Source organism: Hoplias malabaricus, chromosome X1, assembly GCF_029633855.1.
Source record: "Hoplias malabaricus isolate fHopMal1 chromosome X1, fHopMal1.hap1, whole genome shotgun sequence".
In the NCBI taxonomy this organism is placed as follows: Eukaryota; Metazoa; Chordata; class Actinopteri; order Characiformes; family Erythrinidae; genus Hoplias; species Hoplias malabaricus.
Genome location: NC_089818.1, coordinates 23,162,246 through 23,234,334, shown reverse-complemented (window position 1 = coordinate 23,234,334; position 72,089 = coordinate 23,162,246). Strand labels below are relative to the sequence as shown.

General features: G+C 39.4%; 1 protein-coding gene and 1 long non-coding RNA gene across 2 annotated transcripts; both read right to left on the bottom strand.

Moving 5' to 3' along the window:
• Positions 1-16,285: 16,285 nt before the first annotated feature.
• On the bottom strand, positions 16,286-20,849 carry LOC136675528 (uncharacterized). The gene is made up of 3 exons (XR_010796201.1): positions 20,780-20,849; positions 16,555-16,595; positions 16,286-16,422 (listed from the first exon to the last, which is right to left on the bottom strand). It is a non-coding gene; the product is annotated as an uncharacterized lncRNA (long non-coding RNA).
• A 13,103-nt stretch (positions 20,850-33,952) lies between these two features.
• On the bottom strand, positions 33,953-47,408 carry LOC136676107 (CD48 antigen-like). The gene is made up of 3 exons (XM_066652966.1): positions 47,354-47,408; positions 46,153-46,449; positions 33,953-34,317 (listed from the first exon to the last, which is right to left on the bottom strand). The coding sequence occupies exons 1-3, from the start codon at positions 47,406-47,408 to the stop codon at positions 34,043-34,045; spliced, it is 627 nt and encodes a 208-aa protein (XP_066509063.1). The 3' UTR covers positions 33,953-34,042.
• Positions 47,409-72,089: the final 24,681 nt, after the last annotated feature.

The window sequence follows — 72,089 nt, the reverse complement described above, 5'->3', positions numbered from 1 at the left end:
TTGAGGAAACTCAAATTGTTTTAAATCTACAGAAGTCATGTGATACTGCTGAGAGGTTTTTTTTTTTTCTTCAATTGAATTGAATTTCACAAGGTCAGGAGGCCCTGGGCCCCGCTCCCAGCCTGCCTGAGTCCGGCCTCGCTCAGGGTGCTCTTGGCTTTGGAGATCCAACTAGGTTTCTCAACGATGGTGACTAAAATTTTTCAGGGAATTTGTGCAATGCACTCTGACCTCAAAAGAGCGGAGAACTAGATAATTTCAGGCTGTCCAGTTTGCCTCACCCGCTCAAAAAGCAGAACGTGTCAACAATGGGTAGTCCTACTTGACCCACCCACACTGGGCATGGCTTAGATCTCGCAAGTCAGAAAACTCTCCCAAATCACACTCAGAGAAAGAGACAGATTGTTTTTCGGCCAGGTTTAATATGATAACATATCCTATGATAGGGGGTGGTATGTGACTTTTGCACTCCAAACATTTGAAGAAGTTCTTTGAGTATGCTTTCGAAACTAGCACCCTGGTCCAAATGGATACGCTTTGGAAATCCGTAAATAAGAAATAAGTCATTCCAAAGATGCCGTGCTACCTGCTTAGCAGATCTTTACAAGGAAAAGCATGTGCCATCTTTGTAAAATGATCTGTGATGACAAAGACATCTACAGACTTATCACGTTGTTCTGTGGAACAAAAGTCGGTGCACACAAGTTCCATAGGCTCTGTGGTCACTATGTTTGTGAGTGGAGCACAAGCATGTGGTTCAGGTGTCTTGCCCATAATGCATCGGTCACATGTCCTAACATGGTTCACAATATCACGCTCCATGCCACTCCAAAAAAAATCTCTGCCTGGCTAGGGACAAAGTCCGAGACTGGCCCTGGTGGCCTGCAGCGTTGTGAAGGCCATGCAGGACCTCCTTCTTCAAGAGTCAGAAACTACATATAGGAAATGATTTGTGCTTGTGCGATGGTCTTTTCTTGTTTTGTACAGCATACCATTCCTTAAAGTGAGTTTATTGCAGTGCTTAAAAATTTTAATGACACTACGAGGCTCAGCGGCTCACTCACGTTTGTTGGGCCGTTTATGTCTCTGCACATAAAACATGATTCTGCCTATAGTGCCATCCTGTTCTTGCAGAGCAAGCAGTCGGCTCTGTGGAAGGGTAGTGCTGGGATTTTCCTCCTGAAGCTGGGGAATGTTGGTGCCTATTCCCAACATCTGACTCACCCCACCTGTATGCTGTGCAGTGAACAAAGCAGCAACCTTCTCTGATGTCACAGAATGCCCTGTGGCATGCAGTGTAGGGTCATTGACCATCCTTCTAATGCAGGGGTGTCAAACCAGATCCACGGAGGGCCGTGTGGGTGCAGGTTTTCTTTCCAACCATGCAGAAGCCACACCTCATTCCACCTGTTTTTAATCATTGGAACTAATCAATAGATCTTGACTTTCAGTAGTGTGGGGCTTTTGCGTGGCTGAAAAGAACACCTGCACCCACATGGCCCTCCGTGGATTTGGTTTGACACCCCTGTCCTAACTTAATCATCACTCTGGTTCTGAACCTCATGACAGTTGTTGGAATTCAGCGGACCAGTCAGATGGAGACAGTTTGGTATGTGCTGCCCTCCTGGGGGTTCTGTGCCCTCTCTTCCCAAATTGTCATATGCCAGGCTCAGCAGTGAGCTTAAATAGGGATTTGGCCTCTGCAGAGCACCTCTCAATGAAAATGCTGATAATACATGACCATACGTAAAAATGACCTGATCTCCTTTGCACATGGTGACTTTTTGTCATCCTCCATGAGGTCTGTCGCCTGGGTGTCACTGATGACTTTAACCTTCTCTGGATCAATTTGAGGTAATGGATATGCATCCTTCACGGTTCTAGCATTGAGCCATCTAAAGTCGGTGCAAATCCTAAGATCACTGTTTTTCTTCCACACCAAAACAAGCGGTGATGCATATTCACTGCATGACTTCTGTATAATGCCCTTTTCTTCCATTTCATTCAAAGCAGTCCTCAGTTGCTTATAATGATTTGGACGAATACGCCGGTAGGGTAACTAGAAAGGCTTACTGTTGACTAAGTGAATGCGATGCACAAAGCCTTTAGCTTCACCACAGTCCATTTTGTGTCGAGAAAACAGACTCATACTGCTCAATAAGTCGCAACAGCTTGTCCTTCCATTCCAGTGACACCTCACAAGTTTTTAAGTCTAGATCCATTAATCCTAGAGTCTCTAAGACCTGTGTCATGTCTTCATCTGACCTGGACTGTGATTGTGCAATTTGAGTGCATTGCATGGCACAACGGACCTCATTAGGAGAGAAACGCAGAGAGAAACATCCGCAATCTTTGCATTCTTTTTCAAAACAACAGCATGACTGGAGGGATTGATTACTTTGACTGGCACCCACCCATTACCCCACAAAGGAGCGATGACTCTTCTAACAAGTATGTGCTTTGGCCTGGTTCTTGGTTGTGTATGCTCCACAAGTATTGTGCTGCTTGCTGACATTGATGACGAATCGGGTAACTTGCCCCATACAAGAATCTTGGCTCAAGAATCACACATCGTTTAACCTGTACTCTGTAACCTTTTCTTTTAACCCTGTAACCTGTGCCCACTTTATCAGGAACAGATTCACCTTTCCATCTCTCAGTATTGGACAACAGTGACATGAATTGATGGAGCTCATCATGCTAAGCCCTGCAAGGTAAGGACATCAACTTCTAATAACTGTCGGTGCTTTTCAGCTTAACAGGTGTGTGATTGCATTACTCCCCAAGATCATCTGCTCTGTTTGGCCTGGCACAACTAGTGCTGGAATGATCATCTTACACCCATTGACCATGACATTAAGGTCATACAAGCCCTTAGGAGTAATATGATTACCACCACATCCAACAATAACAATGTTTTCAACCTCTTTCCTCATAACGCCAGGACAGTGCAGCAAAATGCTTTCTTCTGCAGCTTCACTTAGGGTGCAAGCCATTGATCCACTGTCTATCATTGCTCTGAGAGTAAGACCATCATGGACATCTACTGAGGCATAGAACAAGCTGTCAGCTGTTGTGATTCTCTGAGAACCAAGAAAATTAATGTTTTGGACAAAGACATACGGGAAGTGTGAGATTCATAAAAGTAACTGACAGATTGCAGAGAGGCTCAAACTTGGCTTGGTAAATGGAGCAATGGTAGGACGACCTTTGGTTCCCGACAGATATCCAGTTTTGGAGTTCAGATGCCCCCGATGTAAAAAAATGGCAAATTCTATCCCAATCCCCGTCCCATTCCCATGCTCAGACACACACACACACACAAATCCAATGTTATTGGATTCTGAAGGGCTATGTTCTAGTCTATGGCAACACTGGGATCTGTCTCAAAGATTGATTCCAACCTGTAGAACCAGCTGGACCCAGTTTTGGAGTTCAGATGCCCTCTGGTGTAAAAAAGGGGGCCAATTCTATCCAAACCCCGTCCCATTCCCATACACACACAGACACACACACACGAACAAATATCCAATGCTGTTGGTTTCTGAAGGACTATGTTCTGGTCTTTGGCAACACTGTTATCTTCCTCAAAGATTGATTCCAACCTGTAGAACCAGCTGGACCCAGTTTTGGGGTTCAGATGCCCTCTGGTGGTCCAAACGCCCTCTAGAGCCTCTTATTGGCAGTTTATCTGCAGCTAGTTCACAGAGGCTCCGATGTGCACTTTGTCTGATTTTACTTTATATTTGATGGAGAAACCTGGACAAATGTGTAACGATTTTTATCTGCACCAGTCACAACATTATGACATCCTTGTTTCTACACTGTGTCCATTTTATCAGCTCTACTGACCACACAAGAGCACTTAGTAGTTCAACAATCACAGGTTGTAGTCTGTCTATTGCTCTACATACTTAGTTACGTTATCTTATTCTCCAACGGTCAGGCCCACCACAGAGCAGGTATGATTTGGGTGGCGGTCGTAGGCGTACTTCTACAGTAGGTATATTTCAGTTAAATATGGATTAGACATGTATTAGAGATTTTAAAGTGTGTGTGTGTGTGTGTGTCATATAATCTTAATTCAAAGTTTAAACATTATCCTGCTCCTTAGTAATATTTTTCAACAAATATTGAGTAGTTTGAAAATGGCGAGCGAGAAGAATTCATTACTGAATTCAGGAGTGTTTGAATTTTGAATTACACGTTAAACAAAGGTGTACAAAGAAGTTTGAAAGGATTTAATACTTTCCTTAGCTCTTAAAAACGATTTTTTGTCTTGTTTTTCAAAGAAAAACTGAAATACATTATGAAAAATTAAAGAAATTGCATGAGAGCTATTTCCTCACTCAGATGTTCACAACTAAGCCATTTTCTATTCTTTGTCTCACAGCTAAATGGTAAACACTGATCCTGGGTCTGTGTGTGCTCAGTCTGGAGAGTATGGCTGTTGTGATTTCTGTAAACCACCAGATGTCACTGTTTTAAGCCTTAAAATCTTCTGGCCAATCAGGATGAAGCTTCAAAACAGCCTCCACCTGTCTGTGACTTGAATGATCACTAATTGGAGTCAGCTGTGTTGTCTCGGTTTGGTTCAGTTCAGCAGCTTTCCCAGCAGTCTTGTTGCTTTCTGAAAATAGGACTTTATTTTGTTGTTGTTTTGGCTGTTGTCTTTAGTTGAAGCTGAATTTGGGTTCTCTTGGGTAAATACGTTTTAGAGATTTCTGTTTTATTCATTGCTTGATTGATTTACAATTTTGACACAATGAATGCTGTAAACAAGGATTGTTCATAGATTGTAAAGTTCATTAGCTCTTTATTAAATGTTTTTAGTTTCACTGGAGATCTGTAGTTTTCTGTTATGACGAAATGTGCTGTTTTTGTTAGGTTTTATTCTGTGGAATCTGTTGGGTTCTGTTTGGAGACTTCCAGGTCTTTGTTGTTTGAAAGGGCTTTTATTTTACCCCAGGTCCATTCAGTAAGGGGCAATAATTGAATCCATCTGAAGTTAAAAGAGACTTTCCATTCAATCCACTCACATCTGAAAGGGCTTGGATCCAGTCTATGGCCAGTGTGATCCTCTTGAAGAGATTTTGAGCAAGGTCTATGACGTAGGTCAGAATCTTTTTTTGCTCTCTTGTGTGTTTTTCACCTCTCATATGAAGAGCCATGGTCCTGGTCTATGGAGGCCACCTGTTTGTTTGGGGCAGGATTAGGAGCTAGATGGTTGCTTTTAAAATCTTGGTTCGGGTCTGTGGAGCTAATGGGATCTTTCTAGAATGTTGAATTCCAATCCAGGAGACCCTGTTTCTCTGTTGTAAAAGAGGGCCAGTTCGGTCCCATTTCCCCCACACCACACACACACACAAAATCTAAGGTTATTGGATTCTGAAGGGCTATGTTCTGGTCTATGGCAACACTGGGATCTGTATCAAGGATGGATTCTAACCTGTAGAATCAACTGGACCCAGTTTTGGAGTTCAGATGCCCTCTGGTGTATAAAAAAAAAAAAAAGGGCCAATTCTATCCCAATCCCCATCCCATTTTCTCTCTCTCGCACACACACACTTTGTATTTTGTACATCAAAGCACACCAACTATAATTCCTATGATTACCGGGGCACAGAAAAGTCTTAAAACTCTTATAAGAGCTTTTATCAAAGTTACAAATTACAGTAAACTCAGTTTAAGGATTTTTTATTTTAAAGCTCAATTGAGTTATGGGTCTTTGTGACAATGTATTGATTCAGTATTTTAGATGGACTATGCATTAATTATTAGGAAATATCAGGTGTGCTGCAAGCAGTGGTGGACAAAGTACTCAAAATATGTACTGTACTTTACTCCAGTAGATTTAGTCCTTGTTTTAGATTTCCTCTTGAGTAAAAGGACAAACGTATTTAACTTCAAATACATAAAGGTGCATCTGAAATGTTATACATTTATATAGGATCCAACCACTCATCTCAGTGTAAAAGTGTAGTGGAATTAAGGCGTCCTGAGCAGAGAAAGACACATTCTGCTATGTTTTTCTGTTCTCAAGGCCTTGCCTCGCACTCTCGAGATGGCCTATAGTACCGCCCTGTGCAAACTTGCCCTTCCCAACACACGTTTATTTTGTTCTTCCCAATAAGGCCCCACCCAGAAAACTTTTTTTTACACCACCACCAAATTTGGCCCAGGTAAAAATAAACATGTAAACACCCCAAAAAGCTTTCTTTTAACCCGATGGACCCTATTTATATAGCTATTTTGCTATTCCGTTTTTTTGTCAGTGCCTCTTTCAGTTGCATTTAAACAGTAATTGTGACATAGCCATATTCAATATGTTGTTTTATTTTCTAAAGAACCTTTGCTACTCAAATATCTCAAATATGTAATCACTTGAGGTTTTCATGCTGACTGATAAATCAATTTTTCTATAAATTTGTCATGTTTTGACCAAAATTTTACCTAGCGCCTGCTTTTTTTTTTTTCATATTTCTCAATGTATAGCTTTGAAGTCATACTCCCACATCGGACATCTTCACACAGATTGTTAGTGTGAGGTGTCTGTTAGTTGAAAACATAAGCATTTTTGATGTTAATTTATTACATGTCATATTACTGTGACAAAATAAATTTGTAGCATCAGACGGACATATTTTTCTTGATATTCTAAGCTCTGGGATGTATGACTGATAAAGTTCTGACAGTCACAGCAGGCCCAGACTTTCAGGAATTTAGTTCAGGGCAAATATGTACAATATCCCAACAAATAAAAAACATTTTGGTACTTTGGCAGTTTTCTCAGATGCTGATAATATTTACTATTATTATTATTATAATCTTTTTAAAAAATGATGAAATAATATTTGTTTACTTAGAATACACACAATAAAGAATTATTTAAGCTTTTTAGTTTATATTTGTTGATCTAATGCAGTGTTATTTGATGTGAAACCTACAAAAACCTTGAAAAACTATAAATCAATAATAGGAATATGTTTTTGCTGATGACTCATATTTTTCTGCCCAGAGACAGCGTGGGATGACGTTATGTGAGTCAAAACGAAACTGAAAGTAAACACCGTCTTGTCCCTTTGCAGCGTCTTCATTACTGATTATAGCGACTATCATTAGAATCTTTCATGAGAAGGACATAAGACAAAAATTTTGAAGGAGCGCCTTGATTTTTAGGTGGTTTTTCACACTGGATTACTCCCAGAGGCTTCACAGCACCGCGATGAGAGCGCTATTTTTAGAAACGGTAGGATCTGCGCTTTCTAACGGTATACGGAGCTCAGACATTCAAGACTTACAAAGCTGATTATAAAAGGTGTGTTTTTCACCCCGCAAAATGCGGGATTCGGGTTGGGCCCACAAAGATGGGCCCAAAATGCCTATTATATTTAAAATTTTGCATATTTGTGTTTTATGATGAATGTGCTCTCCAATGGAACAGAGAGAATGAAGCAGGCATTAAATGCAGTTTTCTTCTGGGGGAATTTTAGTGAGTGGGAATAAGTTTGGTTTATGGGATGCCAGATCTGCCACAGAATCAATGAGTGATATGATTACATCACTCACCACCAGTGGTGAACGAAGTACACAAATCATGTACTTAATGTATTAAAGTACAGATACCAAAGGTACAATAATACCCCAGTAAACGCACAAAAGAATTTGATAAAACATTGAAAGTCAAACTTTGTCCATTAAGTAGAATCGAATTGCTGTGAAATTGTTTCTCAAACAAGCCTTTTTTAATGAATTATTGACAACTTAGTTACAAGCTCATGATTCATAATAAAAAAAACCTTAGACATTGTAGTAGGGCTCTGTCTGGTCCGACCCATTTTAACAAAGTGCATGCTGTAATCTGAACTAACATCAGATTTCTTATAATGTAGTGGAGTAAAAGGTAAGTTGTTTGACTTTGAAATGTAGTTAAGTTAAAAAAAAAAAAAAAAAAAATCTCCAGTACACTGTCCACCACATCCCACCACCATAAATACATTGCCTTCCAGCTCATATGACCTCTGAAATGGATGGATGATGGAAATCAAACAAGCTGAAACAAGCTGCAGTTCATATACACCACAGGTCCTCAGCAGTGTCATGGGGCACATTGGCTAAAGTTTCATTGCTGGACACCTCTCAGTTCTCCTTCACTTCAGGGAACTCCAAACCCTGTCTAACCAGGCTAGCTTCATGCCAAAGATTAGTAAGTAATGAGGTACCTTTTAATTTTACTCACTACATTTGAAAAGAAAAATCTGTACTTTTTACTCACTAAATTTTGCAAACATTACCACAGCAATGCCACTGTCAAACATTCTCAGGTTTAAAAACATCATTGGCCGAGCAGAGCAGGCAGCAGGCAACAGGCAGCAGATAGCTATTTTTAGAACTATTAAACACTACTGAATATAATATATGTAAATGCTTACTCTGTGTCATATCCTCCTGATCCACATCACACAAGTGCAAAATCACTACTGGAGGCAGCACTACCTTCGAGGAAAAAGAAACGTAATCCAAATCCAAAAGGTGGGGATGAATGTGATTGGGCATTGGGTGGATATTTTCAAATACCTCTCTATAAACCTCTAAAGCTCTGCCTAGATCCCCATGTTTTTCTGACTGCCAGAATTGTATTTTGAAGCATGAACATTCAATATAATTATCTTTGTTGTCACTGTAAACTAAGCTCTGTTTCATAATTTGCTGGAAGTGTTGCAGAAATGTCAGTATAATGTTTGTGAGTGGAGGATAATGTAACTGCCCCTAATGAAGCTCCAGAATGTTATAATGTCCTGCTGCCTTTGAGGCAGATCCTGAAGAAGTACTTTCCTGCACATTTGAGTTCTGGCTGCTGTCTCTGAAGGCACTACAGAACGTTTTACAATAACGCTCTGCTTCCTCTGAGTCAGTTACTAAGACAAAGTGAAAAAGTGCTGTTTCTGAGGAAGCAGAGCATTATTGTGAAATCTCAAGCTGTTTTCCTTTTGGTCAGAAGTTGGTTTACAGTTTTTATTAAAGTGCAGATTTGATGTTTGTTGTATGTACATTTCTTGAAGTGTGATATTAGCCTGTGCTGCTTGTAATTAGAACAGTGTCTCAGTTGGTAGCACTTTTGATGGCTGTTATATAGTTGAGTTGAAAGTATGTGTCATCCTTGTATTCACATTTTTCCCCGGGTTACTTCACACGTCTAACAGTGAATTTCATCCTACACCTTCATCATTTCTCTCACACATTTAGCCTAAATACTTAGAGACAAATACGTTTAGGAAATGTCCTGCCTTTGATGCTATTTGATCATTCACTTACTGTATCTTCAAAGTGGTGTGTACACAATTTTTACTGCAACTAATTTTCCACATGCTGTGTTACTAATGATGGATTTTTTGGTTGTTTTTTTCTTTTTTAGACGCTTCATGCTTTAGATAGTTTTCAGATCCTCAGAGTCGACAGCAGCCAAGAAAGTCCTGAACCATGCATCTCCATCAGAGGCGATTGCTCTAAGACTGCAAGGGAAGCTCAGCTTCCCCTAAAATGTCAAAAAATAAGTGATCAAGTATAAAGCGTTGTGTGTACTTGTCACTGAATAAATATGCACTACAACGCACTCAACTTTTGTTCAAAATCAGCTTCTTATCACTGGTAAAGACGCGGCTTTCCTCTCAGTCATTCCCGCAGCTTCACAGTGCTTTAAACAGTGAGGACGCTGAGCGTCCAGAGTTCAACAGCGAAGCAGCGAAGTGCTACGAAACGAGATGAGTCATTGGATAAATGCTGGGCTTTGTCCCGCCCATCGGACGCTCAGAGTCTCTGGGGGTCTAAGGGGCAGCGGGCTGGCCTCGGCTGGCCCGGACGCTCAGCTTCTGCATGATGATTGGATGATCCGTCTGAGGCTGAATCCCTTTTTGATTGACAGCGAAATGAGCGAATCAGCGATCATTTGGTGTAAAGATCCGTGGACGCATTAAATTTTCATTCTGTTCTGAGTTGAACCGGACACTTTCTTAATCCTCTTAGCGGCATTTTCTTTGTTAAAAACGACTAGCTACAAATCGAGCTTCTATTTCTGGTGGGGTTTTTGTAGCTGCTTGTGTTTGGAGACTGACTTCTATCACTCTTTCTGACTTCTATCGCAGTTTCTGTCCAGCGGGTGCTGCTGAGCCCCTCCACTGTCACAAACACTTCACATGGGCCAAGGCCGTTTAAGCAGCCTAGCTCTGCTGGCCATTGAGAGGACACTAGTCAAGTCCCTGGAAAAGACGCCTTGTTGGTACGACAGGGTCACAGATCATTTTCTTGAAAAGGAACAGAGGGTAGAATTTACGTATAAATAAACTGACACATTTTATGATGTAGGCCGAAATTGAGCTTCCCCTTTATGAATAAATAATAATGTTGAAATTTTAGTTTCAGTTTTAGGCAAGGAGCATCAGCGCCATGTTACAGTTTATGAGAAGCTTCGCTTTTAGAAGTAAGAAGGAAGCTCTAAATAATCCCTCCTTTGGTTCATTAAAATAACTGTGAAAACACCCCAAGAGGCTTTCATTATTTCTTTCTAACTCATAAAGACAAAGATAAATACAATGTAATTAAGACAAAACAAAGACAGGGCCCAGACATTTTGGATTTGTATTTTATGAAGAATGTGCTCTTGAGAAACAGAGAGAATGATGCAGACTTTTCTCTTTTGAGAGATTTTTTTAAAATTATTTTTTGAATGCAGTTTTCTCTGGTGGAACTTTAGTGGGTGGGACTAAGTGTGGTTTATGTGATGTCAGATCTGCCACAGAACCAATAAGAGTGATATGATGACATCACTGAACTCTCTAAAGACTGTCTTCCAGCTCATAATGCCTCTAAAGCCCTGCTGGGGGTGACAGAGCTTCTCAGGGGAAAGTTGTTATGTAACATATCACATGAGAGGGAGAACTGTGACCTCCTTAAATTAAGGTAATTATACATTAATACATTAGAATATTATTTAGAACACATTTCCAGAAATCTTTTGGAAGGTGTATTCTTCAAAAGGCAGTGCACAGTTTGTGTCAGTTCCTCTCAGAGAATCTTTAGCTCAGAGAAGTCAGCAGTGTCTCTGGATGTTGGTGAAGCTTCTGCTGTCCACAGAATGTAAGCTTGCTTTTGTAAAAGCACTAACAGTTGGGATTAGACCATTGGTATCATCTGTGGATTTCAGCTTTGGCTTTTACACAGAGAGATTTCTCAGGGTTCTCAGAGTTTTCAGTGCTACAGGCTGTAAGATGTATGTATATGTAAAATTAGTTAAATTTGGCCAAGACTTTAAAAACAAATACAAAACTTTCCATTGAGAATTAGATCAATACCTCACTCCTTACTGATGTTTAATCAGCACTAGTCAATCCTCTAAACAAAATATTATTGTATTTAAGGAGAGGAATTAGTGACAAATAAAGAACAATCACTACAGTGGAAAACTGTGAAATACAATGTGCCCAATGCATCACTTTTTTTCACAGTAAAATACAGAAAACCTGGAAGAATAAAAATCCACTGTTACACATCACTTAACCCCTTTAATGTAAAAAAATCACCATGAGGATTTGCATATTCAAACAAAATGACACTGATGTGGAAAACGTGCCAAAATGAATAGTACAAGATCCATTACACTGATTTAATGCCAACTGACATCTTAAGAGAATAGCATTTAAAGTGTCTAGGTCAAGGAGTGTGGGGAAAGACTGTTCTCTGGGTTGTTTACATTCAGACACTCCACTTTTAAGGTGGAATGGTATGTTTGAGGGAAAAAACAACGTTGTTTGTACGTGGCTGAAATTAAACTTGTCTGCAAGTTTTAATTCACAACTTGATTTACCACAGAAACTAATTTGTTACTTGAGTTGTTTAGTTCTGTATCACTTTTGCTGTGTATTTAATTTCAGTTCCTTCTACAGCAAAAATAAGTATTACCCACCTATGGAGCAGGAATAGAGCAACATCCTCATTTTTCTCATGCTTTTCAGCGTCTTTTCATTGTCTGCACTGTATTCCACCGTGTGTTGCTGTGAAATAGGACAGAACACGTTCCACTTTGGTAGAAAAGGGCTGTCCATGTCCTGGCTTGTTCACAATGTAAACAAAGTCAAACCTAGTTTTACCTAGTTCACCACCCTCTTATTCAGGAAGGTCAGCCAAGTCTACACACTTGGTATCAGAAATTGTTACTGTCAAGTTTTTGTTTTATTTCACTTTGAACTTTGTCATTATGTCAGTAACATACATTACCGTAGATATTTTAAATGGCTGTAATTTTAAAATGAAATGTAAAGTGTATGTAAATTATTCATTCATTCATTCATTCATTATCTATAACCCTTATCCAGTTTAGGGTCACAGTGGGTCCAGAGCCTACCTGTAATCATTGGGCGCAAGGCGGGAATACACCCTGGAGGGGGCGCCAGTCCTTCACAGAGCAACACAGACACACACACACACACACACACACACACATTCACTCACACACTCACACCTACGGACACTTGAGTCGCCAATCCACCTACCAACGTGTGTTTTTGGACTGTGGGATGAAACCGGAGCACCCGGAGGAAACCCACACAGACACAGAAAGAACACACCAACTCCTCACAGACAGCCACCCGGAGGAAATCCACGCGGACACGGGGAGAACACACCAACTCCTCACAGACAGTCACCCGGAGGAAACCCACGCAGACACAGAGAGAACACACCAACTCCTCACAGACAGTCATCCGGAGGAAACCCACACAGACACAGAGAGAACACACCACACTCCTCACAGACAGTCACCCGGAGGAAACCCATGCAGACACAGAGAGAACACACCACACTCCTCACAGACAGTCACCAGGAGGAAACCCACGCAGACACAGGGAGAACACACCACACTCCTCACAGACAGTCACCTGGAGCGGGAATCGAGCCCACAACCTCCAGGTTCCTGGAGCTGTGTGACTGCGACACTACCTATTTGAAATGTAAAATGCATTACAGATAATATGTGACACTGTATTAGCTATTGTATTATTATAAAGTAAATGATTTTTTTATTAATACTGTTTTGGGGTTTGGGCCTTAAGTCCGTTAGCTACAATATATTGTGATACATATCATAGGCTGTTTTTTTGTATAGTTGCACCCAGGAAGGTGCTTCTTGTTATTTTTGGTTTTCTTTCTTTGTTTTATGGTCAAGGGGTGGCTCCCCCTAGGTGCTCTGGTTGTGCCCTTTTTGGGGGTAGTTTTCTGTGGTGCTGTCATGTTGCTTTTAGTGACCTCAGTTTGATATTTGTTTTGCGTGGCAGTGTTATTGACTACATGATTAGTGTGCAAATTAAAGGCCTCCGTGGGTTGGCCACTTCCTTGGCCACACTTTTTGTTAGTCTGTGATATGTTACTTAGTGTCTATATATATATATATATATATATATATATATATATATATAATATATATATATATATATATCAGCTTAAACACCATACAGTTTTTAAGAGTATCTAGAGCTTTTTCACGTAGTGCATTTTTCTAATTAACTGAAATGAAAGCACGTGTGTTTTTTTCTGGCTCTCACACTCTTTCAGTTCAGTGGCCTAGCAAATTACATTTTACATGTTACATTAGCCAATAGCCAACCCCGGCACAGTTGTAAACAGTATTAAACCTAACAAAAATTAATAAAAGGGAAATGAATACATTTGTTACATTGTCTTTTATGTCACACAATATGGCTAAAATATATACAGAAAATATTGTATCTTTGGTGTTTTCATCATTGGAATATCTTGGCTAGAGGTGGCAGTAAAAACAGTGGTTTAATTTTTCACAGTTATCCAGTTGGCCTTCGTTCATCCATTCATTCTTCATTCATTGACTTTCTGGGTTTTGAAACTGTGGCATAAACTGTCTCAGTCATCGGCATTTTCTATACAAAAGGACAATGGGGAAAAAGTACAGCGAGTTACACTTCAATAATAAGAAGAGTGTTCATGTGTTCACTGTCACACCACAGTTGGGTTAAATTCAGAGTCTCGGTTCTGTTTCTCTGAGCAGATGACGTCATGGCGTGTGACTTTAAATGAACACTTATTTTATTTCTAACAGAGCTTACTTGGAAAAGGGGCATTACCTCAGCAGAGACTCAAAAAACACCAGGTACATTGCCCAGGCGTGGTTTTGTTACGTTATTTAGCAATTTTACCATTTATTTTCATTTTAAACAACAAAATGATCATAAGCCCTCAGAGCAGCATCAGCGTTTTTTCAAAGTCCATTAACAGAATTAGTGGCATTTAGCTGTTCTTACCATATCAGTCACTGATTCATACGTGTTAGTTGGAGTTGTTGGATCCGGCTGCTGGGTAGTTTCAGGAAAAGATAAGACATGATTAATTAAAAACAGTATTCACGTTATATTTTATAAAACCATTTTGCATTAAACTGAACAAACCCGACAGATATTATGGGATGAAAGAGCATGGAGGTTTACAATCGTACTTTTTAAAATAATATTCACTTACTACTTTTTTTTTTCTTGAGATTGTATGTATGTGAGTATGGAGGTGATACAAGGACATGGGGCGTTAAACAAGGTTAACTGGACAGAGCAATAGAAGGACATCAACCCAGCAGCAGGACAAATACCTGCTACTTTGTGTGAGAAGGAACAGCAGGAGTACAGCCAGAGCCCTGTAAAATGACCTCCAGCAATCTACTGTTGTGCTTGTTTAAGATCAAAGTGTCAGACACAGGGTTCATGTGGGTGGCCTGAGGGCCAGGCATCCTCCAGTAGGACCTGTACTCACAGGGCAACTTGATTCCCCATAGAACTGTCAGATCCACTATTGGCACACCGTTCTCTTGAACAGATAAAAGCAGGTTCTAGACTAGACAGGCTGGTTAAGAAAGCTGGCTCTGTGGTGGGGGCTGAACTGGAGTGCATCACTTCCATATCAAACAAGAGGACCCTGAACAAACTGATTAGCATCTTGGACAATGAGTGCCATCCACTCCACAGTATCATAACCAAGCAGAAGAGCTTGATCAGCTGGAGACTTCGCTCACTGCCAGGCTCAACTGACAGACTGACGAAGTCATTTGTCCCCAGGGCTATTGAGCTGTTCAATGCTTCACTAAAGGGGAGAGGAGAGTTGGACTTCTCTGCATAGTCTGTCTGTCCATCCAACACCACCACCACCTCCACATTGCACATGTGTACCTAACTGGACAATAGACAGGTCAACCACTGGACAAGTCAACCAACTCATCTACCTCATGTGTACCTTAATCTGACAGCTACAATAGTAGGTGTATACTTAATACAGGTACATTGCACTAAATTGCCTTGCACTATTTTATTTAATATATTTATTTCTAATTCTGAAACTGCACTGTTATTGCACTGTACTTATATTGCACATTGCATACCCATTGCATTATCCACACCTTTTCAACTTTTAAATCATATGCTGCACTAAAGAGATCATCCCCAGCTGCTCACAGTATCACAGATTCTTGCCAGGCTATGTTTGATTACTCTGACGATTGATTGATTGATTATTCTTAAGCACACTGTCAACTTTTTGGGTTTTTTTTTTTTTTTTTTAACTCTATTAGTCCATTGCTGTTTAGTGATTCGTGTATGTGATGTCTAAGTCTGTAAGCTACTGAGACCTTGAATTTCCCCTGGGGATCAATAAAGTATCTATCTATCTATCTATCTATCTAGGTTCACACTGAGCACATGTGGCATGAAAGAGTCTGGAGACACCATGACGAATGCTGTGCTGCCTGCAACATCATCATCCAGCACGATCGGTTTGGCTGTGGGTCAGTGCTAGTCTGGGGAGGAATCCTCAGGGCCATTGTCAGGTTTACGCTGGTGTAGTGGGCCCTGGTTTCCTTCTGTTGCAGGACAATGGCAAAGTCCCATGTGGCCAGAGTGTGTAGGCAGTTTTTGATCTCATTTTCCCCAGAACAGAACCCAACTGAGGACATCTGGGACAATATCATAGTGCATCCAGACTGTCCCGGACTTCCCTGACGACCTGATCCAGGTACGAGGCTATCCCCCAGGACACCATCCATTGTCTCATCAGGAGCAGCAGAGATCCGGTGTGTAATTTAAGTGTCTCCTTAATCATTTTGGGCAGTGTATTTGGCTTTTATAGCCCAGCTGCATTAACTAACCCAATTCCTACATAATTATCAATAAACACACACTGATCAATGAATTAATAAAAAATAATGTATTAACATTTTTTTTTATCTGAATAAAACTTGACCTGTTTTTCAGGACTTGGAGTGGTCTGACTGCGCTCTTCGGTACCTGAGGTTTGTGCTTTTGCCCCTACAACACTGTACACAGTAGAAGGATGCTCCAGAGGAATATTCTCACCATTGGGCTGTAGACATGATTACAATAAAGGATTTAAACACTGGCACGTACTAACAACACAACCTTCAGATTACAGAATGAATGTAATCACAGCACTTACTGATGTTAAATATCTTCAGGAATGAACTTAAATTCTTACCTGAACCTCTGCATAGAGAGTGTTTTCACACTGAGGGTCACCTATGCAGTTTTGAACAGAAAATACAAATTTAAGTCATAGATGGGACATGAAACATTTACTCACCATACTTTAGTTATTTAGTCACAGTGGTTGTAAAACAGTAATTTTACACTGACGTTGGCTCTAAATTGTTGTATTTGATACTCATGAATATAAAAAGTCATCTGCTGATGATACTGAAACTTCTGCAGATATGTCTAAGTTAAAAAAAAGGGGGTGGGGGTAGTATGATGGGAATAAAAACTGAAAAACGGTGAATAGTAAATTTTGTTTAATTAAAAAAGGGGGGGGCAGGGGTCTAGAACCTACCCAGAGTCATTGGGGACAAGGCAGGAACACCCCCACAGAAACTTCCAGTCCATCACAGGGCATGAGGCACTCATTCAGTCACTGTTACACTCACATCTGTGGACAATTTCCCACACTTATGAATAATTGTTTTTGGATTGTGGGAGGAAATCAGAGCTACTGGATGAAGCCTGTGCACATACAGAGGGAACACCGCAAACTCCTAGTAGAGCGTGACCTGAGACAGTGATAGGACCCAGGACCCCTGAACCCTTGAGCTCTTACAGTGGCACTACATTCAGTACCAACATGCTGCCCATGAATCTGCCTTTTGAAATTAGATGCTCATTCCAGCAACTCTATGGGGTCTTTCCTATTTTGTTTTAATGCTGCATTCACAGATGTTGAAGATAAACAAGTCACATGCACTTACACACACCCATTTAAATATATACTTTGGCTTTTTCATATTTAAATGAAAAATATGAAAGTTTGAGATTTCTGAAAACTCTATACATTTCACTATTCATCTGTCCTTTCAAGATGGGCCGGCTTCTTCTAGAGCTCCCTAGTCACTCTTCCTGCCCAGCTCCATGTATCCTTGGTGTAACTCTGGATGTCCATTTATCCTGTTTTATCCAAGCATTCACCTTTACAGCTTATGAAGGCTTTGACCCTTTATCCCTGAGGAAGCCCCCCTACTTGCTCCATGCTGGTGTCCTGTAAGGGAAAGAGGCACCATTGGTTCATCCAGAACACAGCAGCTCATCTGGTCTTAAATCTTCCAAAGTCCTCTTCAAAGTTACTCCACTGAAGTGTTTCCTTCCTTCAATTACTATTCCATCAGATTTAAATCCTGGTGCTCACCTACAAAGCCAAGAATGGACCCGACTGTCTTTATGTAAAAGTTCAAAATCTGATCTGTGTCTCAAGTGCATCAAGGCTTGGTTTGAAGCACTAAGTCACAATGAACACAAAGCAAAAATCATCCCTCGCTGTCATCAGTCACAGAGTTGAACTCACTCTTTATGGAGTATTTAAACTCTAATCCTGCACTTGTAGACTGTATCATCTTGAATTTTTTTCAAATGTCTTGATAGAGATGGAAGGATGAATGGAGAGTGTGCACCAGTGAGTCTGCAGCTATTTTGGAAATTACTGACATATGGTTTCTGTTTTTCAATTCTTTTTAGTGTTTCACAAACAAAAGGCCAGAGGATTAATCAGATAAACTATTTAACTATATTTGTACCATATTTTTATCTAAACACAGGTCAAGTGTTATTTTCAAATAGTTACATTATTTCACACACACTTTTTCCAAATTTGGGGTTTCCTCAAAAATGATGTAATATTTCAGTCTGGTTTATTTCAGCTGGGTATATTTTGGTAATTGTCAGGATTAGCGGAAAAGGGCGGACTGATGGAGACGGAGGCACACGCTACAACACAGACGTTTATTTAGAGAAAAATAACAAAACCAACACACATACTTGAGGGTAAACAAGAACCGAGGAACAGATGAGAAACAACAACATGAAAGGAGGAAACAAAACAAGGAACAACCGACTAGGAATTTAGAACACGACTTGGAATTGAAACAGCAAAACAACACGACTTAACTTGGGGAATGAAACGAGTAAGAGAACGACACAAAACAATACAAAACAAATGACCGATAACAGGAAGTGACAAAAGGGGACTTAAATACTAAACACAGACGAGACGCACCTGAGACAGATAATGAAAGGGCAGGGTAACAAATGAGACACAGATGAGGAGGCGGAACAAAGGCGGGATTAAGGCGGAGACATGGACAATAACAGACAGAGCCATGTGATGAGCTAGCACATGGCAGGGAAAACAAACAGGATTGGGCCAGGATGTGACAGTAATTCTGGTAATGATCCTCCTGCTCTCTGGCTAAACACCTGTGATTGTGGCACGTCATTTTAGACTCCTTTTATCTTAATATTGTATATTTTATATGGACTCACATGCAAAATATCATGGGACAGCAGTATGTAAATTAATTTTGAAGTGGCCTTACCCCAAGAAATGGCTAAGAAATACCCACAGCTGTAGATGGTGTGAGGTGTTATATTGAGAGTGAGGCTGAACACTGCATTAAGAATTCATGGCAAGGCAATGTGAATTACAAAGTTTTAAATGTTAAATATCCACACAACTTTGGACAAACACTGCTGTTTATTATTTTTGTGCATTCAGGTGTATTATGTGACGTCCTGATTATTAAACAAAGAGGTCACAGAGTAGTTTTTTCACTTAGTACTTTTTACTCTTACTTTAAGAGTAAAAGGATTTTACTTTCAAAGGATTGAGCGATGCCATAGAAGAACCACCTTTGGTTCCATAAAGGACCATGTTTGCTAATATATTTAAATTAGTAAAGATCCTTTGGATTTTTTAAACCTTCAAAAGCTTCTTCACACAAACATGGTTCTTTATGGAATGAAAAGTGATTATTCTATGGCATCGCTCAAAGAACCCTTTGTAGAACCTTTACTTTTAATAGTGTACCCTTAAACATATCACCTTCTGTTGGCAGTGCTTTTCTGTTCTAGGGCTGATACAAGCAGGTGTACAGTCCAGTGGCTGTGCAGAAAATGGGTACCTTTTTAAAGCAGTTGAATTTACTAAGCAAAGGTTTCTAGAGATTTAATAAAAAGAGTTTCCTTGATATATATATAATATGGAATTGGTCATAATACAGCTGTGATTATTTTTTTCTTTGTGTAAAATCCACCTAATACCCTATGGACACTATATGGACAAAAAGTACTGGAACACATGCACATTACACATAGACAAGATTTTAAAACACAACTATTGAACAGACAATCACTGCTGTCCTGCTGCTATTTACTGTGCAATGGTTACATTTCAGTGTATCTACAGTTATTGCATATTGCACTTTATTTCACTCCCCTCACCCACTATGTGAAATGTGACTCCTTAATATTTATTGTTACACATTGCATTGTTTATTGTTATTGTCTTGCATTGTTGCACATGTTTACACTCGTGCAATCAGGTATTAAGTGACTGTTCTATATATAGAACCTTGGTCCTTGGAGAAACGTTGTTTTGTTTCACTGTGCATTGTATACAGTTGAAATGCAATGGTATCAGCCTATTACAATACCACACTCTAATTCAGTGAGCTCTTTAGATTAGAACAGCCCACTTTTCCACAAAGGTTTATAAAGATGCTTGATTAGGTGCTTGATGTTATACACCTGTGACAATGGGTTTGAATGAAACACTTGAATTCAATGATTAGGAGTTGTGTCACAACCTTTTGTCCGTATAGTGTTTAATGTTAAATTGTTCTTGAACGTGTCCTGTAGCATTTGTAGCACAATAGTGGTGATTTAAAGATGAAAACTACTTTAGGATTATTTGTAGTCTGCATCCAGGAAACTGGCACATGCTCAGAAAAATGTGAGAAATATTTTCCAGTTCAAATTTAACTTAATTATTTACACCGAGAGAACATGGAAACTCCCCGTAGATGGGACTGGAACCTAAGGGTTTAACACTATGGAGGTGAACATGTTCATCAGCAAACCACTGTGCTGCCCCCCAAAAATAGCATAAATGCAACTATAAAAACTATGTAACTCTACATTAAAAGTTAAAAGGCCATGTTACATTTAGAAATCAAGAAAACATCTTTTAATTCAAATAAATACTGTGAATGAATCTTTAATCTAAAAATGCTGGTTATTTTGGGGTGAAATATCAGAACATTTTTACAGGATGTGTAAACCCTTACAAAGGCATGTACATTATTTAACATTTATATAATTGAATTTCGTGTTGTTTAAATTTTTTAAAAGATTGTTAGAGAACTGGTTTGAAATGAATATACCTGTTGGTGTTCTCCTTCTGCAGAAGTAGAAGATGGTGATGATGATGATGACTATAAAACTGATCAAAACCACAACCCACGTAGGCAAAAGATCTGGTTCCTGACCATTGTCTTGGCCTAATGGTATAAAAACGGATTGTAAGTGATCTTACAACAAACATAGAGAATTTTTTTTATAACAGAATATGTTTACACCTTTGTCACCACAGAATCGTCTCATCTCCAAAACATCCATCTTCAAGCTGGCTGGGTTGCTGTGGTTACAGATGATGGAACTTTCGTTGATAAACACTGAGAGGACAGTGTTTCCACTTTGTGCCTCTGTCTTCTCTTGGCAGGTTTTGTTATAACACATGAATTTATTGGAGAGGTCATCACTTCTGCAGGAGACGGTGATGTTGCAAAGGTCACTGTTTGAATTGTTTGGGAATGAAGTAAGGACTGGAGCCTCCACTGGATCTGACACACACACAAAAGCATATCTCTGAACTTTTGTAAATGGAAACACACCAAAAATATCAAATTAATGATATACTCCTATATCACAGAGATAAAAGGCCAGGATATATATATACAATCTGTAGCAAGAAAGTGGATTGCACAATAACAATAATGAAATATAGCAGAGCTGTCCACTTTGGAGATTAAATCACCAAAATATCTCCAAAACAACTTCCAACCTGCACAAACTCATGCTGGAGCTCCCTCTGTGAATCCCAGCCAGCCTCCCCCTAGGTGTCAAACGTTCACGTAGGAAGCAAACACCCACAAAACATTGCAAATATCCCCAGAAATGTTCTGGCTGCCAGTGAGATCCTCTCTTCACTGCACTGCCTCACTTTTAGCTTTAGCTTCTCCAGCATTGTTAACTACAGACGCATTATTAGCATGCCTCTTCACTGGCCTCGGCTCACAGCACTAACATGATCATTTCATTTCTTGCAAAGCCAGCAGTACAGTGTTCATTTTAACACATACACACACTCAGAAATAATGGTAGGGTACATTATTGTTACACAAAGAATGTAAATGTGTCTTTTAAAGGTAAAACAGGTCAATCCATTTGTGTTCTCTAAAGGTACACTTCCCAAAATCCATTTGTTTATAAATACACGTCATCACTGCATCCATATATACAATTAAAATTAATAAAATGCCATCCAGACAACATCATTTTCAGGGAAGGCCTTGATTATTTCAGTAAGAAAAGCCAATCCACATTCTTCATGGATTACAACAGCATGACTTTGTAGTATGCGCCTGGGTACTAAATTAGTCCAGACCTGTCACCCACTGAAGAATATAAATGCATTATGAAACAAAAACACTGTAGTGGACCTGTTTAGAAGCTGAAAACTTATACCAAGCATAAATAGAAAAACCTGTCATTTTCAAAAATACATCCACTATCTTTCTCAGTTCCCAAATGTTTACAGAGTGTTGGTAAAAGGAGGGGTGCTGCAACACAGTGGACATGGTTGGACTTATAGTCACCTAGTTTAAAATACAGAGAAAACTATTGATGTCATAGTGTTGTACCAGAGGATTCTGTCTGGTATAAAGTTAAATATGGGCAGAGTAAATTAACGGTGTTTATAAATAATTTACATAATATAATTTATAATAAAAGGTGGCAATGTGGTGCAGCAGGTAGGTATAGCAGTCACACAGCTCCAGGGACCCACTCCGGGTGACTTTCTGTGAGGAGTGTGGTGTGTTCTCTCTGTGTCTGTGTGGGTTTCCTCCGGGTGACTGTCTGTGAGGAGTGCGGTGTGTTCTCTCTGTGTCTGTGTGGGTTTCCTCCGGGTGACTGTCTGTGAGGAGTGCGGTGTGTTCTCCCTGTGTCTGTGTGGGTTTCCTCCGGGTGACTGTCTGTGAGGAGTGCGGTGTGTTCTCCCTGTGTCTGTGTGGGTTTCCTCCGGGTGACTGTCTGTGAGGAGTGCGGTGTGTTCTCCCTGTGTCTGTGTGGGTTTCCTCCGGGTGACTGTCTGTGAGGAGTGCGGTGTGTTCTCCCTGTGTCTGTGTGGGTTTCCTCCGGGTGACTGTCTGTGAGGAGTGCGGTGTGTTCTCCCTGTGTCTGTGTGGGTTTCCTCCGGGTGACTGTCTGTGAGGAGTGCGGTGTGTTCTCCCTGTGTCTGTGTGGGTTTCCTCCGGGTGACTGTCTGTGAGGAGTGCGGTGTGTTCTCCCTGTGTCTGTGTGGGTTTCCTCCGGGTGACTGTCTGTGAGGAGTGCGGTGTGTTCTCCCTGTGTCTGCGCGTAATTCCTTCAGGTACTCCAGTTTCCACCCACAGCCCAAAAACACACGTTGGTTGGTGGATTGGAGACTCAAAAGGACTGGTGCCCCCTCCAGGGTGTATTCTCTCCTTGTGCCCAGTGATTACAGGTAGGCTCCGGACCCACCGTGACCCTGAACTGGATAAGCGCTTACAGACAATGCATGAAAGAATGAATTAATTCATAATGAGGGAAATTAAATGAATAGCTGTAAATTCACATTAACTTCCAGGATGTACAAGAGAGAGATATGCAGGGGTCTAAGTTTCAGATTCAGTTACTTCATTATTCAGTTATTCAGTTATTTTAAACAGGAAAACCTGTACACTGGAAAAAATGTATTCTGATTATTATCTTCTAATCCTTTGACTCTTGTGGGGGTGGTGTGTAAAGGGGGAAAAAAAAACACACCACTCATTGACAGGTTACAATCAGAATTGTAGCTCTGAAGTGCAGGCTTGGTCCAGGGAGATTAACTGAGAGAGAGAAGAGGCCGAAGAGGCTAGGTGCAGCAAATGAGAGATGAAGGAACGACCTTGTGGGACAACACTCATGGCGAAATTAAGATGCCCCAAAGGGGAGAGGAGTTGTCGTTTGGTGACACGTTGAAAAGTAAGAAATTCAGGGAGGAATTCAGTAATGCGGGCCAGCTTGTCGTGTGGGAGTGAAGCACGAAAAGAAACTGAATCCAGAAAGATGCCCAAGAACTCAAGTGAGGTAGCGGGGCCAATAGTTTTCTCGGAAGACAAGGGAATGCCCAGACGATGGAAAGCGTAACCACGTCAAGCTCTGATTCAGCAGAGAGAAGGTTGGAGGCATGGAACGAGGAGACGGGCAGAACCACCAAACCTGGGGAGAAAACAAACAATAGACCATCAAGGAGATAACATACGAATGCGAGGTCAGGGTGGCGCGAGAGGCAGCTTGCGAGCTCGGGAACGTTGACAGGGGTGGAGAGAAAACGGATCAGTCAGCTGTTACCGAACTTAGGCGGCCGCTTGATGCAGCTTGGCAGAGCGTGCGCTTGAGCACAGGAGGTGCATACATGAAGAAACCTGCAGGAAGATACAAAGCAACCAGCGGAATTGAAATTATTGCAGATCATGGAGCCATTAAGAAAGAACAAGCGTCTACCGCGGGCATCACGGGAGCTAGAACAGGTGATACGCTGATTGGGGGCCTGGTCAGGGATGAAAGAAAAATTAGGGCCCGGAGTGGGCGCCAGGGTGACCTGGGAGCACGCAGAAGTGGGATGAGAAGGGTTGCCGCACAACCCGCAGGAAGTGCAGTTCGGCCAGCGAAAATGCAGCAGTAGAGCTCCAAGTCGAGTGCACCCCAGTAGGATGGAATATTCCATCGTTGCAAGTGGGCGGCGGCCTGTGCGGAGAAGAGCCGATGGTAGTCGTAAAAACCAGAGCCTCCGAAGCGGACTGCGAGGTCGAGGATGTTGGAGAGGTAATCGTCCAATTCCTGCCTGCGGGCAGGGAAGGAGAAGCACACCATGTCGCGATAGAGGGAAAATGCGAGTGCGAATTCGGAAGTTGTGAGGAGCTTGCAAGCTCTGTGCTCTGAAGTCTTCAATGAAAGGGTCACATCCCCCACGTCAATGGAGCGGGGTGCTGTACAGGAAGCTGAGGGAAGCAATAGAGAGGACAGGTCAACGTCCGCACCTTGGAGAATCCGCTGACAAAAGGTAGGCTGCACAGGGGTGGATTGAAGACACGAGCATTGGGAGGAGGAGGAGCTGGAGCAGTGGTGAAGAGAGAGAATGTGGCGTCAGGAGCTCGGGGCACCGGAGCGAGAGGTTGACTTGCAAAACCTGCGGAGAGAGAATCATTATGATAAACAACGGGATACTGCGTGCCCATGAGGGGAAGGGGGTTGGGATGATAAGGGAAAAACAGGGTAGGTGGAAGAAGTAGTAGCAGGGAGAGAGAGAGCAGGAAGATCAGAAGCACGTAAAAAGGGGAGACAAACGAGAAAAAACGGAAGTCGGGGCAGGGTCGGGCCCAGTAGTGCAGACAGGAGCCAGATCTGTGGCACCAGCAGGGAGCACTGAGCTGGTGAGGGGGGCCCTTGCGGGGCGTCCTCGGCGCCGCGTCGCAGGTGCAGTGACGTCATGGCGCGATGGCGTTGGTTGAGCGGGAAAGACCCCATCCTCCGGGGTAGAAGCCGAAAACAGGAAAAAAAGGGGTCCTCTTGTTGGCTGAACGAGCGAAGGGGATACCGCGCTCTCGGAGCACTCTCTGGAGGCCCGCCACGGTCCAGTCGGAGATGGACGGAGAAGCGGGAGAAGCCGGATCCGGCCGTACTCGTCCGACGGTGAAGGAGGGTTGCCGAGCGCGATGGTCGCGGCGATGAGGTCGCTGGGGAGGAGGAGAAATCGGAGAGGAGTGGCGTCCGCGCGCAGAACCCGCGAGTGTGGAGCGGGAATGACGAGAGCCTGCGGAGGAGCAGCTGAAGTGGCAGGTGAGGCAGGCACGACGACTGCCGAACGCAGTCTCTTAGTGCTGATGACAGGGGTGGCGTTTGGGCGATCGAGTAGGGGAAGGAGAGAAGGGCTCGTGGTCAGAGGCGAGCAGGTCGAGATCCATGGTAGCAGTTGGCAACTCAGTGACGCAAGCAGGAAGTGCAAGACTAGCGACTTGATTGTCACGGAGATTACGTGAGGTTGAAGGGTATAAATAGGCCTGGGGGGAGGAGCGTGGGCGTGGCCCAACTCCCAAAATTCTGTTATAGTATAACTTCAATTATATTGTTATGTTCTTGTCTTTTTTCTAGTCCTGCCTTTTATCACCACACCATCTGTGTACAATGTAGTCCATAATAATTCACCATATTATGTTAATGAATACAGCTCACACTTGCCTCTATGCATGCTTCACAAACAGCCTGAAAATCCAAATTAACCACCTAATAACACCTAGCAACCACTTTGAGCATCTTAGTAACCAAAGAGAACAAAAGAGCATCCTCTTTGGATATTATAGCATCGATTAAGCAACACCTTAGCAAACACCTTGAATGTCATTGTAATGGCTTAGCAACACTGTAGTCACCACCTTGAATACCATAGCAACCACCTGGGATAGCTTAGCAACAGCTTAGTAACATCTCAGCACCTATCTGGAATCCCATAGCGATGGCTTAGCAACACAACCTTGTATATCATAGCAACTGCCTAGTAACAAGTTAGTAGCCACCTGGGATACCATAGTGATGTCTTAGCAACACCTTAGCACCCACCATGGGTACCAATTTTAGTGCCAGGCAATATGTTAGCAACCACCTTGTAGCAATGTCTGAGGCAAAATCTTAGCAATCATCTCTGATATCATATCAACAGCTTAGGAACTCCTTAGTAACCACCTGGTATACCATAGCAATGGGCTAGCAACACTTTAGCAACCATCTGGGATATCACAGCTACATTATGACCCAAATGCCAAATCTACAACTGATTTAATGTTTCAGGCATTGCCATCCATGACAAGTACTTTTTGTTGGCACATGGACTCACATTTTGTGATTGATCTGCCCCCTTAAATTGCACCCATCTGTAGCTGATTCTGGACACATTTACCCAAAAATTATTTATGTTTAAAGATACAATTTATCTTGAAAGACACAATCGTTTCTCTGTTTTTGTAACTAGCACATTACAGGGTGTGTTGTAAGTGCATCCAGAGACCAAGCCTTGTTATTTAGAAACTGAGGGAGTGAGGATAGCAATAGACTTGTTCAAGATGAACTGGTCCTCAAGTCTGAGTAACAAACAAGTGACAGGAAAGGAGTCAAGATGAGAGCTGTGTAGTTAGAATTTTTATCTGCAGCGTGCCAAGTGATCCAGCACCCTCTGGACACTCATTTTAGATTTAATATTTCTTTGAAGAATATAAATCATTTAGCAGGTGATTATCATTATTGTGATTAAGCACTCCTTGATTCACTGATTGTAGGTTTTATTTACACCGTTGTCTATTGTCCATAAATAAATAAATAAATAATCACTGCAGAGTCACAGCATCTCACTTTCAGACCCACACCATCCACTCATTATGTAATACTCCACTAGATGTCTGTTTATATAACAGTCATATTTACATCCATCAGTTTTAACATTGTACAAATTGTTCATTTTCTAAAAGGAAAAATTAGATGAATTTTTCAGTGTCAATGTAGAGTTCTCTGTATATTGCTTATTTTCACTTTGTACAAGTAACAGATGCAGTTCAGACAACAAAAACATTGAACAAAAACTCTTGTGAAGTTTCCTCACATTAATTGAAATGAGAAGAAAATCAAAATATGAAAAGGCTGTTCCACCAGGAATCCTCTGTTACCTCACTCTGTTTCTGATGTTATTTCACTGTAATAACTTTTTTGGATGATGTACGAATAGCAGTGGTGATGACTGAATAAACAGCAGAAAAACTTTAATGAAGCAGAGAATTTAAGGTTAAGAAATCTCCCTGAGACTAAAGCAGTGGCCCTGATCAGGGGATTTTCTGCTGAAACATGTTAACCATGTTTAAGAAGCTTGTCTGAGCCACTATTTAAGAGAGTTTTAAAACACCTCGTTGATAATTTAATTTAAATATAATTTATGTATAAGTTTTAACATAATTCATGAATTAAATATAATATAATTTAATACAGTAATGTTAACAAATCAGTTAAAGAAAGTAAGCAAAGTGAACAACAGTGTTCAACAATTTTTAAATCTCTGTAGTGTTTAGTACTAACAGTAAATGTAACTATTCAGAGTTTAAATCATAAAATACAGTTTATTTTAATACAGTAATGTGTGTTTTTAACTTAATTAAACATCTTTCTTAAACATAACTTTACTTGAATTGTAATGTGAAAAAGACTAAAGCCTGATAATAATTTGATGTGAATCTGAATAATCTGAGGCAGAAAATTAGAATTTAGACGAGTATTTACCTGTAAATGGAAGCGCAAAACATAGAAGAATGGTGAGATGCTCCATTTTACTTTGTGAGTAAAGCCAGGAAATACATTTTGGGAACTGAAAATGGTGACTTACCTTAAGACCTCCTCTTTCTGAATGTTGAAGGCAGAAGTATTTTCAAACCTCCACTAACTGCATATCAATAAACATTTAAATAACAGTAATATACAAGGTTTGGCTTCCTCTGGTCAAGCAGAATATTTTATTCTGTTGTGTGTTTTATTGTTTCATTTTGTGCTTCATGTGCACATCTGTTGAGCTTGAAATAATCTGATACACATCAGACTGAATACTGAATAAGTTGAAAGACTCCACATCTCCCTTTCTCCTATTTCATACAAGAGATTCCACTGGGGATTTATGTCTGGGAATTATGCAGGTTGCCAATAATGTAATTTACAATTGCACTGTGTATTGGCGGTGCTGATGATGAACAGAATAAATATGTGTAATCCTAAGACAACTTGAGCTCTTTTTTTGTGGCTGTATTAAACTTAAAGTCCAATGTACATCATGTACTGTGGTCCAGTTCTAGTGACAGTGTACTGAAAGCCTATGTTTACTTTAGTAACAGTAGTCACTCTGTTTGACCACATGTAGTTTGCTGATGTCATGGAGGCTTTCTCAGTTGGTGCAGAGAAAGTTGCACACATAGTTCTACTGACACTTTAGAAAGATAATAATACATCAGAGTTTTATACAAAAAGCCCCCTGAAATGTCACACATTGCTAAATTATTAGTGGAACAAAATTAAATAAACTCGGTGGCTGCACACCCACATTTTTTCCAAAGCAAACTAAAGCACTGCTCTAACACAGCTACATTAAGTGCTATGCAGGACATAGAATAAGTTTGAGCAGATTGACTGAATCGGTCACACACTGGGGCTCCAAAACAATGTAGTGTCCTAAAAAACACCCATCTGTTTATCTTTATTCATTCCCTATAGAGACGGTTCCCAGTCCTAGTGTGTGACCCCCTGCTCTGTATATCTTTGTGTTTTCCTGACATTACACACCTGGTCTAACTTGTTCATTAGTTAATATGTTTATATCTCAAACTGTTACTAATCAGTGAAAGGTTATTACAAATCACCAATTTCCTGAGTAATGATCAACAGTGTAACTGGAGTGATTCAAGTAGTAGCCAGTGAGAAAGCAAGGAGAATACAAATGACTTTCAAGGATTAATGCTTTTAAATTCTCATACGATTGGTCCAGCATCTGGTATAAAGTCTTCCAAAGGAATATAGGCTGTTACTGCAGCAAAAAAAAAAAAAGAAAAAAAAAAAAAGAAAAGAAAAAAGTTTATAAACACAGTTAATTTCAGAAGAAATGTTGATGCTCCTTCAGTGTTATTGTTGAGTGTCGGCAATTTTTGAGAAGAATGAAACCCCCAAGAAATACTTAAAAAATCTATGTAATAAATACAGCAAGTGTAATATGTTGCCTTCAATGTCAGGTAAGAGATTGTAAAAGTTGTTTAGAGTCTGACCAGCTTCACACTTATCTTATGAAGGAAGGATATGGTTTAACAGCGTATATTTAGCACCCAGGAGCAAGTCAGTTTGAAGCTTACTGTTTGAAAGTACAATCAGCCCTGGAGATTAAATTGGTAATTTTATAGATTTTAAAATCTTCAATAAGGACAATGGGGAGATCCCTTGTCTTAACTTGCTCTCTGTCTGATTAACTGTTTGTTTTATGTCCTTCTGTTTCTCCCTCCTCCTAACCCTAACACTGACCCTAACCTTAGCCCTAAACTCAGATTTAGTTTTAATAAGGCCAGCAAACTAATTAGCACACTGTCTCTGGAAATAGATTAGTCAGATGAACTCTAATTGTGAAACACTGCAATGTCTCTACACCTGTGGCTTTACCAGAAAATGACCTTTAGGTGGGCCTGGGTAAATATGGGTGGGCACAATATAAAAACAAATGCAAAACTTAGGGGGTGGTATTTTCTAATTCATTTTCTTTCTTCCAGGTTCTAATTCTTCCCTTCCCTTCCCTCTATGGAGAATGGACTCAACCAGGTAAGTAAAACTCAGCGTCTGGAGCTAGTACTCTTTTCCCTCTCATATGACCCCTCTGCAGGTGAGTATCAGTAGGTACAGGTAAGTATACACAATGGTTTCTATTGGTGATGTGTAAGAGGTACTGTCACCACATCCCAATATGTCCCCTAGTGCTTTAGCTTTGAAGCCGACTGTGGGTGTGTGTGGAACAGTCAGAAAGGAGTGTGTCTGTGCGAAAAGTATACATTTGCAGGCCGGAGGCAGCTCCGAGTGGCAGGTACAGCTACCCACTACCCCATTTTTCCACGCAGGAACTCGTGGGTCATGCTTTCACGTCCTCTCTTTTATAGTTGTGTACTTCCCCTCATCTACCAGGCCCTCTTTAGCCTGTTGTTATTTTCACCTAAAGCATTAGCATTAGCTTAGCACCATTATGTAGAACAGAAAGAACAGTTAACTCCATTAAAAGCAATATGCTGCTTAAATTAATAAAATGTCAACTTTATTTTTCAACTTTAAAATCGATCTTCATATTTTCATATGTTTTTAAGCAAAAATAAATATTTAAAGAACCACTGACAGTTTCATTGGCGAATGGAGGATCCCTTGGCACCGTTACTTTTCGTTATTCAGTATTGGTAATATGCAGTGTGCTTTAATAATATTGTTCACATTATCACAGTGTTCACTCTGGACCCCAGTGAATTTAGATTATTCACCAGAGTAAAAATATGAAGCATAAATAAACACTCCATGTGACTCGACTGTGCTTTAACAATCTTTTCTTAGGAAATTATTTATGGACGAGGAGCCATCTGATCTCCCTTGTGCTGCGGAATCATCAAAATGACAATTTTATTCAGGGAAGCTACAACCCTAACCACTAATTTAACACTGTGTGAGAAACAAGGACGTTTTTTTTTTTATATCTGGAAGTTCTTTTGAAACTTGTAGAAAAACAAAGACAGAGTAAGAGACAGATCAGAATATACATGAGGAAACTACATGTTTATACCACTCTCATGTGTAGTATGTTTTATCAACAAAATACTAAATATATTTTCTCCTGTTTCTGATTTGCTTACAAAGTGGAATTCTCAGAATAATCTCAGAATAATTCTGAAAAAATGTCAGTATAATTCAGAGAATAAAGTCAGTATTTTTAGAATTTTTTTGGGTTATTGTTTATTATAAAATGTAGACAGACAGACTCAGAGTCTGTGCTCCATGAGTGAGTTGTGAAAGAAGCAGTCAGTGAAGTGAACAGAATTATTTATTAAACGCATCCACAGACATGACGACTAACCCCCGTCAGTGCAGCCCCTGACTGTGATGCATAAGGCTTTATTTTATTGTACGAGTCCGAGCTGTAAAGTGATGGAGCCTCGTGGACCCTGTGAAACATGTCCTCTTTTGAATAAACCGGTTCTTGCACTGATTCATGGTTTAAATACTAATCACAATCTGGTTCTGATGTGGCAGAGGACTGAGTGTTTATTCCTGAAATCTATACCTTAGTATGACTTCAGCAACACGCTGCATTCCTCGGTTACACTGTAGTTGTGTCTGCCCCATTCTACGTGCAGCGAAATATTCCAAGATTATTCTCAGAATTATGACTTTATTCTCTGAATCTTTTTTTTTTTTGTCAATGCCTTGCCCCTAAAACTCTGTCAGAGACATTAGATGTACCTAAAGTATAATAATTAAATTAACAGATTAACTTCTTACTTTTAAGTTCTTTTTAGTCCACTATTGCCCCCTAGAGGTAGAGGTGTTCAGTGTGAGAATATATATCAGGGTTAGGACCAGACTGAGGGCACATGTCTACGTTTCTTGCTGCATTCTGCCACTGGCTGTTCACTGCATTTATGAAAATGAAGTAAATATTCTGAAGAGCACACAGCGATACCAGTCTTTGTCCACACCTGACTGGCTACATGAAGTGGGGTTGGGACATGCGTTTGCATACAATTCAAATATGTCAAACATATTGATTGAAGAATAAAAACAGATTTGGGCACATGGATTTGAGAACAATATTTGAAAACAACTTGTAAATAATGTAAATATTTGTACTTCAAAGAAGAGGTCTGTGTGCCTTTGTCTTAAAGTGATAGCATCATTTGTTTCTTGGTGGTCAACAAGGGGAAGAGCTCTGGTGTTCATACACAGTCCCAGTCTGACAAAAAACAAGGGTCTGTTTCTCTGCGTCGCTGGCTGGGCCAAGCTCATGGATGTATTTATTTGCAAGCCTGCAATTTAACAGGTGGTTCTAACAACAACAAAAACAACAACAGCATGCTTTTGATAAGACCTGGTCCAAAATATCTTGGTACAAATGTGATTTTAAGCAAAAAAAAAAACAATTCCAAAACAACACTGTCCAAAGCTGCATCTGCACTGAACACAATTAGCATAATACAGCGTTAAAGGAGTTAAACACTTGAGCGCAGCACTGAAAATAGAGTAAGTGTGTGAAGGTTTAGCTGTTTCTCTGTGGTGTGTGGTTTTCCTGCATCAACATCGCTGTTGGAATGTGGCTTTAAATAACAGAAGTATAGAATTGAATTTTAATTTATATTGCTGGTACAAACAAAGGGTTGTGCATTAAATTTGCAAGTAGCTAAATATTATGCACACACACACACACACACACACACACACACACACACATACACACACACACACAACTACCATTAACACACATGACATGAATTATACTGGCAACATATTATTGAAATGTACATGAATTAAAATAAGACAATATTATGTTACAGTAAAATATCTGACTTTGACATTTTGTGACAAGGCTCCACTAAACAATCAGGAAAACACAAAAAACAAGAAAGTGACACACAGTGAATACAAAACCAAGACGCTGAAACAGTAAGAAGAATGTAAATAAGAGGTAGCAGCAGTGTTTTCCAAATCGTTTCTGACTTGTATTCAGGCGAAAATAGAAAACTAGACGAACCATTTTAAAAGTTTTAATCTGTGAACAGGTTTTATTATGCACTGTGATGGACTGGTGCCCAGTCCAGGGGGTGTTCTGCCTTGTGTCCAGCTCCAGATTCACCACAGCCCTGAACTGGAAAAGCGGTTACAGAAGGAATGGATGTAAGGGAAAAAAGGTTCAGTTTTTAGTTGGTCCAAAGAGTAATATAGTTTATATTGAGAGATTAGATAATATAACTCTTATTAACTGTGTAACTGTATGAGTTTAAGATGATTTCCTGAGTCTTCCTCTGATGTGGACAGTGATGACTGCAGACACCATGAGGATCAGAGCAGTGGAAAACCACACAATCTTCAGTAAACACACAGATACACCAGCAGAGGGAGACACTGAGTCTGAAACACACAACACACACACACACACACACACTGTAATAAACAAAGCCACCAAAATCTTTACATCTGTGACCTTTTTTTATTCTTTGGGTGGTTGTTAATTACAATTTCTCATAATTTCCACTGGCTGATCAATATCAGACTCTTTATATTGACTGTGCAAGTCTTGCTCAATCCCTGACTGCTACAGAAATGATGGTACACTAATGGCTGCACATAGGCCTCATAAAGCCAATGCTGTTAAATAGAGAGCCATTTGAGAGCTAAAAGGGTAATCTATATTTGTGAGCTGAGCCAGATGATCTGATCTAGACAACTACTCCCCTATGCTCTTGATCTATGAACCTGAACCTAAGAAAAAAACGCCCCTCATTATTAAGTGAGCACAGAAACACAGAAGTAAAGAACAATATAAATATATGAAGAAACTGATTTATTTTATAATAAAATGTAAATAATTACATTGAAGAGTACATAAATGTAAAATATTAACACATAAGTAAATCAGATTCTCTCTACATGATATATAGAGAGGGTAATTCTAAGTGTCAGATTATGATACTGTTATAAAACATCAATTAACTATGTATGTATGCATAAACATTTTTTTTTGCATGTCAGATTTTATGTATTAATAAACCTCAATAAACACCTTCATTAGCACAGTCCTGTTTAAGTTTTTCCATCTCCAAAACATCCCTCTTCCAGCTGACTGGGTTGCTATGGTTACAGATGATAACGCTGTTGCTGACAAACAGTGAAAGAGAGACCAGTCCAACTGCTGTCTCTTTCCTCTCGTCACAGGTTTCCTCATCACAGCTGGAGTTGACGGAGAGGTGATGAGCTCTACAGGAGACAGTGATGTTACAGGTTTCCTTGTTTAGCTGGTAAATCAGGACTGGAGCCTCCACTGGGTCTGGGGTAAAACACACACAGACACATCACTGTAATGCAGACAGTCAGGGAACTTAAATCACTCAGCACTGACCACACAGATCATTAAGAGATACAGATCTGAACTGGTCAGTGTGCGTCAACACCACCAAGATCCAAATGAGAAGAGAAAACAATAAAAGCTTAAAGTGTGTTTACTTGTAATGTTAAAGCAATAAAACATATTGTGCATGTAGATAATATATTAACTTTTATTGATCAATTTTTTCTTTTAAAGGAGACTTCAATCCATTTTAGAAATCTTCTGCTTAATTAAATTTAAATGGTGGTAGAAACCAAACATCTGGGAAATGTAATGCCTCTAAACATTAACTCACACAAACCAAAATGATTACAAATATATTGGATATGTTACATGATAGTTTTGAAATGAGGTTTTAGTGTAAAATTAGTCGAATAAAGTCTAAGGATTCATAATTCTGAATGTAGTTTTTTGAGGTTTATCTGTATTATATATAAAAAGCACTTGTGCATGTTCATGGTTTCCTTTGATCTCTGGTTTGAATAACAAACATTAAATTAAGTCTGTTTATTTAAATCCTTGTGCAGTTTTATTACATTATTGTACTTGCATTTCAAAATTTATAAAAAATAAAATAAAAAAAGAAAAATCAGATACTAAACATTTTCCACTGCTTTGCTCTGTACTGAACAACACTTCTGGACGTGTGAGGATTCATTCAGATTCTCACAGATAGCTGTGCATGTCCAATATTTATACATGAGCAGTATTATTGTAGTATTGTTTCTGAAATCTGCAGTACTCTGATATTTCTTCATTAACTAATAGTAATGTTTAAATTTTAATGCCACTGATCTGACACGAGTGACCATACCTCCTCAGTTGGTAACAGTGACTCTTTTATAACTGGCCACTCTTAGACAAGCCACTCAAGCCGAGTATAGTTTGTTTCTAAATGCATAAGCTTGAGTTTTCTTGGTTCAGCGGATGTATAAATATATATTACAGAAGTACTGATACATTAGTACTTTACTAATAATGTCACATTCTGGGTAGGATTCTGACCCACCGCGAACCTGAACTGGATAAGCAGTTAGAGACTATGAATGATCAATGTTTTTGATCACACCTTTTTGGTCTTTTGAATGTGTAAACAACTGTGCAACTGTTTGAAACCATATTATTGAGGGGTGGCTTTACTACTGCATCTAGAACTATTAGTTTCTCTTGTAAAGAGGCACCCAGCTGCATTGGCATAACATACGCAATATACAAAATTATATCATTTTAAAAAGTGTGATTTTCTTTCATTTCTCTACATTGTCCCTAACCACCTACATAAAAACAGATTTTTCCAGGGCCAAAAAGTTGCTTAGCCTTGGCCTAGACCACTACTCACCTCACAAACAGTAATAGTTATAATAATTATATTAGAATTCTGCTCGCTGACTTACTGTTATTTTTGGTGAATGGTAGTTTTTAAGTGTTTTTACATAAAACTAGTTAATTCATGATGGAAGACATGAATATATATGTCATATATGTCATATGTTCCACAATGTCTTATGGAAAGGACATTATTAGCTTATTCCACCTGCATTTACAATATAAACTAACTTGGCCATAGAACATTAGCCAAAATTATTTTATTGACATTTTATAATTTTATCAGATTTACCAAGGGGTTGGGTTGCTTTAGCCTACTCATTACATAGCGGTGTTTAGAAAACAAACTCTTGTTTAATAGTGTGATTGGGTGTGATGTCGGCCCAGTATGCCAGATGGCCTGTCTGTCCCTGCCCCCCCTTCATCTCTACCCTTTCGATCCAACCTGGACTTTGTGTAAGGTTCACACCCAGCCACCAGAGGGCAGCGGCAGACGGCTAATCAGCCATAACACCCCGCACCTGGTAACAGGTTTATAAAGTCTCACTAGAAGCAGACTGAGTTGTTGGTTCTTTGGCACTACGTGTATGAGAGAGTCTAGCTGGTAATTTTGGTATCTGTCTGCTCATCTTTCCTCTGTTTTTTTTTTTTTTCCTCAGAAGGTTTAGAGGTCTCGTCCTCCCCTTCTTTTCTCTGTGTTATTAGAAGGCCGAGTGGTCTCCCTCCCTACAATTTTTAGTGTTTTTCAGTTGGGAGTTACTCACCAAACCTCAGTGTTTCTCGAGGTAGCCAGTCTCCCCTGGCGTCCTTTGTTTACCCCTTCCTGCTCAAACTTTTCCCAAAAATGGGTGGGTTTGTGCGGGGTATTGTTTTTCCACCCATTTTACGTTTTCCGCCCGTTAATTCTTTTTTGTTTATTTATTCATTCATTCATTCATTCTCTTCTGTTCCCCTCCTTTACTGCTTGTCACTTGGGTCCACTCCTCAATTATGCTGGTAGCTCACCCGTTCCAACCTCACCGGGGGCTACCATTACACTTTGGCTTTACAAACATTCTGAAGCTGCTCCGAACTGAGTTTGCCTCCCTGTTTTAGCCTTTGAGAGTGTGATGTGTGCTAGCAAATGATATTTTATAACACGTTTCTCACTCATGATTATCATTATTTTTATCCTCTTTGAATTATAATTTCTAAATTAAGGCAAAATGTTTGCTGTAATTCCTCTTTTTATACAAGATCTTTAATCTCTACAGGCCTAGTGTAAGCTGAAAGTGCATTCTTCCAGAATGTTCTAAACTCTGGTAGAGGCTCCTGTCTGGAGCTGAACTGAGTCACCAACCGACACAAACACATCACTGCACTCTGTAGAGGAAGAAAATACAATAAAAACATTAATTAATAATAACTCAGTTGCCCTAAGATTATACAGCATTTAAATGAATTTGGTGAAAATATATTTTAGATGTCTGTATCAATAATAATGATTAATTAGTTAATGTAATTCCATATTGTTTACATGTTAGTCCTGTTTAAAGTGTTTTACAGTAAATCTGTGTTTAGTCCACAGCTGTTTGTTCAGATTGAAACAGAGGACACTCAACTGTGGAAAATGTTGGCTTTAAAAAATATTTAAAACTTGTTTAGTCTTAGGTTTCTACTTAGGTTTACTGCATCGAGTTTAGTCAGGTCAGATGTTCTAAGTGAAAAGAACAAACTTTAATGTAGCCGTATCACTTTCAGTGCTCAGGTTCTTTTTATTGGTTGCATTAGAAATAGAAATTCAATAAACAAAACATTTGTCTAAATATTTGTACAGTCCCCATTTTATTAGAACTTGCTTCAAATACAATAAATTATACCATAAAATAGTGTGTATATTAATGTGCAGAGGTGTGTTCTGTGGAGAGAAAGTGTTCACTTTTTTCACTTAGTCTTCAACAAAACATCATTAACAACTACTCCATCTGACTGTGTGTTAACTGTAATTCAACATGTCTTTAATTTATTATTTAGTTTAACACATGATTTAGATTTAGCACAGTCTCTACACTCCAGTGTCACATACTGACAACAAGCACCGTCTATTTGGCCACCTGCCTCTGACATCATACATTCTAAACACTTAAAGGAATACAATGTAAGAATTGGCTTTGTCTCCTGAGCTCCCCCTACCTGCTGCTGAATGTAATTCACATTTACAGTACTTTCATGAAATCAAGTATCACACCCATCTCTCTCTCTCTCTCTCTCTCTCTCTCTCTCTCTCTCTCTCTCTCATAAATTCACAAAAACATGACCGGCTCTCGGTCATTGAACAAAAAATTTGAATTAAAAAATGGCTTTTTTCAACAGTGAATTCTGTGGTGGTCATCATTTGAAGTGAGGGGTTTATATATGTGTGTGTGCTTTTAAACATTCAACAATATCATGTATTATATTTATGTATGTATAATGATTATATAGAATCTCATAAAAAACATTGTGGCCTCAAAATACTATATAGTGGCCACGACTTGGTAAATAAACCCACCATGTCACCTTAAGGGCTCTGTATAATGTTTCTGTACTGTTCTGTGAAGCACTTGACATTGTGTATGAAAAGTGCTCTATGAATAAACTTGCCTTGTGTTGAAGTGATGATAATTCTTTGATGCTTGTAATTTTGATGAGACCTGGTTCAAACTCTCTTGGTTCAAATGTGTTTTAGGCCAAAAGCAGTTCTAATATAGTACTGCGCTGTCTGTGCCGTGCCTCACTGTGTCACAGGTAGTTTTTCTGTCTACCATTTTACCAAAGGCCCAAAACTGCACTGAACACACTTAGTACAACACAGTGTGAAGAGAGTTGACCACTGGAGCACAGCACTGAAAAGACTTTCAGCATGTGAATGTTTAGTTGGTGTTTCTCTGTGGTTTGTGGACTTCCTGCATCACCACCACCGCTGTTGTACTGTGGCTTTAAACAACAGTAGTTTAGATTTTCAAGTAAATTTATTTAAAAATTTCAAACAAAGCGTTTTGTAGTCATTCATTCACTTAATTAAATATTTACAGATGTTACACACACACACACAGCCACAAACAACAAACTTATACACACACACACACACACACATACACATCAAAATTATACACACACACAAGGTTATAGTGGCAACAACAATTGCAAACTACACACATTCAGATGAGAAAATGTTACAGTAAACTCTCAGTTTAAGATTTTGTGACAAGGCTTTTCTAACACAAGGATCTAAGAAAACAAGAAAATGACACAGTGAAGTACAGCTAAGAAGCTGTAACAGCAAGAAAAATTTAAATAAAGACACACAGCAGTGTTTTCAAATAATTTCTGACCTGTATTCAGTTCAATACAAAACAATAAAAGACAGGAAACACTTTGAAAGGTTTAATATTGGAACATATTATGTCCTCTTATGGACTAGCACCATGTCCAAACGTTCAGATTTCAGTTGGTCCAAAAATAAAAAAGTTGTTTTAAGCTGTGATTAAGCTGTAATTAACTGTGTAACTGTATGAGTTTAAGATGATTTCCTGAGTCTCTCCCTGATGTGGACAGTGATGACTGCAGACACCATGAGGATCAGAGCAGTGGAAAACAGCACAATCTTCAGTAAACACACAGATACACCAGCAGAGGGAAACACTGAGTCTGAAACACACAACACACACAAATTAAGTAAGTCACCCAACTGTCTACACCAAAGATTAAAATATATTTTTACTTCACTTACTATTAATTTAAATACTTATTTATTTCTCTATTTTCTATTATCTGCATGTCCTTGTCTTTCCAGTAGGGTCTCTCATGGTGAAAAGTTTTGGAGTGAAGATGCAGACAAACATGATCCAAGAAGCACCCCTATGAACAGCCTAAAAGGAAAAAAGTGTACCGTTACCTGGACCTACCTCCGGAGCCAGGCCTGGGTGTAGCGTCCGATGGTGAGCCCACGTAACCCGGCTGGTCTCAGCCAAAAAACGCAGTGTGGGAGGATCATGTGGGCTCACCACCAACAAGATCCAGAGTAGGGGTGTGGTGCAATGCCTATCAAGCACAGAGCGGAGTGAAGGGGCCCCTGGCATCGTGGAACTTGGCAGCGGAAACTGGTTCTTGGCATGTGGACGGTAACCTCACTGAGGGGGAAAGAGCCACAGCTGGTGTGTGTGGTTGAGAGATACCAGCTAGATATAGTTGGGCTCACTTTACTTCAATGCTCATGTTGGCAATGACTGGGAAACTTGGAGAGGAGTGATTGGGAGGGACGGCCTCCTGATCTGAACCTGAGAGATGTATTGTTATTTGACTTCTGTGCTAGTCATGGTTGGTCCGTAACAAACACCATGTTTGAACACAAGGTGGACCATAAGTGTACTTGGTACCAGAGCACTCTGATCAGGTCAATGATCGACTTTGTGGTTTTGCCTTCTGATCTCAGGCCATATGTTTTGGACACTCAGGTAAAGAGAGGGGCGTTTCATTGGGCGTTGGAAGGAGCACTTTGAGGAACCTTTAAACCAAACAGACATGCCTCCTGGACAGGAGGTAGTGCCAGAAGTGTCAGATTCCATTTCCTTGGCTGAAGTCACTGAGGTGGTTAAAAAGATTCACAGTTGCAAATCCCCGGGAGTGGATGAGATTCACCCAGAATTGCTGAAGGCCCTCGATACTGTGGGGTTGTCTCGGCTGACACGACTTTACAATCCAAACCGGGGTGGTGGTCACTATTCTTAAAAAAAATGGGACCAGAGAATGTGTGCCAATTATCGAGGCATCACACTTCTCAGCCTCCCTGGGAAAGTCTATGCCAAGGTGCTGGAAAGGAGAATCTGTCTCAAAGTCGAACCTAGGATTGTGGAGGAACAGTGCGGATTTTGTCCTGGCCGTGGAACTATGGAGCAACTCTCTTTACTTTATCACAGGTGACTGAGGGGGCATGAGAGTTTGCTACTCCACCCTACACATGCTTTGTGGATTTGGAGAAGGTGTATGACCATGTTCCCCAAGGGATTCTGTGCAGGTGCTCAAGGAGTATGCGGTGAAGCGGTGGTTGCCATGGTTATCTCCCAGAAACTGGTTGCATGCTCCCTTCAGGTCGGGGGTGAGAACCTACCCCAAGTGAAGGAGTTCAAGCATCTCAGGATCTTGTTCACGAGTGATTGTAAGAGGGATTGTGAGACTGACCATTGGTTAGGTGCAGCGTCTGCAGTAATGCAGTTGTGGTGAAGAGAGAGCTGAGCCATAAAGCAAAGCTCTCAATTTACCATCTGTCTACGTCCCCACTCTCACCTATGGTCATGAGCTCTGGGCAATGACAGAAAGAACAAGACTGCGGATACAAGTGGACGAAATGAGTTTTCTCTGACGGTTGCTGGGCGAACTCTCCGTGATCCTGTGAGAAGCTCAGTGATTCGGGAGGAGCTCGAAGTAGAGTCACTGCTCCCTCGTGTTGAGAGGAGCCAGCTGAGGTGGTTTGGACAAATAATAACGATGCCTCCTGGACGCCTCCCACTGGAGGTATACCAGTCACGTCCAACTGGAAGAAGGCCCCGGGGTAGACCCAGGACACACTAGAGGAATTATATCTCCTGGCAGGCCTGGGAACACATGGGGATCCCCCAAGAGGAGCTGGTGGAAATTGCAAGGGACAGACATGCCTGGGCTTCTTTACTCGCCCTGGGTCTCTTTGCTCACCCTGTTGTCACTATGACCCTGAAGTGGATTAAGATTGTTCTTTTTTAAATGGTTTTGAAGCATGAATCTTGTCATTAACTAAATATTTTGCTAAAGTCTATGAGCCCAAAGCTGTGTTTCTTTTTTCACTTCCATCGTTACATTTGGCAAATTTGAACGGTGTGTAAACAAAATGGTTTCAAATGGAAATGAAGATACCTGCTGATTGTTTCTTGATGGTGATGAAGACAACAATGACTATAAGAATGATTAAACCCACTGAAATCAAGGCAAACCTAAGTCAGTTTGTTCCTTTGCCAAATTTCTGATTATTGTCGGAGCCTAATGCTATAAAACAACAGTAAGTAATCTTACATAGAAATGAAAAATGGATTTTTATAACAGAATATACTTCAGCATGAGTTTACACCTTTTTCACCACAGAATCGTCTCATCTCCAAAACATCTTTCTTCCAGCTGACTGGGTTGCTATGGTTACAGATGATGGAACTTTCGTTGATAAACACTGAGAGGACATTGTTTCCACTTTGTGCCTCTGTCTTCTCTGGGCAGGTTTTGCTATAACACACAGAGCTAATGGAGAGGTCATCACTTCTGCAGGAGACTGTAATGTTACAAAGGTCACTCTTTGACTCATTTGGGAATGAACGAAGAACTGGAGCCTCCACTGGATCTGAGGTAGACACACACACACACAAACACACACACACACACACCAACAATAATTAATTCCTATCACGACCGTGGCACAGAGAAGTCTTAAAAATTCCTATGAAAGGTTTTAGTAAGGTTACAAACTGCAGTAGACTCAGTTTAAGTTGAGTTAGAGGTCTTTGTCACAAAGTATGCCTTCACACTCTAATGATGGAGTCAGTATTTTAGATAGAATCTGCATTAATTATCAGGAGATCTCAGGGGTGTGCTGCAATCAGGGGTGGACAAAGTACACAAACCATGTACTTGGGTTAAATCACTGTTGCTCAAGTTAAAATAGTACTCCAGTAAATTAAGTCCTTGTCCTAGATTTCCTCTTGAGTAAAAGTACAAATGTATTTTCCTTCAAATGTATGTAAATGTGCACTAACTGAAAGGTTATACATTTATATAGCATTAAACCACTCATCTCAATGTAAAGGTGTAGTGAAATTAAGGCGTCCTGAGCAGAGAAAGAAGACATACTGTGCTCTGTTTTGCTGTTCTCAAGGCCTTGTTTCTCTCTCTCGGGACGACTTATAGTCCATGTGCAAATTTGCCCTTCCCCCCACACGTTTATTTTGTTCTTCCCAATAAGGCGCCACCCAGAAAGCACTTGTACTTAAGAATCAAAATGAAAAGTATCATGATTTGTATGGCTCCAGGGTCCTATTATAATTTTTGTAATGACTCATTAATCGAGGGATAAAGCATAAAACACTGAAGGCAATCTTTGTCCATTACGTAGAAATTGTAGTTTTATGAACAAGCCGTTTTGTAACAAAGTACATCTCATAATGTAGTGGAGTAAAATGTATGATATTTGACTTTGAAATGTAGTTAAGATAAAATAAAAAATAAAAATACTTCAGTAATTTACAGACACACAAAAAAAAACTACATAAGTACAGTAACACATTACATTTACTTCATTACTCTCCACCACATCCCACCACCTTCCAGCCCATAAGGCCTCTAAAGCCCTACTGAGATTGAAAGAGCTTCTCAGGGGAAGGTTGTTCTGTAAATAAAATGATGCGTTATAGTTTATAAAGGGCGTGTTAGTTACTGAAACAAGCTGCAGCCGCTGTCCACCGCAGGTCCTCAGCACAGTGTCATGGGGCACATTGGCTAAAGTTTCATTGCTGGACACCTCTCAGTTCTCCTCCATTTCAGGGGACTCTAAACCCTGGCTAACCAGGCTAGCTTCATGCCAGAGATTAGTAATGAAAAAGTAATGAAGTACAATGTATACATCTTCAGTGTATTTTTATCTGTACTTTTTACTCACTAAATTTTACAAACATTACCACAGCAATGCCATTGTCAAACATTCTCAGGTTTAAAAACATCATTGGCCGAACAGAGCAGGCAGCAGGCAGCAGATAGCTATTTTTAGAAAAATTAAACACTATTGAATATATGTAAATGCTTACTCTGTGGCATATCCTCATGATCCACATCACACAAGTGCAAAATCACTACTGGAGGCAGCACTGCCTTCGAGGAAAAAGAAACGTAATCCAAATCCAAAAGGTGGGGATGAATGTGATTGGGCATTGGGTGGATATTTTCAAATACCTCTCTATAAACCTCTAAAGCTCTGCGTAGACCCCCATGATTGTCTGACTGCCAGAAATGTATTTTGAAGCATAAACGTATTTTCTGATAATATAATTATCTTTTTTGTTACTGTAAACTAAGCTCTGTTTCATAATTTACTGAAAGTGTTGCAGAAATGTCAGTATAATATTTATGTGAGTGGAGGATAATGTAACTGCCCCTAATGAAGCTCCAGAATGTTATAATGTCCTGCTGCCCTTGAGGCAGATCCTGAAGAAGTACTTTCCTGCACATTTGAGTTCTGTCTGCTGTCTCTGAAGTCGCTACAGAATGTTTTACAATAATGCTCTGCTTCCTCTGAGTCAGTTACGAACACAAAGTGCTGTTGCTGTTTCTGAGGAAGCAGAGCATTATTGTGAAATCTCAAGCTGTTTTCCTTTTGGTCAGAAGTTGGTTTACAGTTTTTATTAAAGTCCAGCTTTGATGTTTGTTGTATGTACATTTCTTGAAGTGTGATATTAGCCTGTTGCTTGTAATTAGGACACTGTCTCAGTTGGTGGCTCTTTTGATGGTTGAGTTATATAGGCATTGAAAGTATGTGTCATATGCACATTTTTCTCGGGTTACTTCACACGTCTAACAGTGAATTTCATCCCACACCTTCATCATTTCTCTCACACATTTGGTCTAAATACTTGGAGACAAATACGTTTAAGAAATGTCCTGCCCTTGATGCTATTTGATCTTTCACTTACTGTATCTCCTCAGTGGTGTGTGTTTTTACTGCAACTATTTTCAACATGCTGTGTTACTAATGATGGATTTCTTTATTAGATGCTTCATGCTTTAGAGGTTTTTTTTAGATCTACAGAGTTGACAGCAGCCAAATATTCCTAAACTATGCATTCACCCGAATCCTCACTTTTAAAGAAACTGATGAACTTTAATTAGAATTTTATTTGAAGCGTTATGTTCAGTGCAACATTGACTCTAACAGTGTCTTGAATGATCAGTAACGATTGTGTAGGTTATTTGGAGAATTGTGTTCATTTTTATGGTTAAATCATCCCTTTGAATGATGAAATTTGAAATACAAAATTGTAGCAGTCCGGATTCATTTTATGAACTTTTTCATGGTGTATTAACATCACTATATGTGTGATCTGGTAAAAGTCATGTAATACTATTTAATGTTCTTATGTATTATTAAGATTTGGGTTTTTTCTAAGTTTTTCTAGCAATCCTACTATAACGCTGTTGAATGTAAAGGCGGATGCACGTGAGAAGACTGACACAATGACTGACAAGGCCTGAGACAGAGGTGTACCTGTGATTTATCCATATTTTGCATTATGTTTTGTTTTAAAGCAGTGTATTAATGACTGAAATTCTAAATGTAGATTTAGACTTTTGTGTACATCAATGGTTAATGTATTTTTACAGTAATTTTTATTCTTGACAGTTTCTGGTCTGTACACAATCACTGCAGTATTCTGTACACTGATTTACAGCAGTTCGTGTAAAAATGCACTGAATGTATTTACTGTAAATACAAACATTTACAATAAATTATTGTATTATGCAATCACTCTATCATTCTGTCAATTTAAATTACAGTCGTGCTGCCGTAGAAAAAAACAAACAAACAAACAAACAAACAAAAAAAAAACAGTAAAAGGCTGGGATCTCTGTTGCCAGGTATTTACTGTAAAATGTACAATAGTTCTTCATTCATAAAACAAACATTAAATAAAGTCAGTTCCTTTAAATCTTTGTGCAATTTCATTACATTACACTTCTCCCAGTTCTCGTACTTGCATTTCCACAATAATAATAAAAAGAAAAAGAAAAAATCAGTGGATTTCCCCTTTCAATGATTCAAACATATGTGATAATAAACATGTTCTACTACCAGTACCAGAGATTCTCACAGACAGCTGTACAGTATTTACACATGAGCAGCAGCATTGTATTATCTTTATGAAGTCTCCAGTTCTCTGTGATTCTTTTATGAATAAATAATAATGTTGGAATTTTAGTTAATGACTGAAATGTGACCATTCCTCAGCAGCTGTTACTCGTTTTTAACTCGAGTTTAATTTCTTTCTAAACTCTTAAGCTTTGTAAGTCATATATTAATGAATAAAACACCAGACACACTATTTACTTTATATATTTAAAAATAGTAAAATATTATTTCACAAAAAACCTTTGTATACAGTTATTTGAGTTGTGTTGGTTCAGGAGATGTATAAATACAGTTCTGATACATTAGTCTTTTAATAATGCTGATTCGCTATGGATTTATAACACTTTTTGCTCACCTCTGATAATCCCTAATTTATGCTCTTTGAATCTGAATGTGTTAATTTGTACAATATTTCCTCTTTTTGTATGAGATCTTCAGTCTCCACAGGCCCAGTGTGTGCTGAAAGTGCAGTGCTTTAACAACAACAGTGTTCACTGATATTCTGTAACACTTACCCAACACTGAGAGGGTATACACTGCAACTACTGTGTCTTTGTAACCTGCTGCTATCGCTTCATAGAGTCCACTATCAGTCTTCTGTAAGTTCTTCAGTGTCAGGCTGTAGGTTTCATTATTGAACTCCCATCTGTCTTTGAGACGGGGAGAGGGTGTGATGTCTTTATATTTCTTTAAATATTCTAGAACATTTTCATTTTTATTAAACTTCCAGAGAAATGTTCTAAACTGTGGTAGAGGCTCCGGTGTGTGCAGCTGAACTGAGTCACCAACCGACACAAACACATCACTGGACTCTGTAGAGAAAGAAAATACCTTTAATTAATAATTACTCAGTTACTCTAATTTAATACAGCAGTAAAATTACTTTCATTTAAAAATGTATCTTAGATGTTTAGTACCAATAATAATGATTCATTAGTGAATGTAATTCCATATTAAATACATGTTAGTCCTGTTAAAGGTCTTCAAGTAGTAAACAATGTCTCTTTATTTAGTCTACAGCTGTTTGTTCAGATTGACACTCAGCAGGTGAAGTGAGAAACAACTGTGGAAAATTCTGGCTTTAAACATTACAGCACACAGTAATTAATTATTAGGCTTAGGTTTAAACCTAGGTTTACTTCAGTCAGGTCAGCGCTCTCTTCTTTAGGTTACAGCTGTACACCTTTGTTCCAGTGAAATATTTGCTGATGTTCTAATTTGAAAAGAATGGAAGTAAATATGGCCCTGTTTATCAGGTTCAGTGCTCGGGTTCTGTTTGTGTTTGACATTAAAAATAAAGAAAAAGAATAAAATAAAACATTTCTTTAAATATTTGTACAGTCCACATTTTATTAGAAATTGCTTCAAATAAAATTAAATATATACAAGTATAAATAAATCAAACCAAATCATATGTACATTAATGTGCAGAAGTGTGTTCTGTGTAGAGGAAGTGTTTATTTATTTTCACTTATTCATCAAGTAAACATCTTCACACACTACTCCATCTGACTGTGTGTTAACTGTAATTTAACATGTGTTTAATTTGTTATTGAGTTTAAAATATCATTTAGTTTAAGCCCAACCTCTACACAGCAGTGTCATGAAGTGTCAACAACGTCAGCACCGTCTGTAAAACTGACCCTCCTCAGAAATGATACATTACTCAGACACTAAACACTTCAGAGATTCATTTCAGAGATGTTCAGTTCTTACCTGTGTTGGAGCTCAGAGTGAACAGAGTGAAGATCAGCTGGAGCATCAGCGCCATGTTACAGTTTATGAGAAGCTTCCCTTTTAGAAGGAAAAAGGAAGCTCTGAATAATCCCTCCTCTGAATAATCCCTCCTTTGGTTCATTAAAAAAACTGTGAAAACACCCCAAGAGGCTTTCATTATTTCTTTCTAAATCATAAAGACAAAGATAAATACAATGTAATTAAAACAAAATAAATGTTTAATATATGCTCAATGTAATTAAAACAAAATAAATGCTCTTGAGGAACAGAGAGAATGATGCAGACTTTTCTCTTTGGGAGATTTATTCAAATAATTTTATTTATTTTTAAATAAATATTTAATTTTAAATGCAGTTTTCTCTGGTTTAACTTTAGTGGGTGGGACTAGGTTTGGTTTATGAGATGTCAGATCTGCCACAGAACCAGTAAGAGTGATATGATGACATCACTCACCTCCCTAAAGACACCCTGTCTTCCAGTCCATTAGGCCTCTAAAGCCCTGCTGGGGGTGAAAGAGCTTCTCAGGGGAAAGTTGTTATGTAACATGTCTCTACAGCGATGGAAATCATGAACCTAATTATAATATTGAACTGTGTTATAGTTTATAAAGGAAGTGTTAGTTACTGAAACAAGCTGCAGCCGCTGTCCACCGCAGGTCCTCAGCACAGTGTCATGGGGGAGATTGGCTAAAGTTTCATTGCTGGACACCTCTCAGTTCTCCTCCACTTCAGGGGGGTCCAAACCTTGGCTAACCAGGCTAGCTTCATGCTAATACTACTGCTGCTCTCCTGACGCTGTGTTTGCTTTAAGACCACAATGACACTGTCAAACATTCACAGATTTGAAATGCACTCAGCAGAGCAGGCAGCATTAACACTGATAGAATATAACATTGGTAAATACTTAGTCTGGCAGATCTTTAAGATCAGTATACATGTAAAACTGAGTGGACAGTTGCTAACTCACTTATTCATACAGTTATATTAACTTTGCTCATCACATCTGTGTTACAGTGTATTTTTTACTAGTCACAGTTCACAAATGAACTTAAGAATTTCTACACTTAAACAAAGAAATATAGACAAAAATATACAAAATCTTTGTGAAAATGCTTTTGTGGAACTCTTAGAACACACAGCGATGTACTTATTGTGCTTACTTTGTGTGTGAAAGTTTAGTTGGTGTTTCTCTGCGGTTTGTTCAGTTTCTATTTATCACTTTCCTGCTCTATGCCCTGACTTCCTCCTTCACCATCACGTCCCCACTGTGGCTTTAAAAAGCAGTAGTTTAGAATTTCAAGCAAATGTATAAAAAAAGAAGAATATATTACACTTTTCAAAACAATTAAACTTCACAATAAATAGACAGTAATAGACAGTAAATCATTCTGAGCTGGCAGTAGTTGTGTAATAACAAGCCCAAACAGGTGTAACTACTCACACAGAATCACAGCTCTCACACAAATATGAACGGAGAAGCCCATATTTAAATATTCAGGAGGTGATTTGCATTGATGATTAATAGGTAAATGTGGCCGTTACGGAAGCGGAACATGGGGCTGGTTCACCTGCGCACGTTTTGAAGAAGGTTGTGATTTATGAAGAGAAAACATGAATAAATTAATGATTTGGGGAAAGTAATTGCTATTTTTCTGCTGTTATTTCCTGTTTCTTCACAGCGTTGGAAACATTAAATAAACACAGAAACACAAGTCCAGGTAAATTAGACTATCACAGAGTAGTTAACTATGATTTAAATATGGTGAATGTTTATAGAAATAAGGTTAAATGTTGGTGTTGCTCGTGCCGAGTAATAGTGTTACTTTCATTAAACAGACTGCTTCTTTAATATGTATTTATTCACACACTCTCAGAGAAAAGGTACATTAGAGGTATGATATTGAGCAACAGAAACCCTCTCTTCATTCAAGAAATCATTGAAAACCCAGCTCTTCCGAGAGTATCTTTTGCACTGAATGTCTTTCTTTAATGCACTTATTACTTCCTGGCATATTGCACTTAATGTAAGGTATTTTGTATAATTTGTGCTGTAGTTCGAATGTTAGATCCTCTTTTGTAAGTCGCTTTGGATAAAAGCGTCTGCCAAATGCATAAATGTAAATGTAAATATTGTCACTAACAAACAGTGTAAATGTATCTTTAAAGTTACTAAAAGTACGTTACATTCTATTCTCCAGAAAGAGAGGTGAATATTTGTAAGATTTTATTACAGAACTGTGTAAGAGGAACATAAATCTTGGAGATGAAATGGGGTGTATACTATTGCTAGTATGAGTAATGTTTTTTTCTATACATATGAAAGTATACATATGAAAACTGTAGGAACCCTTGGTGCCCCAGGACTAATTGATGCATGTGGCCTCCAAACTCCCCAGATCTCAATCTATTGAGCACCTGAGACATGTGCTGGTGTGAATGGCGAAGGCTGGTGATTGTAATGTTATCGGTGTATAATATATATAACGCAAAACAGGATCATTTTAAATACTTGCGCTTATTTTAAAGCAGCTTTAAATACAAACGGCTTTACATCATTCAGACTAAATATGTCTGACTCTGCCAGGGGGTCAGGTCTTGGTCATTTTCAGTCCTTTAAGAACCTGTTCTGAATCTGTTGGGCTTTATACTCTTACATTTGTAAGAAAGTTGACTCACTGCTTGTAGAGCAGTTACTGAGCAGTGCCTGGAGGAGACTGTGAAATGAACATTCAGGAACAGCAAAGACAGTAAGACTTTTTAATATCCTTGATACAAATTTTATTAATTCAATGTTTTTTTTTTTTCTCTCAATTCCTCTGGATTGTGCAGTTTCTGTCTGCGATGTAAAAACAGATGTGGGTTTGTGGGTTTTCTGGGTGAAACTAGGAATATTGAAGTTAACCCATGCTCCTGCATTCTAGATCTGGCATAGGCCAGGAAACATAATATAGAAATAATAAAATAGTAAATTATTTATTGATCAAAAACAGCTCCTTTTAACAGTGACAAGTTTTTTTTTTTGTTTTTTTTTTAACCTGGTTCTCTGCAGTTTACTTGATATTTAGAACCGATTGCCAGCTCACAACAGTTTTCACTGAATATTAAGAAGGAGAGTGTCTGTGATGTCACAACACAAGCGTCACAACAAGGAGGGGCCAGGAAGAGGAGGGAACAAGGTGGGCCCAACTGACTGGGTTTATTTTACATTTGACATCACCATCTCATAACAACTAATGCTGCTACTCTGTGCCTTTAATATATAATATTCAAGAAAAACCCTCCAATTGCTTGTTAAATTTCCCTGCAACTACAGTACATCGGGATTTAGAAAGCCTCCACAGAAAGCCACAGTCATAGGAAACCTTTTGTACAAATTCAGTATAAAACTGTGAAGTCCGTTATCTATTATTTATTTCAAAGTTCTTTTGAAATACAACAAAATTACAAACATAAATTACAACAAACGAACTACAATTTTTACTGAGTTAATGAGTGAATGATTTAGACAAACTGTATTAAACTAATGAAATAAGGTTAGTTCTGAATATATAAATAGTAGTTTTAAGTATAGTATTCAATGCTCAGCCTCAAACACCATTCATTTGTCATCTTTGCACAGGGGCTCTGTGAAACATGGGGCCAGCGGTAGTTGCTGGTCAATGAGGGAACCATGAGTGGACTTAGAGAACGAAGTGAGTGACACTGTGAGTTTACGCCATGGAGCATCACCAGTTTGTTTTTTCACTGAGCTAATTTTATGTTATGGCTATGATTTAGGAACACACTCTGTAATTCGGGAGGATATGTCAGCCACAATGTCATAGGTCTGTATTTCATCATGCTTTTGTTAAAATAATGCTTTTAAAATTGGTATTTTTTAGATTTACACCCACCCCCCACCCCGCCCACCTCTTCTACTGCAAAATGAAAATGTTTCCGTTTGTCTCGCTCCAGCTCAGGGTAGCATCACTACTCATTCCCTGTGTTCTCAGCGTTTCTTCAGTCTGTAAAAGAAAAAGAAAACATCACCACTGATAGTAAATTCATTAATTTATTGTCTGTAATTGCTTATCCATTCACCAGGGGGCAGGGAGCCCTAGCCCTAGACACGGCACCCAGGGAGCAGATGGGGGTTAGGTGCCTTACTCAAAGGCACTTCAGTCAAACCAAAAAAACCACAACACTGTAAATGTGTGAACTGGAGAAATCAGTGCTGTCACCACTGCCCCTGTGTTAGTTTTTGTGGAGACATATGATGTTTTCATTTTTTTTCTCTCTTGCTGTCGTGGGAGGCGGTCGCATTTTTCTCCCTCTCCGCTCCTTATCTTTACTGCTTGGCTTCTCTGGTCTTGTCTTGCCTACCCTCAGAGACTCTCTTAGCACCGCTCTTCGAATTAAAATTAGGAATGGAATTGATCAACTGGTCTCTCAACGCTGTTGACACCATCTTCTCATGGAGGAGCTTGGGACGTCGGCTGGATATGCCATGGATGGATGGGGAGGTGGAGTGTGGTGTGTCTGGCTCCTCTTTTCATTGAGGACATTGAAGATGTATACCTATTTAGGTTCATGATCGTGGGCTCCAAGATTGAACATTTGGAAGACAAGTGCAAAAATGGAACTTTGAATCAGAGGGACTATTAGCTCAAAATTCAGCTCAGGTCTCTGATCTCAACAAACTGAACTTATCTGTTTTGGCTGCCCCAGCTACCAACAGCTTTGAGCTGCTGATAGTCAAACTCCCCCGAAGGAACAGTTGCTATGGAGATCTGCTGCACCCTCCCGTCTTGAACTGTTGCACTGCTGGGCTCAAGGACAAGTGATCGCTTCACCATTCTGCGGACATTTTTCACAGACTGAACCTTGCCCCCCCCAAACACGCCTCCTACTGCTTTTGTCCAAGTCACTTAAACTATCTGTGTGTATTGCTTGTGTGCTATAGGTGTTGTTTTTTTCAAAATCACACACTGTGTTGTTGTTTTTTTTTACTACCACTTCCCTGCTGTTTCTTCTAACTGGAAGATGGTGCGGGCACCTGCTGCCGTCGCATATTTTGCGCACACCTAACCTCTGTTTATGTGAGTGGACAGACGAAAAGTAATTTCGCTACAATGTTGTACTTGTATAACTTTGTATGTGACAAATAAATGGAATCTAATCTAATCTAATCTAATCTAATCTAAAATTGTGAAATACAATGTGCCCAATGTATCACTTTTTCATAGTAAAATTCAGAAAACCTGGAAGAATAAATATCCACTGTTACACATCACTTAACTTAACTTAAAAACTTAACTTAAAAAATCAAGATGAGGATCTGCATATTCAAACAAAATGACTCAGATGTAGAAAATGTGCTAAAATGAATAGTACAAGATCCATTACACTGATTTAATGCCAGTTGACATCTTTAGAGAATAGCGTTTAAAGTGTCTAGGTCAGTGAGTGTGGGGAAAGTCTGTTCTCTGGGTTGTTTACATTCAGACACTCCACTTTTAAGGTGGAATGGTATGTTTGAGGGAAAAAACAACATTGTTTGTACGTGGCTGAAATTAAACGTGTCTGTAAGTTTTAATTCACTACTTGAATTACCACAGAATCTCATCTGTTACTCGAGTTGTTTAGTTCTGTACCACTTTCGGTGTGTGATTACTTTCAGTTCCTTCTACAGCAAAAATAAGTATTACCCACCTATGGAGCAGGAATAGAGCAACATCCTCATTTTCGTTCATGCTTTTCAGCGTCTTTTCATTGTCTTTATTGTATTCCACTGTGCGCTTCTGTGAAATTAGGTGTGTGAAATAGGACAGAACCCGTTCCACTTTGGTGGAAAAGGGCTGTCCATGTCCTGGCTTGTTCACAATGTAAACAAAGTCAAACCTAGTTTTACTGAACTGTTATCAGCAGCAGGTCAAATCACCACGTCAATTTACTGTGACTGCTCTGGTGAAAATAGTGGTGATGTTCTAGCACTTGTTTCAAAATATTAATTCTCTGAATTAACTGTACCTTTAACATAATTGACATTTCAGAGAAATGTTAAGCCACGATTGGCACAGATCCATTTAGCCAGGGCCAGCACAGACATACATTTGCTAGAAGTGAGCCAAACCTGCTTTGATCATTGTGAATACGTGGGCCACTTTTGGTTCAGATGCAGTTCACCAGAACAGACAGACAGTTGGCCAACAGTGCCACATCTTTCCCAGTTGTGGCCCACATCTAAAAGGTCCCTGGGTAGGTGCTCTTCTAATACTACATTTGTGTTTCTTCCTAAGAAGAATCGAACACCTGTCTACTGTGTCTGCAGTACTATAGCAACAAGACTCTCACACTTTTCAATAAGACAACTCACATTTTAATGTGGGAAATGTAGGAGGGAAGAAATGTCATAGTAATGGCATCCTATTAAAATACTACCTTCAAATTCAGTGAGCGTGATTTTACACGTGGCAATGACCAGTGATTAGGAGGTGTGTCCCAAAACTTTTGTCCATATAGTATGTAATGATAAAGTATTCCTGAAAGTGGCCTCTAGCATTTGGTAACACAATAGTGGTGATTTAAAGGTGTGTAGTCTGCATCCTGGCTCTTCAGGTGAGAAATTCTTTTCAGTTCAGATTTGACTAAGGTTAGATATGATGCAAGTAGATCTCTAGATTGGTTTGTCATTTCATTATGTTTCATTTACCGAACAAAACTGACCTTCTAACATTCATGGACGAATACTGTGACTCTAAAGGACAAGTTAAAAAAAATAAGAATTAAAAAGCATTCTACTTTTTTTATTTCAATTAAATACTGTCAATAAATCTTTAATGAAATCTTAAAAATGCTAATTTACTTTGGGGTGAACTATGAGAACATGTTCACAGGCTGTGTTAGCTCTGACAGAAGCAAAGGCATGTTTGCTTGCAACATAGTACCCATCATGTAATGGAAAAAAAGCTTCTTTTCCCCAGAAAATTGGAAGATTGTTATAGACATGGTTTAAAATGGAAATGAAAATACCTGCTGATTGTTTCTTGATGGTGATGAAGACAACAATGACTATAAGAATGATTAAACCCACTGAAATCAAGGCAAACCTAAGCCAGTTTATTATTATTTCATCTCTGGGCAGGTTTTGTTATAACACATAGAGCTAATGGATAAGTCATGACCTCTGCAGGAGACGGTGATGTTACAAGGGTCACTGCTGGATCACTTTGGGAATGAACTAAGAACTGGAGCCTTCACTGGATCTGAGGTACACACACACACACACACACACACACACCCATACACACACACCAACAATGATTAATTTCTATGACGGCTGTGGCACAGAGAAGTCTTAAAATTCCTATAAAAGGTTATATTAAGGTCACAAACTGCAGTAAACTCAGTTTAAGTTTCATTAGTGTTTATCAGTTTTATTAAACTTCCAGATAAATGTTGTAAACTCTGGTAGAGGCTCCTGTGTGTGCAGCTGAACTGAGTCACCAACCGACACAAACACATCACTGGACTCTGTAGAGGAAGAAAATACAATAAAAACATGAATTAATAATAACACAGTTGCCCTAAGATTATACAGCATTTAAATGAATTTGGTGAAAATATACAAACCAGATTCCAAAAAAATTGGGACACTAAACAAATTGTGAATAAAAACTGAATGCAATGACGTGGAGATGGCAAATGTCAATATTTTATTCGTAATAGGACATAGATGACAGATCAAAAGTTAAATCTGAGTAAATGTAACATTTTAAAGAAAAAATATGTTGATTCAAAATTTCACAGTGTCAACAAATCCCAAAAAAGTTGGGACAAGTAGCAATAAGTGGCTGGAAAAAGAAAATTGAGCATATAACGAACAGCTGGAAGACCAATAACACTAATTAGGTCAATTGGCAACATGATTGGGTATAAAAAGAGCTTCTCAGAGTGTCAGTGTCTCTCTGAAGCCAAGATGGTAAGAGGATCACCAATTCCACCATTGTTGCTCAGAAAGATAGTGCAGCGATACCAGAATGGTGTTACCCAGTGTAAAACTCTACAGTGCAAAGAGGAAGCCATTTCTAAGCAAGCTCCACAAGCTCAGACGTTTGCACTGGGCCAGGGGTCTTTTAAAATGGAGTGTGGCAAAATGGAAGACTGTTCTGTGGTCAGATGAGTCACGGTTTGAAGTTCTTTATGGAACACTGGGACGCCATGTCATCTGGACCAGAGAGGACAAGGATAACCCAAGTTGTTATCAAGGCTCCGTTCAGAAGCCTGCATCACTGATGTTATGGGGTTGCATGAGTGCTTGTGGCATGGACAGCTTGCATGTCTGGAAAGGCACCATTAATGCAGAGAACTATTTTCAGGTTCTAGAACAACATATGCTCCCATCTAGACGTCATCTCTTTCAGGGAAGACCCTGCATTTTTCAACAAGATAAAGCCAGACCACATTCTGCAGCAATCACAACATCATGGCTATGTAGGAGAAGGATCCGGGGACTGAAATGGCAGCCTGCAGTCCAGATCTTTCACCTGTAGAGAACATTTGGCGCATCATAAAGAGGAAGGTGCGACAAAGAAGGCCCAATACGATTGAACAGTTAGAGGCCTGTATTAGACATGAATGGGAGAGCATTCCTATTTCTAAACTTGAGAAACTGGTCTCCTGAAATGAAAATTTGAAACAACATATTTTTCCCTTAAAATGATACATTCTCTCAGTTTAAACTTTTGATCTGTGATTTGTGTTCTATTCTGAATTAAATATTAGATGTTGGCACCTCCACATCATTGCTTTCAATTTTCATTCAAAATTTTAGTGTCCCAACTTTTTTGGAATCCGGTTTGTATTTAACATGTTAGTATTTTGGACAAAAATATCTTGTTGTATTTGTTTTTTAGAGATTTAAGTAACTTTCCTTTATGCGGTTTTTCTTATATTTTCTTATATATTTATATATATTATTACTATTAAAACTATAATGCATTACACTTTATATCAGCATTCATTAACCAGTTTAAACTCTGGCTTAAATTCTCTCTATCTATCTATCTATCTATATATATTATATATATATATATATATATATATATATATATATATATATATATATATATATATATATATAAAACCAAGCACATATTAAAAAAACGTGAAATTAGAATTCAGAGATGAAATACAGACAATGTGCTACAGTAGATGATATGACGCAAAGCATTATACTGATGTACTAAATATTCAGTTTGCAAAATATTGTGATTTGTGGTTATTTACAACAGAAATGTTGTCTTTTGAACAGCAGATGGCAGCAAAGATGTCAGCGTGTCTGTAGTCACCTGTTGGACGCATTTAAATTGGCCAGTGAAGATAGTTAGCAAGTTTCACATTATTCTTAACAAGAAAATGGCTAGAAGAAACTTTATTTTGCGTTGTAGGCGAACTCTGAGTGACTGCACTCGGGTCCTTTTAAATGACAATCCTGGACGTGATGTCCTTCAGTCAACGTTAATTAGGTATAGTTCAATCCCTGTGCAGCTAAACTGTACTCTCTTAGGGTTTGTATTAAGCTTGTATTGTGCGATGATCTGTAGAGGTGGTACAGTATTATGTACAGATGTAGCTACATTATTAAAGAAATTCCTAAAATGCAGGACACCCTGCTAAAGAAAAGCAATTGTATGATTGCTGACCCATCACAACACATCCTATTTAAGACAGTTATTAGCTACGAGCTAGTAGTGGGACACGGTATTTCAGTCACAGAATCCGTTTGTGTTGGATGTGTTAGATGTGGGTTGGAATTGAAACATGCAGAAGGTAGATCTGTTCCCACATATTGATCAACACGTATTACAGCTTTGTTTATTTTTATAGAATGGAAACCATGAAAAGGGGCCTGGCCTGGGCCAGGGGGAGACAGGTAAACATTCCTGCAGCAGATCGTCTAATTAACGTCATCACTGAATACTGCCAGGTTCGGGAAAGCGTTCAGCACCACACCAAGGTACTGTTTAAACATTCTCATGAATATTCATAAAATTGTGCTCAGATGAATTAGTTTATTTGAAAAGTGAGTGGAGATTGTCTTCGTGTGTGAATGTGTGACCCTCCAATGAATAACGCAGATGCATGTATTATTGGTGCTAGATGTTTTATACATTAATTTTCCAAAATCTCATGCAATGTCACAATACGTAGTCACCTTTATATTAGGACTGAATCACGGCTGTGACACATCCACCACTGCAAAGGAAAACTGAAACATGTGTAAAGTCTCCTAGCTCCTCAGTAGGATGATGATGAACACTTTTCACATGAAATTAAAGAAAAAAAAACTTTCATGAAGCCAAAATATACCAGATGACAAAAAAACATAATATTGTTACCTCCAATTCATTTGTTAACAGAATAGATTCAGATTTAGGACAATGAGACATGATAACAGGGTTGTAGCTCATTAATAAGGGGAAACTTTGCATTTTAAATCTATAATACCACAACCAAACTTTCCTTCTCCTGGAGCAAAATGTTTATTTTCACAACTGTACAATATACATTTCACTAACATCCTTATCACTCTGTAATGTTCTGTTTGTCATAGGTATTTACTACAATTTATATGTACAGATAACAACACACTGAAATATCTGACATGCCCTTTTTTATGTTTACATTAGTGGGAGTTTGTTTGTTAGTTTAATACTGTTCATAAGCTCAGAGCTGTGCAGTCACCGTGTTGCTTGTTGCTTGTGCACTTGCTAAAACACAATTTTTGTAACATGTTAATCAAAAATAAATGATTCTAATTATGTTTGTGTTATTTCAATGTGGTGTACTCTATGGGGAACAGGGCATCATTTGAACCCATTTTGTTGCAGCCAGTTCAGGTTACCAGGCCCCACTGGTTTCTAGTGGCACTAGGGGTCGTCCACGTTACTCCATCACCAGAGACCAGCTGTCATTTCTCAGGTCGTGTGGTTTTACAATGCCACAGATGGCTGATATTCTGTGTGTGTCTCTGAGTACAGTAAAACGGTGTGTGAGGTGTGTAAATACATTTAACTCCTATAATGTCATTGTTGATGTAATGAAGTGAATCGTATATTTAATGCGTGCATTAATTTTGAGAAATACCTGCAGTTTTGTAACTAACTCCAGAGGTGAATATTGGTTTATGCCTTTTGACCATAAGATCTACACTGCCGAGATCCTACTAGGAAGAAAAGAATAGAAACTTCAAATAGAAGTATAATGCAGTATAAATGAAGTGTGTGCGCATAGGTCTGTATGTATGTATGAAATATTTATAGTTGTATTGTCTCTGGTTTTCAGACTCTCACATTCTGCCTCATGTTCTGATATGTCAGACTCTGCTTTGGATAACATGATTAGAGACTTAGTGGCTGGAAATGACAAGCTTGGACCAGAGGCTGTTAGGGCACAGTTACGTGTGAATGGAATTCATGTGCAGAGACACAGAGTGCGTGCAAATATGAGACGGGTTGACCCTACAGCAGCAGCACTCAGAGCAATGTCTCAGACTCTGCATCGGAGAGTGTACCATGTGGCTGGTACAAAATCACAATGTTCTTCAGTTGAAAACATAAAAATTTATTTAACTCCATAATTGAACTTAATTGAAATTGAAGTTTTAGCAGCTGCTGCACAACTCAGGGAGCCCTGAAGTGCCCGAAGTTCCACACAGTTTTTTCTGCCTGTTATACACACCAAAAACTATTGAAAAAGTATCTTTCTAGAATCACTTATAGAATTGTAGCAATCAGAAGCATAAACACTTTTTTTCTACCTGTATATTTTTTCCTACAAGTGAAGCAAGCTCAAAGGGTAAATAAATGTAGCACTTTTCACACTTAGTGGGTTATACCAGTTTCTTTTTAATAGCAGATATTTAACTTCGGCTACCCCTCAGGGCTTCATTTACATGAGGAAAAAAAAGAGATAGGTGCTAAATGCTGAATGAGGGGCAGTCTAACTCAATAAACTGCACATAGAAGAAACACAAGAAAATTAATTATATAACTTAATTATAAATATATAAATCATAAAAACAGCTGAAAAAAACTGGTGGTCAAAATCGGTACAGGCTGTGTGTTGGCCATTACATATTTTTTTTACCCTTTAGACTCACTCCTCGTGTAGAAAACAAATTTGTTTTGACGGCTGAAATTGATGTTAGAAATAGTTTTTTCACAGTTTGTTTGTATAACAGACAGAATAAAATAAAAATGTGGAACTTGGTCTCTGAAACATACTTTAAACTTTTATTTTAATCTTGTCGACATAACCCTGGCTGTATATTTTGGAATTTACAACAGTTTAGCATACCTCTTCTACTGCTGATCTGCTACAGTATTCCAGGACCTGTGGGTTATTCTAAAAAGCAATAATTCTTATGTTAATCAGGTAACTTAAGCCAGAAATGAAGCCTATCCAATAGGACAAGAACATCTAGCTAACAAAGCAATAATGTAGTGCTTGGATGTAAATTGTGAAAGAGGCAGTCTCATAGAGACTGTTTATACCTTGCATAAAAATATTATTGACGATCATATTGTGTTTAGATTTCACAAAAACACATTATAGCTAGATGTTAACATACCCAGGATGCTTTCTGATTGGAAGTTTGGAGGTGGTCAGGCAGATCCTGATCACTTTCAACACAAGTGTAAATAGGAGATGCTTTCTATATTCACATAATATTGCATAATAATAATTTTTATAATAATATTACATAAAAATAATTGTGCACAACATATGTTATATGTTGATGTGCTATACTGTCACCTTCTCAAGTGTGCCTTCCTGCTGTGCAGTGATTCTGGGTAGGCTCCAGAATCTTGACATTATCTTGAACAAAATGAAATGTTTATGGAAATTTAGGCTAATGCAGGTGTGCCAAATACGTCGAGTCCCTTGCATATCGTGACTTTATATCAAAACTGCTTCTGGTTGTGGGCAGGTCAATGTTGCTCTTTAGTTTATTATTTATTACCATAGCTACGCCACAGCTCTCCAACAGCACTGCGATGAGTCTGCCTCTCTCACAATGAGAAAGTTTGAGTTTATCTGAAGCTGCTTTGTTTAGCACCATTTTGCGTTTTTCCATTTGCACACTAACTCACAATTTGACTGCAGGACCTAGCACCAAGAAATCGAAAACTTACCAAGTCCATGCAACATTGGAGGAGGACTATTTCTTTACGATGTCAAACTCCAAATGCATCCGCTTCATTTGCCAAGCAGCCATCACACTTCCAAAGAAGGGGAATGTAGAAAGGCATTTTCAAACTATGCACAAAAACTTTGACAATGAATTTCCATCCAAAAGTGAACTTACTAAGAAGAAAGTGAAAGAACAGAAATCGCAGTTAATTGCCCAGCAGACTATTTTTAGGAAACAAAATATGCTACCCTTGCATCTTGAATACCCACTGCATGTTGCTGCTATATAGTACAGTGAATTATTTGGCCATTTCCCAATTTTTTTTGTTTATTGTGGCACATGTCACACTTGATTGTTGTAGATCGTCAAACATGTTTTTAACAGAAGACAACATGAGAAATCACAGTTTTTAAATAGTCATTCCATTTCATGAAAAAAGTAAATATATGCAATGAACATTTAAAAGCAGCATTTTGTGTTTACATGTCTTTGTCTTATATTAAAATTAGTTTTATTATCTGAAACTTTTAAATCTCACAAATTAGCAACAGTATGAAAACACTAAACTTTCCCGAAACCTAGGGATCCTCTTAAAGCCATGCCCATTAGTTCATGAAATTCCTCCTCGTCTTTCATTCCCCGAGGCAAAAACAGATGTAAAAAGCACACATAGAGGCATAGGGTAGCCTCCGGAAACTAGCCTCCTGACCATAAAAATCAATCATACAATTTAGCTGGAACTGCAGTGGAGGAACAGAGTCTACACCAGTCACAAATGTTAGGAGGTCTTCAAATGTGATATCCATGTTCTCTTCTGTTGACATTGAGAAATAAAAACATGTACCTGCACATTTATATAACATTGCAACATGTATACGGTGTATAAAGAGGAGCCACATTAATAGCACAAAACATTAATACTATCTGAGCAGTTTATACTTACACAGCCCAATTTTCTCAGGACAGTAACATTCCTCATACTCCTCTTGTAACCAGTATGAAATATTTGGCAGTGGGCAAGTGTAAGAATTTAAGCACATTGCCAAGGGCCAAAGTATTGGGCTCAATATAAAAGTGGAAAATCAAATTACAGCCTGATCCAACTTCAGTGGAAATTCCTCAAGGCAAGTTCAAATGAGACTCAGTGGTGTGTGTGGCCTCCATGTGCCTGTCGACCTCCCTACAAAGCCTGGGTAATGGTGAATCTGCCAATCTTGGTGTTCTCTGGCAAATGCCAATCACCCTGCACGGTTGTTGGGCTCTAAGCACAAGCCCCACTTGTGGAGGTTGGACCCGCTTACCATCCTCATGGAGTCTGTTTCTGACAGTTTGTGGATATTAGTGGCCTAGGTCATTAGGTCATTTTGCAGGGCTCTGGCACTGCTCCTCCTGTTCCTCCTTACACAAAGGAAGAGATAGCGGTCCTGCTGCTGGGTTGTTGCCCTCCTATGGCCCCCTCCACGTCTCCTGGTGTACTGGCCTGACTCCTGGTATCTCCTCCATGCTCTGGACACTGTGCTGACAGACACAGCAAACCTTTTTGCCACAGCAAGCATTGATGTGCCATCTTGGATGAGCTGCACTACCTGAGCAACTTCTGTGGGTTGTAGACACCGTCTCATGCTTCCTCTAGGGGTGAGAGCACTGACAGAATGCAAAAGTGACCAAAACATCAGCCAGAAAGTATGAGAACAGAAAAGTGGTCTGTGGTCACCACCAGCAGAAACACTCCTTGATGGGGGTTCTCTTGCTAATTGCCTCTCATTTTTATCTGTTGTCTGTTCCATTTACACAACAGCAGGTGAAACTGATTCACAATCAATTTGGCTTTCTAACTGGACCGGCTGATTTCACAGAAGAGTGAATGATTTGGAGTTACATTGTGTTGTTTAAGTGTTCCCTTTATTTTTTTTGAGCAGTGTATTAACAGTGATCTGAAGAGGAACACATCATGCACCCAAGTATGGATATTTGAGCCTAATGAATATCCCACCTGGTCTGAACTGACAGAAGAGCTACTGTGGAAAAAGTGAGGGAAATTTTTAGTACTGCTTACAGGAAGACTTTATAAGAGCATATAATATATGCTGGGTTTTTTGTATAAATATTATAACCAGGCATCACTATTTTTTTTTTTATAACAGACAGTGTACTTATGCTCCTTACTGGTTGCAAACATGGTATCACTTACCTTGAATGGACATTAGCCAGCATTCCCAGAGGAAGACTGTGTCCTCTTCCTTTTCCTTGAGATTGCTACCTTGTGGACTCCAATTTACTGTGAAGAGCTCTTGAGAGTTTAACACCTGTGTTGGTGAACACAGGGAGGAACTGCTTCCAGAACCTCTCCACCATCGACCACATCTGTCCACATGAGTTCATGCCTGATTTGAACTGCTATATCATGCTCGCCACCCTGAAAATATTAAGTAATATTATTGTAAATTACACCTTCTAATTAACCATCAACACCAAAAAGCCACAACATTAAAACCAAACATCTTAAAATCATCTAAGCTTTGTATATCCACACAGCCCAATACTCTCACTGCTCCAACTACTCCATGTTCTCAAGCATTCCTTCTATAAGCAGTATTAATTTGGTCATCAGTTTGTCACCAGTTCAGTCTATAGCCGGTTCAGTCTGTACCCTGTCCAGTCCAACCTGTTGCAAATAGAGTCTAGGCTGCTGCCAGTCTGTTTTCAGTCCAGTGTGTGGCTGTTGCCAGCCCAGTCTGAGTTCAGTCTGTTCCCTTTCCAAAAAAGTAATATTAGAAATTTGTACCTCCTTTACGGGGGACACGAGGTTATATAAGTAAGACATGTCATAAACACTCTAATATACAGAAGAACATATTAAAGACCTTTTGACTCAAACCTTTCTCAGTGTGGCAGTGCAGTAATAACAAAATCCATTAACAACTCAAGTCTTCAACCCTGGTCAATTTACATATTTTATTTGTTTAATAAACATTTACATTGAAATAAGTGGTGTTTATAAATGTTTAAAACCAAAAGTATGGAATGTATAAAATGTAGGAGGCATTACATGTTATGCTTACATTTTGTTCCCTGTCAGATTCTGAAAAGAAATACGAAACGTGGACTAAAACTACACTTTCTGTAGTTTGACAAGCATATATTGACCAGGGTTTTCAAATTGTTTGTATCAGACTGTTGGCTATCATATACTTACATGAAATCATTTACTGAAATTTCTTACCTGTGATACAGATGATGTGTGATTATCTGTTCGTATACGGTAGGCAGGTCAGTCAGTGAAGCTGTGAATATATTTGGTACACCACACTCTGCAATAAAGTCCCCCAGTGTCCTTTTGAGTTCATCAAGCTCATTAAGCGTGGTACATACAGCTACCAGGAATATTTATAATAACATATATATTATTAGGAACACATTGTTAGGAACATGAACACCTAATACTTCATACAGTTCTCTAATCATGCCAATTATGAAGCAGCAGTGCAATGCATGAAATCATGCAGTGATAGGTCAGCAGCTTAAATTAGTGCTCACATCATCCATCATAGAAATAAAATTCTGATCTCAGTGATTGTGGTATGATTGTTGGCATCACACGGGCTGGCTTGACTATTTCTGTAAGTGCTGATCTCAAGGGAATTTCACACCCTGTACAGTTTACTAAGAATGGTGCAATAAAGAAAAAAAAAAACATCCAGGAGTTTGATGAGACAGGTCAATTGAGAATGTTCAGACTGGTACAAGATTAGATTACTGAAAAGATAACGTTGCTCAGAATCACTGTGTAATTATGATGAGCTGAAAACAATCTCAGAATGCACAAGAGGTCAAGCCTTGAAGGAGATGAGAGCAAAGGGAGGCCCTACAATGTCATACTGTGATGTATTTAAATAAAGTGCTGAGATATATATATTTATTTTACTGTGAAATATTATGTATTTGAAGTATTATAAAAGTAATTTCTATGTATTTGTAATTTACTAGCATAGACCACGCCCAGAGAAGCGTGCACGTAAAGCCGTGCGATGTTGTTCGACGTGGGGATGGAGTGAGAGTGAAGGGGTATAAATAAAGCTGTGGAGAGGTAATTGGGGCATGGTCTAGCTCCCAAAACTATGTCACGTGGTCACTTCACTTATTAGTAATTAGTAATATAAGTAATTGCTAATATTTTTCCAATATTACTTTAAAGAATGGTGGAACATGATTTGCCCCATCTTCACTGTTAGCCATATATAAATTTTACTCACCTTTTGTAAATTGTTTTGTATCTCCTCATCCTGGAAATGACTTAGGTCAAATGATGATAAATCAGTCTTCTGGCCACACATGAGTAAAAACAGCTCTCAACTAAGGCTTCTCACACCTGGTTCATTGTGCATAATGGACCAAGCGATGAATTTGCCTCCAGTATAAAACTTGTTTTGGCTTAATGCCCTTTGGTCATAGCTGAAAAGCAGTTGCCCAGGTTTCCCTACAAAAACTCCAAGTCTCTGCTGGATCTCAATCATAAGTAGTCTAAAACATAATGACAAGATGAATGTATGATCAAAATGTAATTATGTGTCATTTATATGCAACAAAATCACTTTAATACTTCATTTAATACTAACCTGAAAAACTCTCTTCTTGGACCTCCGCCAAGTCCTCTGCCATCTCTCCAACAAATTCAACATTTGGAACTTTATGCCAGTTAAAGTAAGACCTTGAGAGGGCAGTACATGCACTCTGAAGAATGTATTTCAGTCTAACTATTACAGTGATAGTCATAGTTAAGTCAATGTGCTCTTCTCTGAATTCCTTCAAAATTTGAGCCAGGTCTTTTTCATCCAGGAGAAACAGGACAAGAGAATGATGAAACCAATCAAAAATATATGAAGGACTTCTAACTAACTGTGAGGGAGCAAACTATAACTGCAGATGGAGCTAAGTCACCAAGAGACACTTTTGGGTTGCCAATCCACCTAACAATTTGTGTTTTTGGACAGTGGGGGGAAACCGGACCACCCGGTGGAAATCCACACAGACACAGGGAGAACACACCAAACTACTCACACACAGTCACCTGGAGCAGGACTCTGGAGCAGGACCCTGTAGCTGTGTGACTGCAAAACTTCCTGCTGCACAACTGTGCAGCCCAAAAACTCAAAATATTGTAGTGAATGTATTCATTTTTTGATAAAACACTAGATTTAGAATTATGTTGTTTTAATCTTAATATATTAAATTACATAATTTGAAATCATAACATGAACAATAGCAATATTTTGGGTGCATGTACATACATATTCAATATTGTTTTGATCTGAAGTTGCCAGGAGAACCTCTTCAATATCAGATCCACATGAGTCCACGTAGAAGTCTTCCCTGTATGATATGAAAAAGAACTGATTTAATTATACAATAGTATAATTTACTTTTATGTAATTATGATGAAATATTGATTACCCATGTCTGTACATTTAATTACCAACCTTATCACATCATTCTGGTCATTCTGTAGCTGGTGGAACCTGGCTGAGAGCTGCAGTGGACTGGCGTGCAGAGGATGGAACCTGGCTGAGAGCTGCAGTGGATTGGGTGGTAGAGGGTGGAACCTGGCTGAGAGCTGTATATATATATATAATATATGTCATCTCAAATTATATATCTTTTTTTATTAGTTCTCTCATATATATATTTATATATACATTTTATTTATTTAGTTATTTATTTTTTTAAATCAGCTTTAGCATGTTTGAATTTTAGAGCTAAGCTAGATGAATGTATAATCCTGACCTTCCCAAGGCATTGTTGCTTTATATTTCTCTAAGACACAAGCTTTGCAGATTTAGAGGAATTATCATTCGTTGACCATTCACTCTGCACAGTTCAAATTCTCCAGGCAGATCAGGGAAATTTTCTCTGAGTGTCTGAAAAAATTCCCTTTCATCTGAATCCAACATCACAACAACACGATGTGGTGATGTGGAATCTGAAAAAGTATTAACACCACATGGAAAAAAAAACAAAGTACTGACAAAGTATTCATACACAGAGCAGATAACGGACATAATCTAAGGCTTTGAGTATAGAACAACAGGTGTGTGTGTCTGTGTGTTTACCTCTGTTAGAGCTGTACCGTTGGGCTGAAGGATTATGTAAGACAGAAACTCTGAAAGTTATTTGTCTTCTTGCCCGGTTTCTTCTGCGTTGGCAGATTGTTCCACCACCCTCAGCATTACGAAACATTTCAAATCTACACATATTATGAACATAAAGTTAAAGTTTATAAATAATATCTGTGTTTAGAAAAAAATGCTTTGATTATATAATTAAGACCAGAAAATGTATTTCAAAATGTATATTAGGTGATATATATATACGATGACACTGAGATGGATTAAGCAGCAAAGAAGATGATGATGATGATGATGGATGTGGAGCAGTCTTGGAGTAATTATGGTTTGTTATCATGTAAATGTTATAAAACATAGGAATTCTAAAATTTCACTTAATTTTACCTAAAAATATGTCAGTTAAGCCAAAAATCCACCTGACCAGACATTAGTTTGTTATATTATAAATACCTTTGCAAAAGACTACTCTCTTCGCCTTCTGGAGAATCTTCATTTAAAATACGTTTAAACTGAGCATTCATTCTATCCCTTATATCACTAATTCTCCTTCTGAACTGAGAACATCTCTCTGACATTTCCACTGCAGTCACAATGAAAATGACAGAAAAAAAGCATGGGAACTCTAGATTTGAAAAAGTTCGGCACTGAGATACAATTTCAAAATAAATTATATTATTCTACGCTAAAATATATTTTTAAATTGTGTGTGTGTGTGTTCAGATACAGCAATTTTTGTTCAAAAATCTTATATAGTCTGATGTTAAATAGATTTGTCTCTGTAAAGAATAAATAGCAAAAATGATCTTTTTCTTGCATTTGTTTTATACTTCAGCCAACATCAACTCCTAGCCAGCAAAATTAATTTAACTTTAAATTTTGGGGAATTTTTGGAACTACATAAAAGCAATAATCCGCACTTAATTAATACATTTAACTGTAGGAAAACATGTTTTCAAAGTTTATAATAATCCTATTGGAGCCAGGATAAAACCACTGCTGATGACCATCTGTCTACCTTTTTTTTTATCTATTTAAGGCAGTAAGCTGGCTTCAGTGATTAGTGATTCCATCCTAGTCGGTGACAAAAATAATCAAATCTCATGTTAACAATAAAAGTTCGAACACATACAATATGCCACAAAGGTAAAATTTTTTCTCAACTAAATGGCAGCTTCGCTCTTCCACCTCGTGGTTGAACATTGTATATCCTTGTAAACATGTCTCTTGTACCTTTAGTCATTCCAATTATCATATATGTAATTGCCAAGTAACAAAATCATTTACAAAACATGTGTCCAAAAACATAAACTTGGACCTTCAGAGGCGTATAAATAGTAAACGATACATTATATAATAATCAGCAACATGAGTGAGTTTGTATTGAACAATCAGAGAGTTGTTGAATGGAGTAATAACCGGCAGGTGGAGCTCATTATCTTATTTTAAAACGCCGCTTTAAACGCCGTTGGTTTGGCTTTGGAGTGGCGTAAAATACGGCGTCCTGGAGGTTCAAAACGGCGATTTTTACGGCGCTTTGAACTTTTGTATATTAACGGTGTAAAAAACGCCGGTATTTATACTTTTACGGCGTAATTAACGGCACCATGCCGAGAGAAATGCCGTATTTTTTCGGCGTTTTATAAAGTGAATGCGTCTTTATCTGCCTTTTTTTAGACCACCTACCAGTGCTCTAAAATATAGATAATGTGGACTCCATTACTACATGTTTGTTGTTTAAGTGCAGACCAAACGACTAAGGATAGTTAGATACTGCTCAGACCTGTTATAAAATATTAAACGTCAGGTTTAACATTCAAATCCTTTGAGATTGCTAACCTCATCCTAATAAGGTTTGAGATCTCATTACGAACATGAACGTGCAGTGGCTTAAAAAACAGTGCTGATTCCACACATACCAAATCAACACACTTGTTATTTAACTTGATCAACTAATCTTATTAACTAATCTTAACTATATTTACACAATGATTCGTTTTACTATAGCTTATGATCGTTGTATAAATTATGGTAACTATACAATGATTCAGTCATGTATTTACTGTACATTAACAATGTAAAGTTAACATTGTCCGTGTCTGAAACAGTGCCCTATTGCACTATTTTTGGTGCTGCCATTTTGTAGTACTGTCTGAAAACATGCACAGATTTAAGAGTGCAATCTAACAAATCCACAATTGATCAGAAAATATTGTAAAAATTGTGTAACCTAGCAGATAGTGGATGTAAGTATCCTATATGTCATATTCATTTTGTCCAAATGTACTCTTAAAATACCTTACACACACACACATATATATATATATATATATACACACACACACACGTATATACACACTGAATGATCACTATAGGAATAGGAACTATATTTTATCCATTGACCATATAGGACTTTGTAGTTCTACAATTAGACTGTAGTCCACCTGTTTCATACTTTCTTATCTCCATTTCACCCTGTTCTTAAATGTTCAGGACCCCCACAGAGCAGGTGTGATGTGGTGGTGGATCATTCTCAGCGCTGCAGTGACACTGACTTGAATGTGTTAGTGTTTGTAGGGCAGGTACAAGTGGTTCAGACACAGCAGTGCTGATGGAGTTTTTAAAACCTGTGTCCACTCTCTGTCCACTCTGTGAGACACTCCTCCCTCGTTGGTCCACCTTGTAAATGTAAAGTCAGAGACAGTAGTTCATCTGTCCTCTAGTCCTTCATCAGTGACACAGGACACTGTTGGCTGGATGTTTTTGGTCGGTGGACTGTTCTCAGTCCAGACACTAAGGGGTTTAAAAACTCAAGCAGCACTGCTGTGACTGATCCACTCTACACCAGCACAACACACCACCACCACATCAGTGTCACTCCAACGCTGAGAATGATCCACCACCCAAATCATACCGGCTCTGTGGTGGTCCTGTGGGGGTCCTGATCTTTGAAGAGCAGGGTAAAATGGAGATAAGGTATGAAACATGTGGACAACAGTCCCCTGTAAGATTATTAGATCTGATAAAATGGACAATGAGTGTAGACACAATGTAGATGTCCCTAATCTAGTGATCGTTCAAACACGGTGTTTGCTCGGAATGATCTCTTCAGAGCAAGAGGAAAAACAACTGAGAGAAATCAAGACCCAAAATAGGAAGCCATTCTCTTCTGGTCCTTAACCAGGCTTTCAGTAATGTACAGTACTCCTCTTGTTGTGAGGAGCAGACAGAGTAAGATATTCTCCTTTAGTGAAAGTAGAACTCAGCAGTCACAATATTCTTCTTTATTCTTTATTTTGCTCTCAATTGTAAAGTATCCCTGGGTATGTGAAATGCGCTATTTAAGTGTAACTTAATATTATTAATAATAGTATTATTACTGCTACACTCACAATACACCAGTCACTGTCCATTCATCATTCATTCATTCATTATCTGTAACCGCTTATCCAGCTCAGGGTCGCGGGGGTCCAGAGCCTACCCGGAATCATTGGGCGCAAAGCGGGAATACACTCTAGAATACGCCCTCTCTCTGAGCTTTTTGTGCGAGCTTCGCGCTCTCTCTGAGTTTTTCGTGCGAGCTTCGTGCTCTCTCTGAGCGTTTTGTGCGAGCTGCGCTCTCTCTGAGCGTTTTGTGCAAGTTTCGCGCTCTCTCTGAGTGTTTTGTGCGCGCTGCGCGTTCTCTCTGAGTGTTTTGTGCGAGCTTCGCGCTCTCTCTGAGCGTTTTGCTCGAGCTTGGCGCTCTCTCTGAGAGTTTTGTGCAAGCTTCGCGCTCTCTCTGAGCGTTTTCTGCGAGCTTCGCGCCTTCTCTGAGTGTTTTGTGCGCGCTTCGCTCTCTCTCTGAGTGTTTTGTGCGAGCTTCGCCCTCTCTCTGAGCGTTTTGTGCGAGCTTCGCGCTTCCTCTGAGCGTTTTGTGCGAGCTTCGCGCTCTCTCTGAGCGTTTTTTGCTCGAGCTTCGCGCTCTCTCTGAGCGTTTTGTGCGCGCTGCGCGGTCTCTCTGAGTTTTTTGTGCGAGCTGCGCGCGCTCTCTGAGTATTTCGTGCGAGCTTCGCGCTCTCTCTGAGTGTTTTGTGCGAGATTCGCGCCCTCTCTGAGTTTGTCTTGCGCTCTGTGCTCTCTTTCTGAGCGTTTTGTGCGAGCTTCGCGCTCTCTCTGAGCGTTTTGTGCGAGCTTCGCGCTCTCTGAGCGTTTTGTGCGAGCTTCGCGCTTCCTCTGAGTGTGTTGTGCGAGCTTCGCGCTCTCTCTGAGCGTTTTGTGCGAGCTTCGCGCTCCCTCTGAGCGTTTTGTGCGAGCTTCGCGCTTCCTCTGAGTGTGTTGTGCGAGCTTCGCGCTCTCTCTGAGCGTTTTGTGCGAGCTTCGCGCTCCCTCTGAGCGTTTTGTGCGAGCTTCGCGCTTCCTCTGAGTGTGTTGTGCGAGCTTCGCGCTCTCTCTGAGCGTTTTGTGCGAGCTTCGCGCTCCCTCTGAGCGTTTTGTGCGCGCTTCGCGCTCTCTCTGAGCGTTTTTTGCTCGAGCTTCGCGCTCTCTGAGCGTTTTTTGCTCGAGCTTCGCGCTCTCTCTGAGCATTTTGTGCGCGCTGCGCGGTCTCTCTGAGTTTTTTGTGCGAGCTGCGCGCGCTCTCTGAGCGTTTCGTGCGAGCTTCGCGCTCTCTCTGAGTGTTTTGTGCGAGCTGCACGCTCTCTCTGTGCGTTTTGTGCGAGATTCGCGCCCTCTCTGAGTTTTACGTGCGCGCTTCGCGGTCTCTGAGTTTTTTGTGCGTGCTGCGCGCTTTCTCTGGGCGTTTTGTGCGTGCTGCGCGCTCTCTGAGCGTTTTGTGCGTGCTTCGCGCTCTTTCTGAGCGTTTTGTGCGAGCTTCGCGCTCTCTCTGAGCGTTTTGTGCGAGCTTCGCGCTCTCTCTGAGCGTTTTGTGCGAGCTTCGCGCTCTCTCTGAGCGTTTTGTGCGAGCTTCGAGCTCCCTCTGAGCGTTTTGTGCGCGCTTCGCGCTCTCTCTGAGCGTTTTTTGCTCGAGCTTCGCGCTCTCTGAGCGTTTTGTTCGAGCTTCGCGCTCCCTCTGAGCGTTTTGTGCGCGCTTCGCGCTCTCTCTGAGCGTTTTGTGCGAGCTTCGCGCTCCCTCTGAGCGTTTTGTGCGCGCTTCGCGCTCTCTCTGAGCGTTTCGTGCGAGCTTCGCGCTCTCTCTGAGCGTTTCGTGCGTGCTGCGCGCTCTCTCTATGCGTTTTGTGCGAGCTTCGCGGTCTCTCTGGGCGTTTAGTGCGAGCTGCGCGCTCTCTCTGAGCGTTTTGTGCGAGCTTCGCGCTTTCTCTGAGCGTTTTGTGCGCGCTTCGCGCTCTCTCTGAGCGTTTTTTGCTCGAGCTTCGCGCTCTCTGAGCGTTTTGTTCGAGCTTCGCGCTCCCTCTGAGCGTTTTGTGCGCGCTTCGCGCTCTCTC

Bases quoted from the DNA above. Each gene is read 5' to 3' on its own strand.
- LOC136676107 (XM_066652966.1), bottom strand. From the start codon at position 47,408: ATGGCGCTGATGCTCCAGCTGATCTTCACTCTGTTCACTCTGAGCTCC. The intron at 46,450-47,353 runs GTAAGAACTGAA...CTTTCTCTACAG, and splicing joins CACTCTGAGCTCCAACACAG to AGTCCAGTGATGTGTTTGTG. The intron at 34,318-46,152 runs GTAAGTGTTACA...GTTTTACCCCAG, and splicing joins GTATACCCTCTCAGTGTTGG to ACCCAGTGGAGGCTCCAGTC.